Here is a 72,089-nt window from a genome sequence, read left to right as displayed (position 1 = left end):
AAATTTAATGCAACTTTGATGTGATATTTTCTCATATTTGTTGTGTACACATTCATTGATTTGAGAAATATCAATAAAGTTGGACCTCCAATAAATATTATGTTTATTCATTAAGTTGTTTGAGATATATAATACATTGTGATACATGGAAGATAATAATCGCTTTTAGATGACCTATTGCCATGATTCGTGTATTTTATTTTCTCCTATGGTAAATGAGATATATGTATCAAGTGGGAGAATGTAAGAAAAACGTGACACATATTAAAAGAAGTAGCGTCTACAAATTGAAATTGACGACGGCCAAGAAAATTTAGATGCGTACACGATTCTTCTTTTTACTCTCGGCTCTCGATTTTTCTCGTTGATGGTATGAGATGCCTATAAATAGAGACGATTGAGGTCCTTAAGCACACACCTCATAAGAAATATACACCATCTATCGAGAGGGTGTAGTGCTTAGAAGGCGTCAATCGAAGGTAAAACAAAGAAATCAAAAAATTTTCAATGGCCGGAGGTAATTCTCGATCCGCTTCCGCATATTATATATCATGTTTATTTATACGTGAAAACATGATTTTTTCAGAAAAATTCTGACAAATATTTGTCTCCGTCCTATTGAAATCTGTCACTATGAATATTTATTCACAGTATGGAACAAACCAAATAAAAAGCCAAATAGTAAATGTGGGTGGTAAAACAAATGCTAAAGTATTGGTTAGATTGGTCCACTGTCAGGATTTTCATGGAGAATTCTATTGTTCTGTTGCAATCACCATAATGTGCCAAACTTGTCATCCTTGGATCAACATATAATGTATATCCCTTGTTCAATTTTTTTTACAAACGCTTATTTCCTGAGTTTTGTCGTGAGACAGTCTTTGCGCAACGACGTAGTTGCATAAACATGTCAGCTACTTTCGAGGCATTTCCATTAACTTATTAATCACGTTCATTACGTAGATTAATGTCATGGGGGAGATTTATCAAATAAAAAGTGTCAAAACTTCATTTCAATGAAACAAGAAATTTCGCATCAAGTATTAATGTTTTGTGAGGTTAGTTTTTTTAATCAAAATATATTTATCTACCTAAATCCATCCCCACTTGCAAGCGTTTTAGCCATCATATCACATCTGCACAATAGTTCCCCACAATTAAAATAATGTAATTTACAAGCATAGTCCCAAAATAAATATTTTTCCAGATGTGTTGTTGAATAAAACTTTTTTCCTATACATATTGTTAACAAGAGCTATGAGAAGAGTGAAAAAGCTGAATATATAATGAACAAATAAAATTCAATAGTTTAATATTGGATTTTTTGGATTCACATTTCCTATACTTTTAAGTATTTGAGAATGAATATGTCACTTATAAAACGCTCTCGTATATATATATATATGTGAGATGAATTGAATCGCTTCATATTTGTATTGAAAAATAATATTTCGACATCAAAACTTGTATATTTTCATGAATTGGGTCGAATGAGAGATCATCTCACAAAATTAAATTGTAAACGGTCTTACATGAGTTTTTGTATTTGAGAATTATCTCTCTTATTAGTGTAAAAATGATAACATATTAGAATAATTAATTGTCAAATATATAAATTATGTGAAAAGTGAATAAAAATAGCCTGTATGATATATGATAAGAGAAATGTAACGAAATGTTCATATATTTACATTTATTTACACATAGTAAGAGTGATGGATAGATCACTCTTTCAATATGATCGGATTCTTGTCGAATTCGCTCATATTCTATTTTTTTTTATAACAATTTGAATTAATAATAAACCGTGAATTTCAGATGTAACTCTCGTTAGATCAGTGGGTCTCACACGTCACACTGGTACAAAAGTTGTGCGCCTCTTGAGTAGGGATGTCAATGAGATGGGATGAGGCGGGAGCGGGTTTGCTATCCTCGTCCCCGTCCTCAAATTCCATCTCCACTCTAATACCTGTCCCGATCCTCGTTTTTTCGGGTTCGGAAAATATCTGAATCCGAACTCCCGGGGATCAACTTCTCATCTCCGTCCCCATCTTCGTTTCAAAAATATTAATGAGGTAAGACGAGTGCGGGTTTGAGAATTTTTTCAAATCAAAACTTATTATTACATATTATTATTAGTGATAATATTAATATTAATATCGATATTAATAATAAAAAATATTAATATTATTATATTATTAATAATAATAATATTATTATTTTATTATTGATATTAATTTCGTGACGAGTTCGAGGATGCAGATAGTAATCTCATATCCGTCTCGAATTATTTCGGGGATTTTGAACCAGAACACAAACTCGAAAAAATCGGAAATCCTCGTTCTCATTTCGGATTTTTCCCACGGAGTCCCAAACGTCGTCATCCCTACTCTTGAGTAAATCTTTAGGTGAAACATAATCTCACCTGTGTATGTATATAGATATATATTATCCATACTGCCCATGAGCAGAGGAGGCTTGTAATTAAGTGGGGAAGAATCATCTTGTAAACACAATCAAAATGCAAAACAAGTATTTGCCCCCAATCAAAATGAGAAAAATAACTAAGTGGGGTCACAAGTTTGAAAAAAATAAATAAATAAATTATCCACATTATTATAAGTACAATCTACCAACGGAGAACAACACAAATGTAATAAATTAGATGTCTTCATTACGTAGATAAAAAAAATAAAATAAAAAGAATTCCATCGAATCCAACAAAATTATTTAGGTATTCGTAAAACATCACAATTTAATATCGCTATTATGTGACTTCACCAAGTCCCTATTTATTGACAAATTTTCTATTAAATTATTATTCTAATTATGTCACACCAACATTTAATTCTTCACGCAATTAAACAAATATTTATTCACCTTAAAGTGTCGCAAACACACCACTTTTAAAATCGTGTTACTATTCCAAGTACTATGTTGTCCTAAATTATTAATTATTAAAATTATATATCCAATAATAATAAATAAATAAATAAATAAAGTGTGCTAAAACCATCTCAAAAGTGACCAAACCTGAAGAAAATGTTGAAAATTGAAAATATACATACTTAAAGTATATTTGGACGCATAATTCATCAAGGAATATGAAAACAAGACAATTTTATATTTTATTTTGTTGGTTGGATAATATTTCAAAGTAATTTAAACTGGTTTAAAACTAAAATTATGCATTTTATTTTTTTAAAAATAAAATAATAATAATACTTTAGATACATGCTCGATAGCTGTTGTACTGTGTAAAAAATGTAATTATATCATTATAATTATTATAATTGATAAAATTCGCTTATACAATCGGATAATCATTTGTTTAATTTTCATATATTATAAGTGAATATAATCATTGGAAGGAGAGCCGTATGAAAACAACGATCACTTGTCTCATTTTCATATGATATTTGAGTTGTATGATTTGAAATATTCAAAGATATCGTTTGTGACTTTAAAAACAATTGAAATATTATATTTGAATTGTACAATTTTAAATATTCGAAATAACCATTTATCTCAACTATATATATATATATATATATATATATATTCTATCTATATATCTATTCTTTACTTTGAGGGCATGATAGTAACCACCTAGGAAGGACACTAACTTTTTCTTATAATTTTACCCTTATATAATACTAATATTACACTTTTAGTTTTTTGTTTTAAAATTCAACACACTCTTTTATTTTTATTTTTTTTATTTTAAAAAATCAAATATCAATTTATTCCTACCATAATTTGTCAAATTTCACTTTAGTCCATCGATAATAATAAAAAAGACTTATACACACGCATAGCATATTCACAATAACTAATATATATAAATGTTCAATGTATAGTATTGCAATGAATTTCATTCAAATAAATATTCCACCAAATTTGCATTTAGTTTAGTGTCCGTTTATATTTAAGGAAGGAAAAATAGTAATTACAATAATGGAAGTATTAAATATCATCATTTCACTCGGACACTCTTCTGTGAACTCTTAACGTCATTCTCTCTCAACTCGATCTCTTCAGAAATTCTTAGTTCACACTAAGAGAAACCCACTTGAATCCAACACGGCGTAGTTTTCAAGCTTTCGGGCGTACGGATTGTGAAATCAGACGCCCAAATTCTGTGGTTTATGTGGAATGGTTGAGTTTTTCGCTCGCGTGATGTGAAGGAGCTCAGAACTTGCGGTATGTTCTTGTAACATTGTTTCTCTTGGTTTACTCTGATTGATTGAAGTTAATGAGTTACGGTTCTTGGTGAGATTTTGTGATGTATGCTTAGATCTGTAGTTAAAAGCTTGGTTTTTTTTGTTGGTGGTGGTGTTGTTTTACTTGATTACCGTGAGATCAGTGTTGTTTGTTGATTAGTTTTTGGGAGGGAAAAATGGGAAACTCTTGATAATCTCCGGAAAAGACTCATCCTCCCTTTTGTTTTGCATAATTTTTATGCTTGTCCTCGTTTGTTGAAGCTTCTTAAATCACACGATTCATGAGTTCAGAATTTGATCTTGTATGTATAATGGGGGAAGAAAAGACTGACGAAGTTGGTAGAGATGCCCGCTTTTGATCAATGAAGTAGAAAAAGAACAAGGAAAATGGTGGTTGGAGCACGATTAGAGGATTTTATCATGTGGATATCTTTTATTTTATTTTCTCTGTTCTTTTCCAATAATCACCGAAACCAACTTTTTGATCCCGTTAACTTTAATGGTCGTTAAGTAAATGAGGGAGGTGCAGCTATTGTTCGTCATAATACATTGATCAGATGTAAATTACGACTTTATTATACTTGAATTTACATCATTACTGAGAGTCAGATGGGTGAAGCATGGGTGGTGTTGAAAGGAGCTTGATGTATTGACAGGTCCAGTTCTTTAATAGTTGAAATATGATGTTTCTTAAGATCAAAACTATTTCTTTTATGGCTGATAAAATATCTAAAGACATAATAAGTTGAAGAAAGTCTTTTAGTGCTATTTGGAAGGATACTTGTTAACAGAATACGCTCTTGTGCTGCCATAATTTGTACTGAGAGCGTAGCTTCATTTTTTGCATATCTTTTTTTTCCAGGAAATATGCCTTCATGGTGGGGAAAGTCTTGGTCAAAAGAAGAAAAAAAGAAAAAATCCAAAGAAAGTTTTATTGACACGTTGCATAAGAAGTTTAAGAGTCCGGAAAGTAAACCTTCCGGTAAATTAGGAGGATCTAGACGACGCACCAGTGACATCGTTTCAGAGAGAGTGTCTAAATCACATGTTGTGTCAAGATCTCCATCACCTTCCAAACACGTTGAAAGATGTCAAAGTTTCGCAGAAAGACCTCGAGCCCAAGCACTTCCACTGCCAGGTATGCGCCTGTGCACTGCAAATGTCCGTCACACTGATTCTGGAATACGCGAATCAGCAAAACCAAAGCGAGAAAGAGTCTCAAAATCATCATTGTTTCCTCCTCTCCCAAGGCCAGCATGCATTTGGCAAAAGCCAGACCCTACAGATATGGATGGTGAAGTCATTGTTCATTCGATCTCTAGTGAATGTTCCATTGAAAGTGATGATCCAGCTGATTCTCACCAACGAAGTCCTCGGGCAACTGACTATGATGTTGGTGGCAGAACTGCTGCAGGCAGTCCTTCTAGGTGAGTGGAGTTCTAAACTCATAGGATGAAGTACATCAAACTATTTGTGTTCTGTTAGTTCTGATTAAGTTATGTGAAAGTTTTTTTCGTCTTACTAACCTGATACCTCGTTTTCTCGTATTGTCTTGGTAAAGTTCTTTTGTTAGAGATCAGTCCTCTGTTGCACTGGCAATCTCAAGGGAGTTGCTTGTTACAGTGAACCTCTCTGCTAAAAAGACCGTCTCATCACCACCTAAAAGGCGACCTTTGAGTGGTCGAGTACCAAATTTACAGGTCCCACATTACGGTACCTTTTTCAGTGCTCCAGATAGCTCAATGTCTAGTCCCTCGAGAAGTCCAATGAGAATTTCTGGTTATGAGCAAGTTTCTGGCTCTGCTTTTCCTGCTGGAAAACTTTTTCCAGAACACCTCTTACTCGGATCTGGTCAATGCTCAAGTCCTGGATCAGGTCAGACTTCTGGCCATAATTCAATGGGAGGAGATATGTCAGGCAAGTTATTCTGGCAGCCCAGCAGAGGAAGCCCGGAATTTTCCTCTAACCCTAGTCCTAGAATGGCAAGTCCTTGCCCTAGTTCTAGAATTCAGAGTGGTGCTGTGACACCAATTCATCCTAGAGCTGGAGGGGGACACTCCGAATCACTGAGTAACTGGCCTGACGAGTCAAGACAACAGAGTCACCGCTTGCCCCTTCCTCCTATAGCAATTTCCAATTCTTCACCCTTCTCTCATCCGAATTCTGCTGTGGCATCATCTTCAGTACCGCGCAGTCCTGGAAGAGCAGAGAACCTCGCAAGCTCCGGTTCGCGTTGGAAGAGAGGAAAATTGCTTGGTCGAGGCACATTTGGACATGTTTACGTTGGTTTTAATAGGTGCGAAAATGTAAAAAAGTTCTCTTTATTTCCTTAATGTCTAATATGGTTTCCATGTATTTGCTATGGCAGCTTTCAAGTGCATATTAGTACGCCATCTATAATCCCCATCTTTTTTTATATCCAAACAAAAGGGTTATTATGCACTTTTTGGAGTGTTAATTTGTTTTATTAGTTTCCTGAATTTTTTGAGTGGCATTCTACTGCTTTTAGTGAGACTGGAGAAATGTGCGCCATGAAGGAGGTCACTTTATTTGCTGATGATGCTAAATCAAAGGAAAGTGCGAAGCAGTTAGGACAAGTCAGTCTTTTTTGCCTGTTGTGTTTCTGGATATTCTTATTTTCTACAAGATGTTCAAAGCTAATTGTTTGTTGGATACTATTTTAACTGCAAATCATTGTTCTTGGTTTTGCATTACATAATGTGAAATTCTAACAAATAATTTCTGTTTCCTCAGGAGATTGTGTTGTTGAGTGGCTTAAAGCATCCTAATATCGTGCAGTATTATGGATCTGAAACGGTTAGTTGCGTTCCTGCAACTTTACTGATTCTATTGTGGTGCATCGGCATGTGAACTTTGTAGATATACATTGTTATACTTTTGTCAACCAAATGCATTTCTCTTTATTTCGTTTATAATCTCACAATTAATATTGTGAATATTTTAGTATATCTCAAGGGAGTCATAAATTTGTGGAGACATTATTATTGAACACTATTTTTATAACAAATAGTTTTACACTAGTTTGCAATACGTAATTAATTGAATAGATTACTCCTAAAATAGTGCATGGCATCCTTTTCCCTGATCTTCCGCTGATTCTGAATCTTTATTTGTGATCAGGTTGGTGATATATTATATATATATTTGGAATATGTATCTGGTGGTTCTATCCATAAGATTCTACAAGAATATGGAATATTAGGAGAATCAGCCATTCGAAGTTATACTCAACAAATTTTGTCAGGGCTCGCATACTTGCATGCTAAAAACACGGTGCATAGGTAAATTTGATCACCTTTGCTTGCTTGTTTTGAATTATTTTTTCACTTGGAATAATTAATAATTAGGCACTGAATGCTGCATATATGTTACAGGGACATTAAAGGGGCCAACATACTTGTGGATCCAAATGGCCGTGTTAAGTTGGCAGATTTTGGCATGGCAAAACATGTAAGCCTGTTTCTTGTCAAGGGTGGCTTAGTTTGAATTACAAAGAACTTCACACAACAAAAAATGAACATAAAATGGCTAGTTGGAATTAATCTAGTGAATTGGCAACATGTTAGAACATTGGCAAGTCCATATTTGGGAAACTAATTTATCACTTTATGTGTTGGTTGGTTTGTTATGACAATTTATCATGCACAGCCCACAGGGACCCCTAATTTAAACTAGTTTTAAATTTTAATATGTAAGCTATGACTCATTTGACTGATCTGTTTGGTTGATGAAAGTGCCTCAGGTATGGTTGAAGTTTGATCTCATGCATAATTATGTGGCCTAAATGGTCCTGAGTTTTTACCTTCATTTGTGGTTTTACAGGTTACAGGGCAAACCTGCCCCTTATCGTTTAAAGGTAGCCCTAATTGGATGGCACCTGAGGTTGGTATTTCCCCCCAAAAATCCTGTAAATAGATTTATGACTTGCTTTTTGCTAGCTGAATCATTATCTCTTTGCTCTTTTAGGTCATAAGAAATTCAAATGGTTGTAACCTTGCTGTTGATATATGGAGTCTTGGATGCACTGTTTTGGAAATGGCTACGTCAAAACCACCTTGGAGCCAATATCAAGGGGTGTGTGATTTGGACTATGAGATTTTTGGAATTAATTCATTTTTTGCAGTTTTTTTCCCTTCTCTTATTCTTTCTGAACTAGTGGATACCTTTGGTGTATCCAATTGAAGGTGATCTAATCGAACTTCTCCATTGTTGCATGTGGTTGTACTATTGAATATGAGTAGAATGATGATGACAAACTCTGCATTTCTGATGCTCCCTACATTTTATCGTAAAGGTCGCTGCCATGTTCAAAATCGGAAACAGTAAAGAACTTCCACCAATTCCAGATCATCTATCAGATGATGGGAAGGATTTTGTGAGAAAATGTTTGCAACGCAATCCCAAGCATCGTCTTACAGCTGCTCAACTGTTGGAGCACCCTTTCGTAAAAAGTGCTGTTCCTTTGGAAAAACAGATATTGGGTTCTGCATCTTCTGATCATTCTCCAATGTCAAAAGCCGCCAAGTCCACGGTACTTTCTATTTTCTGAACTTCACGCCTGAACTTTCTAGGTGGACCCTTCTGGAGTTAGAACATTTACTTGCCTCACACTGGGTCTGTGCCATACCGAACTATTAATACATTGAGTTCTATATTTTGTTATATTATCGACATTTTACTTGCTCTCTGGCAGCCACCCTTTATCACTGATAATGTATGAAACAATTTGTAGGGCGTTGGTAATACAAGAAGTCTACAGTCGGATCCAGAGAGACTTGCTATCCACTCATCTAGGGTGTCAAAATCTATGTTTAATCGAAGGTCCTCCTCTAAATATCACTTCATTATTTTAAAGATGTAGTTCATGGAAAAATGAAAATAATTAATGACTTGTGATAGATACACAGATAGCATTGATACATTTGCTTCATTCTTGTTCTGTGATTCTAAATGGTTCATGCCTGCAGTGATGTTTACATTCCAAGGAACATATCATGTCCTGTCTCTCCAACTGGTAGTCCTCTTCTACATCCAAGATCTCCTCAGCACCCGAGTGGGAGTATGTCTCCGTCACCGATATCTAGCCCCCTCACATCTGGCTCCTCCACACCTCTAACAGGTGGGATTGGTGCCATCCCATATAATCAATCCATGTTAATGCCTGATGGATTTTCCATTGTACCAAAGCGGCCACCAAATCCCTGTGCCAATACCCTCTCTTACTGGGATCCAGATATTCTTAAAGGAGTGCATTCTGGATCTCATGCTTTTCGGGAACTGGCATCCTGCCACAACAATGCTCTTGGAAGGAAATTTGGTAGGGTTGCTCATGCAGAACTTTATGACCGACAATCTATCTTGGCTGATCGTGTGGCTCATCAATTCCTGAGGGATCCTGCACAGTTGAATCCATCTGTTGATTTGAATCCCTCGGCTCCATTTCCATCCCACCATATGACTGGACTATGACTTCCTTTATCACAGATGTCATCAAGTCAACCTGATAAAGCCGTCTTGTTTAACAGGATTGCATCTCAGGAGAAATTGACAATGCTGGAGCAAAATTCTTCTGGCACTGTCGACTCTTGTTTAACGGCTTTAAGCTGCCATCTATGAAGTGGCAGACAATATCCATTTTCTTAATATCAAGAGATCCTGCGAATAGAAAGTTGCATTTTACCAACAGTTTCGGTGGACATGTAGGCTTCGTACAGAGTTGAGTGCTCTAAATTTGACTTGGGTATCTGCCTGACTTCAGGTCCAAATGAAAAGGTCTCGTCTTCCTGGGGATAATATATCCATTGATTGATTGTATATGTGATTCTTCCCTTAAATTATTTGGCCTAAAGTATGTATATTTACATTATTGGTTAGCGGAGGAGAAAGAGAGCCGGGAAAACAAGTAGATGTAGAAGATCTTGTAAGATCCAAAAGATGTACAGAAATTGGAGAAGATAAATTGATATTTACTCTCGTTTTCTCAATTGAACGGCAGTTCTTGCCACATCTCTCTATTTGATTAACAGGTATTTCGGCAGTTGTTAACCAGTAGATGGGAGGAGAGATTTTTTTAAGCATACTGATTATTCAATTCTCTTATTTTTGTATTATCTATATATCATGGAAATATTTGAAATCAAAAGGTCGAACTAAGTTAAAACAACAATTGAAAAAACAAATTTTACAGAATAGTTAAAGAGCTCGATCAAATGAATGAAAATTTGGCTATGCTTTGGATTGATCCATCAGACTAATTGTGAGCTCCCACAATTTCTTGGCCAGTTCATGATCCTTAGCTTGCAAGCTTGTCTCTGCTAAGTCACAGTCCGTATAATACTACTCACTCACACCTTTAACATCTGGATGCAATGCCACATAGCAGGTTGTTGCTGCGCCCAGCAACTACCACATGAATAGATAAGAGATACGACAAATAAAATTTCATGATCAGATGTGTTGCTATATTTGCTACTCGCAAGTGTATGGTGTCAAGTTTTAGTACATGATAGAGCACGAATGCCGATCCCACAGATAGTGCAATTTAATTATAAATTAAGTACCACAATTAAAATAATCAGACTTTATTTAGAAAATTCACTAAATTGTTTGTTGTTAATTGTGAACTAAAATTGAGGAAAGCACGCAATCATTTTAAAATCAGTGAGAAAAAGAATCTAGATGTACGATTTCACTTGGTCTTCACTATATTAAATTATCATTGACATCGGTATTTATAATTTCAATGCGTTTAGTACCTAAGAATTATCGATTATTTCTAATCATTTTCCCAAGTGGTGCGTATAAATCAATTATCTAAAGTCAATTTCAATATACCTATAAAAAAATCAAACGATAAATAATTTCAATTGCACAATAATCCTTTTAATGGATTCGTTGGAGTTATCGGTCTTCCGAGCCCTATAAACACCAACAATATATTTTCCTAGGATTCTATTCAAAATCCCTCTTTTGAGTGATAGATCTCAAATAAATATGACGATTCAATTATTGATGAAGTAATTGGACACAAAAAAATCCGGAAAATATAAATAAACAAGAAGAAATTTACATATATAAGTCAACAATTCATAAATAGATATTTAACCAAGCTACACCGTCATCTAGATTAAAGAAATTAGTTCATAACGGAAAAACGATAAAAAACTCATGTCTTCCGAATTCATGTTTTCTGAAATCACTAACAAAATAAAATTAAGTAAGAAGAAGGGAAGAAGAATTGCAACTTCGTCCCTGGTAGATGTGCTATTCGTCTTCGTTCTTCGTTCTCGCTCTCTGGATTTTTGTGCATGACTGTAGCTCCATTTTCTGTCATTTCAGCCCTCCTCTTTTTCTAGGGTTTTTCTCTCTTTTTATACACGCGTGGAGGCTAGAATTGTGTTTATGCACGCCTCCCGGTACCACCGCGTGCATGGTTCTGTTTTTCTTTGCATCAATGTTGCTTCATGCACACCGTTTTGTCCCTTCCTGTATTGACATTCAAAACAACCCAAAAACGCATAATTCCATTCGAAACTAACACAATTCATGCCTATTAATTGTGTAATATTATACGTGCAAAGATATACCCTTATCAAGATGCTATTTAGCAAGACATACTTTCTTTTGTATTTTTTAACTGAATCGATCCTCAGATTAAGTACAAGAATGGTTTACCTGCTGAACATTTTTCATCACATGCTTGACAAGAACAGCGACAAGGCCTGGCTTACTCCAAAGGTAGAGAATTTGTTTAGATATAAGAAAAATGAGGCATGTGTCACAACTACGCACGTATGAAGTGATCTAAACCTTATAGGATTCCCAAATTATAGAGAGAATGAAGGTAAGCAGTAAGAACATATGGTCCCATGAAAGTGGAAATTGTAGTATGATAACAATAGCCATTGCACAACTTTGAGCCCTTATCCTTTATACAGTTTTCAATTTACGTGTGAATGATTGGTAGTAAGAAATCATCAAAGAAGAAGAGATCTGTTACCATTAGCTAATCCAAAATGACGAAACAGGTTGGTGGCAATTGCTCCTGGATGAAGTGACTTGGCCGTTATCTCCACGTTCTCTTCCTTCAATGAAATCACCCAGCCTCTTGTAAATAATATAGTAACATAATGACTGAAGGGAAATATTATTTTCGATTTTAATTGATATATCTTATTGATTTAAATTATTTTTCTAATATTATGTTTCCTTGTTGATCTAATTGAGTTTGATATTTAATATGATTTTGCCTTTCTTAGATAATGAGATAATCATTCAAATATATTTAAAGATATGTTATCTATTGATGAGATATGATATTGGTGTTTAAAAAGAGTTTATTCCTAATAAAACTCTTATTTTCCATTGTGCTATAGGTTTCCTTATGGAGGTAAAACTCTACATCTATAAATAAGAGACCAAGGACATCATTGATACCCTCTCTTCCTCGGTCAATATCTACTCACGGGTGCACGTTCAGAATTTCAGAGAAAACCTTATTCAAGAGACGTGCTGTGTTTTGAAGAGTTGTGATAGGGCGTTGCCGTGAATGTTGAGAACATCTGCGGACAACATCTGTGAAGAAGTTGGGCGAAGACTGTTTCTCGTGGATCTCCTTTTAGCAACACGTTTTGCTTTCTTGTTTTAGTTTTATTCTGGTTATTTGTTTTAGAAAGCATTTGTTTTCTCAACTTGTTGAGGAAATTGGTTTTAGTGAGAATCACTAGTGATTGATTTTTGTAAACGATTTGTTTTTCTAGTGATTAATTTTTTGCCCTGAGACACCGCAGAAGTATTTATACTTGTGCAAATTTAATCATATCCACCTACTTATTTAAAGTGAATTTGTGTTATAAAATATAATATTCGCTGCATGTTGTCTTAAATGTTGTAACATTTGACACAACACCTAATTCTGATTAAACACAAATTTACTATTTTACAAACGATTATGATATTGTTATTAATTTTAGTATCTGTCGAACAACACGATTCCTTACAAGTGGTATCAGAGCCTACTGTTGATATACTAAGTGCTGATTCTGATTTTTGTTTTGTTAGACAGAAATATCAAATGGATCTATCACTCACGAACACCGCACTTCGGCCACCAGTTTTAGATGGAACCAACTACAGTCTATGGAAGGTCAAAATCCGGTTTCATATAAAATCCATAGATGAGAGAGCATGGCAAAGAGTTCTAAGCGGTTGGACTCCACCAAAGAGAATAGACGAAGATGGTGATAGTTTGATAAAACCGGAGAGTGACTGGTCTACTGAGGAAGTGCAAATTTCAAATTACAACTCGAAGGCACTGAACACAATCTTTTCTTCAGTTGATACGAACATGTTCAGGCTTATTACTAATTGTGTCTCGGCCAAGGATGCATGGGACATTTTACAAAGACACTGTGAAGGTTCTGAGAGTGTGCGACGAACAAGACTGAGGATGGTCACTTCCAAATTCGAGATGATGAGGATGGAAGAATCTGAGAACATATTGGAATATGATCGTCGCCTACGGGAAATTGCTAATGAGGCGTTCGATCTTGGAGACCCCATCTCAAATGAACGATTAATTAGTAAGGTTCTTCGTTATTTGCCCGAAAGATTCAACATAAAAATCTGTGCGATAGATAAAGCTAAGGACACAACGCAAATGGCTTTGGAAGACCTTATCAGTTCGCTTCGGACCTTTGAGATGAACATAGACATGCAGAAGAAGGATAAAGGGAAGACAATTGCATTCCAAGCTTCAAATGACACCTACAATGACGTCCTTCAAATATCCCAAGAAGTCAATAATTCAGACCTTTGTGAGGACTCCATCTCCTTTATCACGAAGAAATTCGGGGATTACTTGAAAAGATTAGAGATAAGAAGAAGGATGCACAACCCTCAAAATTTCCGAGTCTTCCTGCACCTGAAAGACCACAAAGGTTTCCTGCCAAGCAACAATCTCAACCAAGAAATGAAGGCAGAGAACAATTTAATTCAAAGAAGTATGATTCAGTGCAGTGCAGAGAGTGTAAGGGGTTTGGCCACTATGCAAATGAATGTGCTAACAGATTGCGAAAGAACAAAGGCTACAATGCATCTCTAAGCGATGAAGAATCTGATGAGGAGGAGAAATCCAATGATGAAGACAATCACACCTCCTTGACAGCATTATTAGCAGAAAATTGCAGGCTGCAAGTGAATCCTTTAGGTGTTGCCCTAGGTGTTGCCACACCTGGCCGCAACATCTGCAAAAAATCAATGTGTTTGAAATCCACACCTTCTGGAAATTCGAGTGGAGATGATGAATCAGAAGCTGATGATGAAGAGATGACTCTTGAGAGTGTTCAAAAGCTTTATGAAGAATTGTTTGAGGATTGGACTAAAAGAAACAAGCTTAACTCCACTCTTGTAAAGGAAAATACTGATCTAAGAGCCGTGGTTGCTAAACTTGAAGTAATTCTGAGCAAAAAGGACTTAGAACTGTTAAAGATCAAAGAAGAACTTCAAAAGGCAACTGAAACCTTGTCCAAGTTTAATTCGAGCATATCAAAACTCGAATCCATACATTCAATGGGAAGAGATGACAAGAAGGGTCTAAGGTTCAAAGACAGTGTGCATGAAACTGGTGAATCTTCAAAATCCACTGTCTTTGCGAAAGGAAAAACTGAAACATTCACACCGCCACAATCTACACCCTCAACCAAAAGCTTTCCACCGAAAAGAAAACCCACTGCACCTGTTCCTAAGAAGAGAAAACGAAGGTATGTATGTCATTACTGCTTTAAGCCTGGACATATCAGGTCATACTGTTTTAAACTCAGAGATGACCGCATGAACCAAAAGTCAAGCCGAATGTTGCCTCAGATGTTGCACAACACCTTCCACAACACCTCCAAGAATCGACCTGCAGTAAGGCAGGTTTGGGTACCAAAGGTAAAAATTCACTGTAATGTTGTTTATACTTCATTAAAAACTAACACTGCAGGTTACTGGTACTTTAATAGTGGAAGCTCACGCCATATGACAGGGTCAAGAGAATATCTCATCGATTACTTTGAACAAAAATGTGGCAGAGTAACCTATGGAGGGGGAGCTAAAGGAAAAATTGTTGGAAAAGGAACTTTGAATGTCGAAAGACTACCAAAGCTCCACAATGTGCTCCATGTTGAAGGGCTAACCTCAAATTTGATAATCATAAGTCAATTATGCGATAATAATTTGCATGTCAAGTTTAATAAGCATGCGTGTGAAGTTTATGATGAATCTAACAAATGCATCATGACAGGTACAAGGTCCTCGGACAATTACTACCAAATTGGTGAAGAACTTTCGTGCAAACAGGCACAATTCACTGAACTTGAACTTTGGCATCAGAAACTCGGCCATGTTAATTTCAAAACCTTGAAAAATCTGAGTAAATACGAGGCAGTATGAAGTATGCCAAATATCTCATCTGGAATATCCTATGTGTGCGGTGAGTGTCAAAAAGGAAAACAGACTCGCGTGTCACACCCGGTGTTGGCAACATCTGGGACAACACGCTGTCTGGAGTTACTTCACATGGATCTTATGGGTCCTATGGAAGTCGAAAGCTTTGGAGGTAAGAAATATTCTTTCGTATGTGTTGATGATTTCTCACGGTTTAGTTTTATTAGGGAGAAATCAGATGCCTTCAGTACGTTTAAAAAACTGGTTACAAGAATCACAAACTTTCATGGTTTGAAGGTAAGAAGAATCAAGACTGACCATGGTAAAGAATTTGAGAATTCTTCATTCTCATCATTTTGTGACAGGAAAGGTATCTCACACGAGTTTTCGGCACCAAAAACTCCACAACAGAATGGAATTGCCGAATGCAAAAACAGAACACTTCAAGAAATGGCAAGGGTGATGCTGACCTCAAAGAATATATCAAAGCGTTTTTGGGCAGAGGCCCTAAATACGGTTTGTCATATCTCAAACAGAGTGTATTTGAGAAGTGGCTCAACCATGACATCTTATGAGATAATCATGGGAAATAAGCCTAACCTCAAATATTTTCATATTTTTGGATGCATCTGTTACACTTTAAATGACAGGGATCAACTTGCTAAATTCGATTCAAAGAGTGATAAGTGTCTGTTTTTAGGATATGCCACTAATAGTCGAGCCTATCATATGTTTAATCTAAGAACAAGGACTATTATGGAATCAATTAATGTTGTTTTTGATGATTGTGCAGACCTCAAGAAGAAAACTACTGAGGATGACATTGATGATCTTCTGGAAAACCCGACCATACTGGAAAATGCAGGTGTTGCCCCAAATGTTGCAACACCTAGCGCAACATATGACACTGAAGTCACTGAATTTGAGGACGAAGCAAACAGTGAGGATGACACAGTGGATGATGGGCTGAATATACCTACCAAGATCCAGAAAAATCATCCATCATCTCAAATCATTGGAAGTGTGCAAGGAGAAGTTCAAACACGAAAGAAAAAGAAAGTTGACTACCGAAAGATGGTTGGACTAGTATGCATGAGTACCATGTACTCACATGTTAGATTTTCATGTTTTGTATCTCAAATTGAACCTAAAAATGTAGTGGAAGCCTTAAGAGATGAATTTTGGATTAATGCTATGCATGATGAGCTTGAAGAGTTCAGTTCGGAATGATGTTTGAGATTTAGTTCAACCTCCTGACCATGGCAACATAATTGGAACAAAGTGGGTTTTTAAAAATAAAATTGATGAGTCAGGGAGCATCATTCGAAACAAAGCAAGGTTGGTTGCTCAAGGGTACACACAGGTTGAAGGGGTTGATTTTGATGAGACCTTTGCTCCTGTTGCACGCATTGAGTCAATCCGACTTTTTCTAGCCATTGCATGCTACATGAAAATAAAACTGTTTCAAATGGACGTAAAAAGTGCTTTTTTGAATGGTTTTTGAGTGAGGAAGTACATGTTAGACATCCTAAAGGATTCGAAGATCCACACAATCCGAATCATGTGTACAAGTTGAAAAAGGCTCTATATGGGTTGAAGCAAGCACCACGTGCTTGGTATGACAGATTGACTGATTACCTACTTGATATTGGATTTAAACGAGGTGAGGTAGATAAAACGCTCTTTATTCAAAAATCCAAATGTGAGATTCTTATATGCCAAATCTATGTCGATGATATCATTTTTGGTTCTTCATCCCAAAAACATGCTAATGACTTTGTTGAATGCATGTCTACTACATTTGAAATAAGCATGGTTGGTGAATTACACTTCTTTCTTGGTATGCAAATCAAACAAATGCATGATGACATCTTCTTGTGTCAAAGTAAGTATGCTTAGAATCTAGTTAAGAAATTTGCAAATGAAAACACCAAGCACATGAAGACACCTATGGGCTCAAATGAAAAATTATCTAAAGATGTTGCGGTCGAAGATGTTGACAACACCCTTTACCGTAGCATCATAGGAAGTCTCCTGTACTTGACCGCTAGCTGCCCAGACTTAATGTTTAGTGTTTGCTTGTGTGCTAGATACCAATCTAATCCTAAGATTTCTCACTTAAAAGCCGTAAAACGTATCCTACGATACATAGCCGGAACAATTGACTTAGGTTTATGGTATACTCATGACACCAACTCAAATCTAGTAGGGTTTTCTGATGCCGATTGGACAGGGGATTTGGATGATAGAAAGAGTACCTCTGGAGGTTGTTTTTACTTTGGAAATAATTTAATCTCATGGCATAGTAGAAAACAGAACTGTTTGTCGCTTTCAACTGCTGAATCTGGATATGTGGCAGCTGGAAGTGGTTGCACTCAACTTTTATGGATGAATCAAATGATAGAAGATTATGTGCTTAAGAGTGAACCTTTAGTGGTGTACTGTAACAATTCTAGTGCAATAAATATTTCGAAAAATCCAGTACAACACTCTCGAACTAAACACATTGATATTCGTCATCACTTTATTCGAGATCTAGTAGAGAAAGGATTGATTCAGATAGAATTTGTTGATACAAATAACCAATTGGCTGACATATTCACAAAAGTATTAGACTTTGAGAGATTCTCCAACCTTAGGAAATCTCTCAGCATGTGTTCTGCCTGATCATTCATAGATGTTGTCTCAGATGTTACAACATCTCGGACAACTCCTAACATGCATGTGCATTTTTTTGCATTAGACATTCTGCATTTTCATGCATATTATGATATGATGTGTTGGAATGTTGATTTATCTTCTGTTACACTTACAATTCCCATTCAATCTTGTTTAATACATTTGGACATGAAAAATATTTGAATTGAGTCACTAAGTAGTGAAGGATAATCATGTATACCATGAGTTTGTTCCATGTGAAAGGTGATTTGATTAGACTGAAAATATTTATAACACATACTCTGTATCAGAAGAAAATAATGGAAAAAGCTACCTAAAAGAGTCCAAAGAAGACTGTACTTTTAGTGTGGGAGCTACCTCTTCTGAATTTAATACAGAAATCAAAATAGAAGAAAATGGAAAAAGCTACCTAGAGGAGTCCAAAAGAAGACTGTTCTTCTAGTGTGGGAGCTACCACTTCTATGATCAATAGTTGCTAAAGTCACCAAGTGTGGAGAAAAATCAAATTTTTTTTTTGGGAATTGTGCGTGTTGTCGGACGATGTTGTCAACATTTGTAACAACACCTCATCTGTAAACATATCTCATACTTGTTTCATGTTTCTATTTTGTTACATTATGTTATTAGGCATAAATAGGTCATGCATAAACATATCATCGTGAATATTGCTGTGCCAAAAGGACATGAGTATTTCAACAAAGTAAAATCCGGTGAAAATCCACACTTTGCGACAATTTCTAATCTATGTGATCCTTGATGTCTAGTGGGGCTAAAATTCAATGTGGAGTTATTTCTGGAAATTTTGAAAAATTGTTAATCTCAAATTGTCTCAGTAATGTCTGAAAATGTGTTAAGCTCTTCATCATTGCCGTTATTTTCCTACCGTTGGGAGAAATTTCTGTGGAGTGAATCATTTTTTTACCTTTTGGACTCACTTGATTGTTTGATTTTGTTACCGTTGCACTAATCATTCATACTTATCTCATTTATTTACAACGCCTAATTCATCATTATCTGCCTAATTATTTCTCGAATTTCCGTACCATCTTCTCGCAACTTCCCTCTGCAAAACTTTTCCCCAAAATTGTCGATTCTTCTCTTCCCTTGAAACTTATCTCATGAAAATGGCAGGAAAGGGCTTTGATCCACACGATATCCGAATCGAAATGGGCCATACAGAGGATGTTTTCTCCCCTCTCGCAACATCTGCTGCAACATCTTCTGTCCAGAACTTGCAGATCATTCCTGCTGCTCTAATGCCCGAGCCTCTGGAAGTTATTTCTCCCGGTGAACCTGGGAATGATTTTGATGTTGATAATCCACCAACAATCCAGGTGTTCAATCCTCCGCGCCAGCAAGTTCGTCGCTCCAAAAGACAGGCAGGGCATAACCCTGATTTGACCACCTTAAAACGATTTCGTCGAAAGGGTGAGGGGACGAGCCGACCTTCACTTGCTGACCCTGAGCACACCTCGGGTGATGACTCTGATGATGGAGATTATGAATTTGTGGCCCGTACGAAGAGAGTTCCTTCGTCCTCAGACAGCAGTGACTCCTCAGGTGACTCCACCGATTCTGCTACGGATGCACCGCCTTCTTCTCCACCAGTGTCCTCACCACCTGGTGATGAGGAGATCACTTTGGCCCAATTTATGGCCAATCTCAAGAGCCAACAAGCTACTCAACCATCCGGCGCCATTGCTTCTGAAGACTCCAGCGTCTCTGTTAATACCGTACCTGTTGATGCTCCTGCTCCTACGGATGTTGTTTCAGATGACGAGACCTCCTCGGACAACATCGATCTCAATGATTACAATTTGTCCAGCAGTTTCAAAAACATGTTTTATACAGAGGAGGCATATTCAAACTGGTACCTTTACTCGAACCGGGCTCTTATTGAGGAACAAAATGCTGATATGGAAGCTTTTTCTCGCAACAATCTAATCGAGTTTCTCCAATCCCGTGGATTGTTCTCTACTGTCTCTTCTGCGCTTCCCTATTGTCGTAAGGTGGTTCTTGAATTCTACGCGAACCTTTCATCCAGCGTCAGAGATGCGCGATCGCCCAAATTTGGTCGAGTTTTTGTACGAAATAGAGTATACAACTTTGAACCGCAGATCATCAATGATTACTACAGCACACCTGTTATTGCTGAAGGTCCTCCAACGGACCTTAATGATGTGATTTACACCCTGACTGGTGGACTGATTTGCCAGTTCCCTGCACATCCCGACAAGGTCTCGGCTGCCACTCTTACGTCTCTCTACTCCGTCCTTCACAAGATCGCCATTCACAACTGGACACCAACCACCAACACCATGGTGGTCACTAAGTCTCAGGCACTGACTCTTTTTGCCATTGGCACCTCCAGCTTGAACTTTGGGCGTCTGATATTTTATACCATCATGCAATATGCACATGGCGGCATGAAGTCATCCAAGCTCCCATTTCCCTATCTCATTTATGGCATTTTGGAGTCACAAGGGTTCATTAAAGACATCACCGAACACTCCACACATGCCAGTGAGTTACTGAAGATTGCCCCTGCTCTCTTCAAGGGAAATAAAAGATTGACCTTCCCTGGATCAATTCTACCACAGCACCTCCAACTTCTGAGCTTTCTACAAGTTCGACCTCTCATCGACCAACAGATGGTTATGTCAAGATTCCCGTTGCTTGAGTTCAGGTTCACCTTGATCATGCTCTTAAAAAGATCTCCCAGGCTAAGGCAGACTTGGCATATTATGAGAAATTGGCTGCTGACCTCAGGCTCATCTTGGAGGTAGGTAACTTTCTCGGACAAAAAAGGGGAGATGATCAAACAGCTGCTGGTCCATCTGAGACCAAGGATTATGACAGTGAAGAGGATGACAGTGATGATGAAGAGGAGGATGAGGATGATTGAATGTGTTTTGGTTTTTGTTCTGTTTCTAGTTCTTTTAGTGTTTAGTAATTTTTTTTGGTTAGGTCCGTAAGCCTTTTAATGTGTTACTGTGTTCCTGATGGAAATAACAAAAAGTTTGTGCATGTGTTGTTCCGAATGTTGCCAACTCTACTAACAACATTTTTTATATCTGTAGTTTGTTCAGGGGGAGAGAAATGCTTTAACTCAGGGAGAGTTGATTTGAACTAAACAAAGAGAAATGCTTTAACTCAAGGGAGTTGATTTGAAAAAAAAAAGGATAACTGTGTTTGATCTCATTTTGTCCAAGAAAGGCAAAAAGGAGGAGATAGAATGGAAATATTATTTTCGATTTTAATTGATATATCTTATTGATTTAAATTATTTTCCTAATATTATGTTTCCTTGTTGATCTAATTGAGTTTGATATTTAATATGATTTTGCCTTTCTTAGATAATGAGATAATCATTCAAGTATATTTAAAGATATGTTATCTATTGATGAGATATGATATTGGTGTTTAAAAAGAGTTTCTTCCTAATAAAACTATTATTTTCCATTGTACTATAGGTTTCCTTATGGAGGTAAAACTCTACATCTATAAATAAGAGACCAAGGACATCATTGATACCCTCTCTTCCTCGGTCAATATCTACTCACGGGTGCACGTTCAGAATTTCAGAGAAAACCTTATTCAAGAGACGTGCTGTGTTTTGAAGAGTTGTGATAGGGTGTTGCCGTGAATGTTGAGAACATCTGCGGACAATATCTGTGAAGAAGTTGGGCGAAGACTGTTTCTCGTGGATCTCCTTTTAGCAACACGTTTTGCTTTCTTGTTTCAGTTTTATTCTGGTTATTTGTTTTAGAAAGCATTTGTTTTCTCAACTTGTTGAGGAAATTGATTTTAGTGAGAATCATTAGTGATTGGTTTTTGTAAACGATTTGTTTTTCTAGTGATTAATTTTTTGTCATATCCATCTATTTATTGAAAGTGAATTTGTGTTACAAAATATAATATTCTGCTGCATGTTGTCTTAAATGTTGCAACATTTGACACAACACCTAATTCTGATTAAACACAAATTTACTATTTTACAAACGATTATGATATTGTTATTAATTTTAGTATCTGTCGAACAACACGATTCCTTACAATGACCAACATTATAATCACACTCAACAAAACAATGTAAATTGTTCTAGTACAACCCCCTCGAACATGTTAGCTTTCAGATAAAGTAGTTTAGTAATATATGTTTTCTCATAGTATAGGCTACTAGGCTGTTAATACTCTGAAAGGTTCATTTCCTATCTAGGTTGATAATCAAACCGGTTGAAAGCATAAGTACAGTTCAAGTCAATGTATTTAAACCTAAGAACACTGATTGAAAATTTTATCAGAAATTGTAGTAATTTCTGTTAGGCCAGCCAAAGTTCTTTCAGAGATTGATCAAGACGATTTTTCATTATTTGGATTTCTTGGTTCTGACTAGTTGATACCTCATCAATTTGTTGTCTTCTGCTCATCTCTTCCTTGTATTGACTTTCCGCTGCTTGAACCTGAAAAAGGGTGTGGTGAGTTAGATCTATCGATGCAAGAGATTAAAAAAGAAAAACTTTCTCACTTGTTTCCGGTTCAGAACAAGTCAAGAAACTTTTCTTAAGATGACAATGATCAGATATATGTCAATGTATATATGCATATATATATGGATATATGAGAGCTGAAGATTGCATATTATCAATATTCTTCTGAGTCAATTAAAATTCATGAGGACCAAAAATGAGTCAGATGCTCTAATACGCTTTATTAACAGAAGGATGTGCTCGGTGATTCTTATTGTTTAGCGGATATTATGTTTGAATAGGCTATAGTAATAGTGATATAAAATATAACTGGTAATGTCACGTCCCGAGCCCAGGCCCGCGGCTGCGTGACTGCACAATGGGCCCCTATAGAAACTACTTTGTAATCGTCCTCTCTTTACGAAAATGATTAATCCAAGTTGCTATAGAAGTCCATTGTAAGCCATTATAAACTCATTTTAAATCTTTCATTTTTAAGATGTGAGACAAGGGTATCACAATTACCCCTCCTTCAGAACGCGACGTCCTTGTCGCGGCCTGACCCCTCGATCTACCAGCGCCGAGAATCTAGAGGTGGCTCCTACAGGTTCAAGAGGTGGCTCCCGTTATGTAGCACTTTGCCCCGCAGGTTCAAGAGGTGGCTCCCATGCACGTAGCACTTTGCCCCGCATAGCACTTATTTCTCGGTGTTCCATGCCGGTGACCGGCTCTGATACCATTCTGTCATGTCCCGAGCCCGGGCCCGCTGCTTCGTGACTGGACAATTGGCCCCTATAGCAACTACTTCGTAGTCGTCCTCGCTTTACGAAAATGATTAATCCAAGTTGCTATAGAAGTCCATTGTAAGCCATTATAAACTCATTTTAAAACTTAAATTTTTAAGATGTGGGACAAGCGTATCACATGTAACATACGAGAGACTAAAAGAGTACAATAGGATAATTTTTTTTTACCTTATGCACAACATCAAAGGCATCTTCTTCAGCTCTCCACCGATTCAATGATTCTTCAAATAATTTTCGGGTCCAGTTCTCAAATCTTTTAAAGTATTCTCCAGTCTATCTTGAATGTCACTATTTTCCTTTTGACGGCAGATGAAATCCTGGAATATTTTCAATTTAATCGATGTACTGAACAAATTTGTGGAAATATATCATTTTTTATGCCCTTTGTAGGTGCAAGATTCTACATTCAAGACTTAGAAGTTCAGCAAAGGTGTACTAAATGATTCTCCACAAGAGCAAACAAAACATACCAAAGAGTTGCTAGATGATGAACATGGTAAGTACTCTTGAAGCTTCACTTGTTCAAATAAAGGTGAACTACTTCCACTTTCTGCTGTAGTAGTTGAATCCAAAGGGCTAAAAAAACTCTTCTATCGATCTCATCAAGTGCTCAGCATTGGCATCCATCTTTTCCACATGATAACATGTTAATGTTGATCCAGCTGGCCGATAGCCGAGCTGCAGGATTACGGCAAAAGATCGAGGAGTTACGAAGCAATTGGAAGACTGCAAAAAGAGGAGGAGTAGGCGTAGAATGAATTATATTTGTTGGCATTTCCCTCTGAATCTTGCTAACACTCCTGCGGGTGGGATTATGAATATATGTGAAGCAGATGATACCTGAAAAGTTAGCATTGTATAACTAATATGTAAATTCTACAAGAAATTAATAGACAATTGAGCTAACAAAATTACTCACCAGACTTAGCATTCTGCCTTGTGTGATTTACAATATTATAATTGATTTCTGCACTCACTTTTCAACCAGTATATCATATTCAACCTACACATCAAATACTGTATACTTGTCGAACTTCATAAATTATCAATATCTAATCGATTTTTTGCACTCATATCACACATCATCATCTTTCAATCATCTCATACCATATACCAAACAGTACTTGAATTATTGAAATAAATCGTAACATAATTGGCAAAGATAATTTCAGTAAGAACCGGATTTTTTCCCATATAATTAATCTTTTGCAAGGAAATTAGGACCTTGGATCCTTGTACTAGAATAAGATACAAATATTGGAAAATTTTGTAGATAGGAAATCTTTATTATCAAGTCAATAATATATACACTTGTGCATGCAAATTTCGAATATTAGGAGAAATAATTCAAGATCATGGAAGATTTGTGCAAGGTAAAGACATAAGGAAACTAAATAATGTATGATTGGTGGGATACAACTCTAGATTTCGAAATTCCCACTGGGATATATGACTCATTATTGTAATGGATAGATACATGGTCACTTGGAAGCAAATAATCAAAGATTGCTCAAAATCCTCCCCACCTAGCAACCTAAATTTCGAATCAATGGAGAGCAAGGAGATCAAGGAATAAATCTCACAAATTAGGTAGCTGAATTTTCTTTAATAACAAGGAGATTTGGAGTCAAATATTGTGAGATTTGAGGCAATATTGAGCATGGTTTGAGTGCAATAATTAACTCCCTTCTCTTCCCCTATAAATACCACCCCATACCTAGCCATTCCTCACACTAGAAATCCGAAAATCCCTTGCTGAATTTTGAAAATTCCAGCAGCCATCCTAGCCGAAACTTTGCCCGAAAATCGTCCCGAAGTTAGCCTAAAGTCGAGCCGAAGTGCTGCCCGATCGAGGAACAAGAAGCAATCCAATCCAAGCCGTACACTCCATGTTATTTTGCATCCAAGATACTGTAAGTGGGTTGTTTTAAGAATTTATTTCGATTATGCCTTCTTCGTGTGTTCGGTTTTCGAAAATAGTCGAGTACAAATTTCGTTTCTTTTTCTTGTGTTGGTTGTCACACGGTTTTAAGCACTGTGAGTAGTCGACTGTATATGGGTGAGAATCTCAACCATGACGTACCCTTACGCGGTGGGGGATATAACCGCTATACGGCCTCGCCCCCTTAGAGGAGTAAAAATTAGGGACTGATATTAGTAAACCATAGAAAGTAGATAAATCTCAGTGCTGGTCAATGTTATGCATGTGTTATGAAGTATGTATGCGAGTCATGAAAATCTCGAAATTTATGCATGTTGTTTTATTGTGCTCGATATTCCCCCACTTGCTGAGTATTTCCTAAAATACTCACCCCCTTACAACCCTTCTCAGATAAGCTTGAAGAAGAACTCGAGGAAGAAAAGTCCGAACAATTCTGGGGATGGTGATGGTTCAAGAGTTTAGATTAAGTTTAAGTTTATTATTATTCAGTTTTACGTTTCCGCATTAAACTCCGTTATTTTGGGATTTCGGTATTGTAAAGACAATCGTTATTTCATTTTGAAAGTTCTGTTTCCACAGAGTGAATGTGACGAGGGTGAGTGTTGTGTGTATCAGAATGTAGGTGTTGTGCGTAGGTTTTGTAACACCCACGACAACATGCAGCGGAAATTATAGTTTAACACACTAACACGCAACTTGAATGATAACAATACGAGATACGAGAGATAAATTATGCACAAGTATAAAATACTTGTGCGGTGCCTCAGGGCAAAATAATTCACTAGAAAAACTTGTAAGTTTACAAAAACCAATACTAGTGAAAGAATAAAACAACTCCCTTATTAAGGCGAGTAACAAATTGCATCCTAAACCTCTAACAAACCGTATAACCAAAATACATAGGATGCATCAACTGAGAAGTGAAAAAGTCTTCAAAAATAAGCGCACTAATCAAAACAGTGATTAGGTGTTGTCTTCAGATGTTGTCAGCACTTCACAGCAACACTTTATCAACGACGCGAGATTGCTTCAATCAGAAAATATTTTCTTCGTACAAATGCATCTCTGTCTCTCCGAAAGTTTTATGCTCTATATCGTCCCTCTCTCATGTTTCTTCTCCTTTGAGTCCTATTTAACATAGAAACCCAATTTCATTAGGAAACAAACTCTTTTTAAAACAAGAATAATATCTTAAAGATATTGTAATATCATATCTTAAAGATATTATGATATCATATCTTAAAAATATTATGAGTCATATCAAATATAGTCTTATATCACATATTGAATTTATACGAGATCATATCATCAATTTCGAGATTATTCTCATGTCTAGAAAGGCAAAATATTAAAGATAAAAAAGGAAAATATATCAAGGAATAAAATTCCTTTCAATCTCCCCCTTTTTGCCTTTCTGGACAAAACAACCCAAAAATGGTTGTACGGCTCAGCTCCCCCTGAGTTAGCAAATCAGTGACTCAGCCAACTTTAGTTGACTCCCCCTGCCGTTAAGCCTTCCCCTGATGAAAAAATACAGTTCACATAGGTGTTGTATGTTAGATGTTGCAACATTCAGATCATAACACCGAAATAGTTCATTAATCAGGAGGGACAAAGATCAGAGAGAATAAAAGGACAACTAAAATACTAAAACCATCAAGAGAGAAAAAAACTCAAAATCTTATTATCCTTCATTACTGCCATCATTATCATCATCATCAGCCATTTTTGCTCCACTGGTTCCAGCTATATCTGTATCTACTCCCCCTTTTTGTCCAGAATGGGCACTTTCACCCAGCAGAAGCTCATAGTCAGCCACTTGATTTTCATAATGTTCAATGATTTTCTTGGCATTTTCAATATGTTGTCGACCATAGGCAATCTGAGCTTGAATGTAGGAGATAGACAGTGTGACATAATCAGTAGGAGGAACATCAGTAGGTGGCTGTTCAGCTGTCTCAGGCACATGTTCAGATGTTGTATCATCAGTGTTGCCAACATCCGGAGCAACATTTGAATGCAGCCAAGGCAGATCGATCTTTCTGTTGCCTTTGAAATAAGCAGGAGAAATCTTCAGAGGATCTCTGACAGGGCAATGATCTTCATCAATATCCCTAATGAAACCTTGAGATTCCAAGATTCCATAAATCAGTGAAGGGTAGGGCAGCTTTGTTTTCTTGAAGTCTCCTTCAGCATATTGCAATGCTGTCCTGAACACCAGATTTCCAAAGTTAAAGGCCCTTCCAGTACCAATAGCAAACAACACCAGGGCCTGAGATCTAGTCACAGTAGTAGAATTGGTTGACGGTGTCCAATTCCAGATTGATGTCTTGTGCAGCACGGAGAAATAAGAAGTGAGATTAGCAGCACTCAACTTCTTGGGATAATCAGGGAATACTTTGATCAGGCCTCCAGTGAGCACAGAGGTTACAGCATTTATGTCCAGATCCTCTTCAAATTCCTCAATATCCGGAGTGTTGTAGAATGCATTGATCACAGAAGGTGATAACTTGTAGATACGATCACGAACAAACACTCTCCCATACTTCACTGATTCCTCATCTCCAACACTGCCTAGGAGATTGCAGTAGAATTCTAACACTACATGGCGACAGTAGGGCATAACAGTAGTGACTGTGGATAGCAACCTTCGGTTCTTGAGAAACTCAATCAAATTGTATTTCCCATATGCATTAACATCAATATTTTTCTCCTCAATCAGCTCTCTCTGAACAAACAGCGGCCATAATGCCAAGGCATCCTCAGAATAAAATTTGGGGGAAAAAGACTTACTTAAATCATAGTCAGCCGAGTCAATGTGGCGCTCGGTGTTGTCAACATCCACCTCAACACCGGCAGCAGTAGCAGCAACATCATCAGAAGACTCACTAGCTTCAGAGCCAATATCCTCAGATTCAGCATCACCCTGTTCCTCAGATTCAAAGTCAGATACAGACGATGAAGAGGAAGAAGCTCCAGGTCGGTTTTGCTCAAACTCCTTCATCATTTTTGAATCAGATTCATCATCCTTAGAAATTTGTTTCTTGGCAGCCTTTTCTTCCTTAAGGTGAGCAAGAAACTCGGCCAGAGATTGTTCATCTTCTACAGGCTCATCAGGAACTCTTTCTTCTGCAACATTTTGAGTATCTGTGATGGGGTTTTGTTTTTGAATACCAGAAGTAGAACCAGGTTCCTTTGCAGCAACAGTTGGTTTGGGGCGAGCCACCAACTCAAAATCATCATCATTGGAGTCGTCTCCAGATGAGAAATCAGGGTCCAGAAGATTTGAGGAGGTAGATGCCCGTGGTTTCTTGGTTGGAACAAAGTCAGGATCGAACCCTGCTTGTCTCTTTGACCTTCGGCGCATAGGAGCAGTGGGAAAAGCTTTATTCAAGACTTCAAAATCCGGTGGATTCTCGACATTGATCTCGTTCCCAGGTTCACCAGGAGCGATCATTTCCAGCAGAGTTGGTTCTTCTGACACGCCCACAATTTCCATCCCCTCAACATTGGTTTTGGCTGTGGGTGTTGTGTCAGGTGATTTTCCACCCATGCTCGCAGCCATTTCACTCCTAATGTCGTGAGGATCGAAGCCAGCCATCTGCGAAATCAAGAACAAAAGAAGTAGATCGGTTCGAAGGACACAGAAAATCGCGAAGAACAGAGATATTTTAAGCAAAAACAATGAATAGTGAGGGCAGGAGAAATTTTAGAATGTGAGGGAAAATACTAAACATTAAAGTTATTCTTCGTCCATTCCTAATTATTTAAGCACAACTCTCCAACGGTAACATTCTGTTGAGCCGCAACTTCAGCACCTTTTCAACTCAATTTTTACTTTCACCCAACGGTAACTTTCTGAAACAGTGCCATCATTATTTCAAGAAATCAGGCAGGATAAAACACCACGTCGAATTAACCCCACAAACAGTTAGAAATCAAGAAATTTCAAAATTAAGTCGGTTAGGGTTTTCTTCGTATTTCATGAATTAAAAACTGATAGCCCACTGGTCATGATGAATTCACATAACAGCAGTATGAATGACTTAAATTTATGCCTAAATATGATCAAAAATGAAATGCACACGCATGTGATCAAACTGTGATCAGTCTTGTACTTAGGTGTTGGCAACACCTCTTGGCAACACTCACAAGTTGGACTCAAACTTTCTTGAACATTTTTAATTCAGACATGGTAGCTCCCACTCTAGAAGAACGGTCTTCATAGGTCTCCTCTAGGTAGCTTTTTCCATCTGTATTTTGAATTAGAAGTGGTAGCTCCCACACTAGAAGAACGGTCTTCATTGGACTCCTCTAGGTAGCTTTTTCCATTTTCTTCTAAACAACAATTTTTTTTCTTTTCTATTTTTCACCTTATTGCTCAAGAATTTTTTAAGTCATTTTCTACATTGGACAAGATCATGTGGTACACGAACATTCTCACAGCTTAATGACTTAGATTGAGCACACGCCATACTTTAGAAAATTTTGATAGAAAGTTTGATTCACAACTGAGAGCACACCATTCAGTATCCTTCACTTGTACAGGCTTCACACAAAACAGGATGTATGCAATATGTCTAGCATCCTAAAAATAAAATGCACATGCATGCTGAGTGTTGTCCACAGGTGTTGTAACACCGAGGACAACATCCGTGAGTGATCATTGTGCACACAAGCTGAGAGACTTCCTAAGATTGGAAAATCTCTCAAAATCCAATGGTTTTGTAAAAATATCAGCCAGTTGGTTCTCAGTTCTAACAAATTCCATTCGAATTGTACCCTTATCAACCAAATCTCGAATAAAATGATGTCTAATGTCTATGTGTTTCGTTCGAGAGTGTTGTACTGGATTTTTTGAAATATCAATTACACTTGAATTGTCACAGTATACAATTAAGGTGTCACTGTTGAAACCATAGTCTTTAATCATTTGATTCATCCACAAAAGTTGTGAACAACAGCTAGCAGCTGCAACATATTCAGATTCAGCAGTGGACATAGATACACAATTTTGCTTTTTACTATACCATGACACCAAATTGTTACCTAGATAAAAACATCCTCCAGTGGTACTCTTCCTATCATTTAGATTTTCCAGCCCAGTCAGCATCACTAAACCCCACTAGATTTGTGTTTGTTTCTTTGGTGTACCACAAACCTAAGTTAACTGTCCCGGCTATATATCTCAAAATTCTTTTGACAGCTTTTAAATGAGTGACTTTAGGATCAGCCTGGTACCTGGAGCACAAACATACACTAAACATGATGTCGGGACGACTTGCACTTAAGTAAAGAAGACTGCCTATGATGCTGCGATACTGGGTGTTGTCAACACCTGCAGCAACATCGTTTTTGGACAATTTTTCAGTCGATCCCATTGGTGTTTTCATGTGTTTAGTGTTCTCGGTAGAAACTTTCTTCACCAAATTCTTGGCATACTTGGATTGACACAGAAAGATACCATCATGCATTTGTTTAATTTGCAATCCAAGAAAGAAACTTAATTCTCCTACCATGCTCATTTCAAATGTGGTAGACATGCATTTAACAAATTCATCAACATGCTTTTGAGAAGAAGCACCAAAAATGATGTCATCCACATAAATTTGACACACAAGAATATCATGCTTCGATTTTTGAATAAAAAAGGTTTTATCAACCTCACCTCGTTTGAAGCCTAAGTCAAGCAGATATTCAGTAAGCCTACCATACCATGCTCGTGGAGCTTGTTTAAGTCCATAAAGTGCCTTCTTCAACTTGTAGACATGGTTCGGGTGGTTTGGATCTTCGAACCCTTTAGGTTGGCTTACATAAGCTTCTTCATTCAAAATGCCGTTCAAAAGGCACTTTTCACATCCATTTGATATAGTTTTATGTCCATGTGACAAGCGATAGCAAGTAAAAGTCGGACTGACTCAATCCGGGCAACAGGGGCAAATGTCTCATCAAAATCAATTCCTTCAATTTGAGTATACCCTTGAGCAACTAACCTAGCTTTATTTCTCACAACAATCCCAGATTCATCAGTTTTGTTTTTAAAAATCCATTTGGTTCCAATAACATTCATATTATCAGGTCTGGGAACCAAATCCCACACATCATTCCTAACAAATTGTTCAAGTTCCTCATGCATCGCATCAACCCAAAATTCATCTTTTAAGGCTTCATTTATATTTTTGGGTTCAATGAGCGAAACAAAACAAGAATGGCTTACTTGAGAGTATACGGAAGTCATGCATACTAGACCCATCATTTTCCGATAATCTACCTTCTCCTTTCTTCTAGTTTGCATTCCTCCAAATGCTTCTCCAATGATCTGAGATGATGGATGATTTTTCTGAATCTTACTGGGAATATCAATCCCTTCATTGGTTACAACATCATCATTTTCAGTATACTCTCCTGGTTCATCATTTGATTCTGCCAGTGCAGGTGTTGTCTCAGGTGTTACAACACCGGGTGCAACATCTGTGTTAGGCAGTGTCTCACTTATGTTCAGTAGCCCATCAATATCATCCTCGATTGTTTTTCCCGTTAGATCTGCAAGATCGTCAAAAACAACGTTAATAGATTCCATAGTCGTTCTTGTTCTGAGATTATACACACGATATGCACGACTATTGGATGAATAACCAAGAAATAAACACTTGTCACTTTTAGAGTCAAACTTTGCAAGATGGTCTCGGTCATTCAAAACATAACATACACACCCAAAAACATGAAAGTACTTCAGGTTTGGCCTCTTTCCCATGATGATTTCATAGGATGTCATAGTAGAACCACTCCTTAAGTACACACGATTTGAAATATGACATGCTGTGTTTAAGGCCTCGGCCCAAAATCGTTTTGAAATATTCTTTGAATTCAACATGACCATAGCCATTTCTTGCAGTGTCCTATTCTTCCTTTCGGCTATTCCATTTTGTTGAGGAGTCTTAGGGGCCGAAAATTCATGAGTTATCCCTCTCTTTTCACAGAATGATATAAAGTGTGAGTTTTCAAATTCTTTACCATGGTCGGTCCTTATCTTACCAACCCTCAAATCATGTAGATTAGTAATCTTAGCATGTAATTTCTTAAAAACAGGAAATGTGTCGGATTTTTCTCTAAGAAAACTTACCCATGTAAAGCGAGAGAAATCATCCACACAAACACATGAACACTTCTTACCTCCAAGGCTTTCCACTTCCATTGGACCCATAAGATCCATGTGCAAGAGTTCAAGACACCGTGTTGTCCCAAAGTGTTGCAACACTTGATGGGGAACACGTGTTTGCTTACCCTTTTGACATGCACCACAAACATAAGGAATTCCAGAGGATAAATTAGGCATATCTCTCACAGCATCGTACTTACCAAGGTTCTTTAATGTCTTGAGGTTTGCATGACCCAATTTTTGATGCCACAAGTTTAGTTCACTCACTTTTGAATGATTGCACACAGGGTCCTCTCCAAGTTGATAACAATTGTCAGCCAACCTTGTACCTGTCAAAATACATGTATCAGTATTATCAAAAACTTCACAATTATCTTTATCAAACTTAACATGTAAACCATCATCACAAAGTTGACTTATGCTTATTAAGTTTGAGTTAAGTCCTTCGACATAAAGCACATTGTGTAGACTAGGCAGTCCATCAACATTCAAGGTCCCTTTGCCAGCTATTCTTCCTTTAGCACCTCCACCATACATCACATGACCATTCCTTAGTTCAACATAGTCAGTCAAATAGTCTTTAGAACCTGTCATGTGGCGTGAACAGCCACTGTCAAAGTACCATATTCCTGCAATGTTAGTTTTTAACGAAGTATAAATAACAGAACATTGAATATTAGCCTTTGGCACCCAAACCCTTTTTACCGATGGTTTCCTATTGACAGTGTTACGCCGGGTGTTGTACAACACCTGTGGCAACACCTGTTCAGATTCCCATTTTTATAGTCATCTCTCAGTTTAAAACAGTAGGGTTTGATGTGACCAGGTCTAAAGCAATAGTGGCAGATAAAGTGGCGTTTTCTGGACTTGGACTTCTTTGTAGATATTTGCCTCTTTGATGAAACACCTTTTTCAGTGTATGTAGCATTCGAGATTTCAGTACTTCCTTTGACAAAGACAGTTGGTTTTCTTTCAGTGTTGGAAGACTCTCCTATTTCAAACTGGTGATTCGTATAACCAAGTCCAGCTTTGTCATTCTTTCCAATCATCAAGAGTGAATCAAGTTTGGATGAACTTGAATTAAGCTTCGTAAGAATTTGAGTTGCTTCTCCAAGCTCTTCCTTGACTTTGCATAATTCCATATCTTTCTTGCTTAAGATTACTTCAAGTCGTGATACTTGTGACTTCAGCTCAGTGTTCTCTTTGGAGAGAATTGCATTCACTTTATTTCTTTTGATCCAGTCTTCATACAATTCTTCATACATTGCCTGCACACTTTCCAGAGTGACTTCATCATCATCTACTTCTTGGTTTTCAGATTGACTTGATTCACCAAGGGTTGTAGAATTAAGACACACTGAATTTGAAGAGATGTTGCGACCAGGTATTGCAACACCTGTGGCAACACCCAAATGATTGATTTGCATTGAACGCTTCTCCTTGATCACAGCAAACAACGATGTGTGATTTTCAGATTCATTTGATCCTTGATCATCATCAGACTCTTCATCACTCAAAGTGACAGCCATGCCTTTGTTTCTCCGAAGTCGATTGGCACACTCATTGGCATAGTGTCCAAATCCAGAACACTCTCTGCATTGTACCGAGTCCAAATTTCTGACATTTGATTGGATTTGCAATTCAGTTTTTGGTCGAAATTGTCCTTTCATAGGAGTAAACTTTTGAGCTTTTGCAGAAGTGGTGATATTGGGCAACACAGATTTTTGTCCAATTTTCTTCTTCTATCTCATTTTCTTCAAGTAATCACCGAATTTTTTAGTAATTAGAGAGATAGAATCTTCACCTAAATCAGATTCATTCACTTCTTTAGATATTTGAAGGATTTCATCATAAGAGTCAGTTGAAACTTCAAGGGCTATTGTCTTCCCTTTATCCTTCTTTTGTAAATCAAGATTCATCTCAAAAGTTCTGAGGGAACTCATTAATTCATCCAGGTTGATTGTTGAAGTGTCTTTAGATTCTTCAATTGCACAAACTTTGATATTAAATTTCTCAGGTAGATATCTTAAAACTTTGTTCACCAATCTTTCATTGGACATGGGATATCCAAGACTGTGAGCTTCATTAGAAAGTTGTCTCAACCGGCTATCATACTCAAGAATAGACTCCTTGTCCTCCATTCTCAGGCTTTCAAATTTTGATGCCACCATCCTTAGCCTAGTTTTACGCACACTCTCGGATCCTTCACAATGTTTCTGAAGTATATCCCAAGCTTCTTTGGCACACACACAATTGGTGAATAAATTAAACATCCTTGTGTCAACAGACGAGAATATAGCATTGAGAGCCTTGGAATTCAAATTTGACGTTTGCACTTCATCGATTGTCCATGTACTTTCAGGTTTGAGCCGAGTGTCTCCATCAGCATCCTCAATCTTTGGTGGACTCCAACCATCAAGTACACGCTGCCAAGCTCTTTCTTCAATTGATTTAATAAAAACCCTCATCTTTACTTTCCATAATGCATAGTTTGATCCATCCAATACGGGAGGTTTAAAAATAGTGTTTGTTGATGCTTCCATGATCCTTTTCCACCTGGAAAACAAAACAAAACAGGATCTCACTTAGTAGCGTCAAGTGGAGGCTCTGATACCAATTGAAAGTTCTGTTTCCACAGAGTGAATGTGACGAGGGTGAGTGTTGTGTGTATCAGAATGTAGGTGTTGTGCGTAGATGTTGTAACACCCACGACAACATGCAGCGGAAATTATAGTTTAACACACTAACACGCAACTTGAATTATAACAATACGAGATACGAGAGATAAATTATGCACAAGTATAAAATACTTGTGCGGTGCCTCAGGGCAAAATAATTCACTAGAAAAACTTGTAAGTTTACAAAAACCAATACTAGTGAAAGAATAAAACAACTTCCTTATTAAGGCGAGTAACAAATTGCATCCTAAACCTCTAACAAACCGTATAACCAAAATACATAGGATGCATCAACTGAGAAGTGAAAAAGTCTTCAAAAATAAGCGCACTAATCAAAACAGTGATTAGGTGTTGTCTTCAGATGTTGTCAGCACTTCACAGCAACACTTTATCAACGACGCGAGATTGCTTCAATCAGAAAATATTTTCTTCGTACAAATGCATCTCTGTCTCTCCGAAAGTTTTATGCTCTATATCGTCCATCTCTCATGTTTCTTCTTCTTTGAGTCCTATTTAACATAGAAACCCAATTTCATTAGGAAACAAACTCTTTTTAAAACAAGGATAATATCTTAAAGATATTGTGATATCATATCTTAAAGATATTATGATATCATATTTTAAAAATATTATGAGTCATATCAAATATAGTCTTATGTCACATATTGAATTTATACGAGATCATATCATCAATTTCGAGATTATTCTCATGTCTAGAAAGGCAAAATATTAAAGATAAAAAAGGAAAATATATCAAGGAATAAAATTCCTTTCACATTTGAATTATGATATATAAACTGGTTTCGGTTTACAATTTGCTACAAAGGCTTGTTGTTTCGATTGTGTGGTTGTTAAACAACGCTGGTGTCAATCCTGAGTCTCGGGGCGTGATTTGTTCAAATCAAAGATTCCATATTTTATAATGACGTCTTTATAAAAAACACATTCAATAGATTTCACTTGTCGAGCATCACTCGTTTTCAATATCCACCAACTTGAACTCCCTTCGATAACATGCAGATTGTTCTCTCCGAGAACGTCACCTTTCTCTCCCGAGGAATGAATAATCAATCAGTAAACGTTTGTGCACCACCAGCAATAGAAAAAGCTCTCTAAACAGAGTGATAAAATGACGTTCTCGCGACACATAATGCAACACGAAATAAACAGAACTGTTATGTCTCGTTAATTTTGCCCACAACCAACCTGACAAGCTTACAATACAAAATATGCTCTATACAAAAAAAAATCGCTATATGTCTGAATGAATATAGTACGTAAAAACAACAACCAAAAAATCAAATCTGAAATATATGAGATTAAAATCTCATCAGCCTCCCTCATCCACACATGGCCACTCTCGGAAATATTCAAAATGAATATTAACTCTAATATATATAAAAACTCCATTATATCCACGATTGACCAAACTTTTTCAAACTCTTGCATATTATCTTCTCATATAAATTAAAATAATAATTTTGTATCTTCATAATATCTTCAATAATCATAATATACATATTCAACAAAATATCTTCTTCAATTATCTCATTATATCCAAAATCTACAAATAAATATTTTCTTGATAAACTAATCAAAAAATTTAAGCCAATTAAATTTAACATCTAAAAATCTTCCGCTTCGTTTTATTTTGAAGAATCATAAAAATAATATTCAATAAAATTCAAAAAAATATAGTTCTCCCCCTTTTGAAAAAAATAAAAAAGTGCAGAAATCAAATCGTAAGGTTCCAAGCAAAGTTCTCCCCCTACCTTTGTGATGGATACTATGCTCCCTCTGAATGTCAACTTATGTATTTTTCATTATATCATTGTCTTAAAAAATCAAACTTCATGATCAACATCATACAAATAACAAACTCTATCTGATAGAGCTTGTTTTCCATCATATCATTGCCTACTTTTCATAATTTTGCCAATTGAAAAAAAAAACAGTTGAAAGCAAAAAAAATACATACAATTTTAACTTGGTTCGGTCCAACTGACCTACATCTACGTAAACTTCTATAATTTTACTATCTTATTGGAACTTATTTAAATGAAAGACTCCATCTCTTATAATGATGCTTTTTTGACGAACACATTCGATAGACTTCACTTAGCGAGCACCACTAGTCTTCAATATCCACCAAATCGAACTTTATTCGATAACATGCAGATTTTCTATCCCGAGAATGCTACCTTCCTCTCCCGGTGAATGAAAAATCAATAAGTGAACGCTTGTGCACCACAAACAATATAAAAGATTCAAAATAGAATGATAAAGTGGCGTTGGTTAAATTATGTTGTAGTAGTTGTCGTAACACATAATGTAACATGAATGAACATATTCGTTTTGGCTCGTTAATTTTGCACCCAACCAACTTGACAAACTCACAACAAAAAATATGCTATATGCAAGAAATATCGTTATCCCCAAGAACTCACCTTCTCCTCCCGAAAAATGTCTCACTACAAGAAAAAACCCCTTCAACAACCCACCTACGACAACGATTTTTCATTAAAACCGTTGTCGTATACTTTTTAACATCGTATAGCGTTTTTTTAAGCAAAAACAACATCGTTGTCTTCGAGCGTTTTTTTAGGGTCAAAGACAACGATTTATAAAACCGTTGTCGATTGTCCAAAAAAACATACTAATAGAAATTCAAATTCAGATTAAACAATTACGATATCATGAACATTTCAGTTTCACAGTACCCACCATTTATATAAATGAAAACTTCCGCATCAGTACAAAAACTGAATACGCATTCGGATGCATATAAGATGCTACGGTAGAAAAGGCCTTCAAAATATTTTAAAAAAAATAACTATTTCACGCAGTCATTCGCTCAACTAAAGGAAACTGACAAAGAAATTCAAATTCAGATTAAAAAAGTCAAATCCTAACCCAAGTTCCATCACCTCGTTATTACAATCATCTAGACGAGGCTTAATTCAGGTGAAGAGCCTCTTCATACAATTTCATTCACCCTGTCAAACATCCTCCACAATCGAAACAGGATTCAAATCGAATCAGAGAAGAGAAATTATAAACCGTTGTCTATTAGCGTGTTATTTTGGACAATCGACAACGGTTTTCTAAAATCATTGTGGATTAGCGTGTTTTTTGGACAAACAACAAGGTTTTTTGTAAACTGTTGCTATATTTAGCGACAGTTTTATCAAAACCGTCGTATGTTTAAATTAGCGACAATTTTAACAAAAATCTTCGCTATATTTAGCGATGATTTTATTAACAAACCGTCGCTAATAGTGTAAGGCCCTGGGCCTGCCACTTACGGACCCTGCAATCACAGTTCCTGGACCCGACCCATCTTGCACTTACTCACAGGACTCACCACCCTGGCAGTGGTGTCTGTACCTCCCCAATATTCGAACCTATGACCTCCAGGCTAAGTATATAGTTCCTTGAATCTTGGTAACCACTTGAGCGCGCCTTTTATTGTAAGGCCCTGGGCCTGCCACTTACGGACCCTGCAATCACAGTTCCTGGACCCGACCCAGCTTGCACTTACTCACAGGACTCACCACCCCTGGCAGTGGTGTCTGTACCTTAGATTATTTTAATTTCGAAATAGGATAAGCTTTTTCGCTTCAAATCTTGGTAAATTTTTAAGTGTAAGTTAAAATTATGAATATTATTAGTTTAGTTAGATTGTAATTTTTTTTGGCAAATTTGTTAAATTATAAAAGTAAATTTTTTTTATTTTACGTAAAAAAAATTGCGACGAATTTAGTCAAAAACCGTCGCAATCAAAACCCGGCGCTAATTAGCGACAGTTTAATCAAAACTCGTCGTTAATTAGCGACGGCTTATTATGAAATCGTCACTAATTAGCAACGCCATATTCTGAAACCAATTAGCGACGGCCTATTCAAAAACCGTCGCTAATTTTAACTCTTGCATATTATCTTCTCATACAAATCATGATAATATCTTTCTATCTCCATAATATTTTCAATAAACACAATATACATATTCAATAAAATATCTTTTTTAGTTATCTCATTATCTCCAAAATCTTTAAATCAATATTTTCTTGAAAAACTAATAAATAAATAAAAACTTAAGCCAACCAAAGATAACATCTAAAAATCTCTCCCTTTGTCTTATTTTCGAAGAATCAAAAAAATAAAATTCAATAAAATTCACAAAAATATAGTTTTCATCCTTTTGACCAAAAAGAAAAGTTCAGAAATCAAACCGAGAGCTTCCACACAATATTTTTTCTCTACTTTTACGATGGATACAATGCTCCCCATGACTACTTCAGTATTCTCCATGATATAACTGCCTTCAAAAACTGAATACCATGATCATCATCATAAAAATAATAAACCCGTTTTGATATCACTTGTTGATCCGATTTTCTCTTATTTTGCCTATTTTTTCATAATTAACTCAATTGATAAAAAAAAACTGACGGAAAAATAAAAGACACAGACAATTTTAACGTGATTCGGTCCAACTGACCTACATCTGTGGGGCCATACTCAACTATCAAGAAAATCCACTAACCTTCGTTATTGTTACAATAATATAAAGACTTATTCGAATCAAAAACTTCATATTTTTTCTAATGATGCCTCTGTGACGAATACATTCAGTAGACTTCACGACTCGTCTTCAATATCCGCCAGCTCAAACTCCCTTCGATAACATGCAGATTATTTTCTCCCGATAATGTCACCATTCTCTCCCGAGGAATGATTCATCAATCAGCGAATGCCTGTGCACCACCAGTAATAGAAAAGCTCTCAAAACAGAATGATAAATTGGCATTGTTTGAATCTTGTTGTAGCAGTTGTTGTGACACAAAATATAACATGAAATGAACAAATTTGTTTTGGCTCGTTAATTATGCACCCAACCAACTTGAAAAGATCACAACATAAAAAAAAAATGGTCTAGTCAAGAAATTTCGCTCTCTCCCGAGAGCTCGCATTCTTCTCCCTAAAAATGTCTGAATGAATACTAGTGCATACAAGCAACAACCAACAAATTAACTCTGGATGATTTGACATTAAAATCTCATAGACTTTTCTCGACTACACATGGGCCACTCCCGGCAATCTTCAAAATGAAGATGAATTCTAATATATAGAGAACTTCATTATATCCAAAATAGACAAACTCGTTCAAATTCTTGCATATTACCTTCTAATATAAATCAAGATAATATCTTTCTATCTCGATAACATGTTCAACAATCACAATATATATCCAACGCAATAATTACAATATATATTCAACAAAATATATTTTTCAATTAGGTTCTTATCTCCAAAATCTTCAAATCAATATTTTATTGACAAACTAATCTAAAAATTTAAGCAAACCGAATATAACATCTAAAAAATAAATGGCGAATTGTTTTTTTTTGGAAATATAGTTCAAAATCTTGAGTGTGAAATGAAGCCCGAACACAACTTTTTGTCTGCCCCTGGAAGGAGTGAAAGGGCATGCAATAAGATAAAACTAGAGGGTTCTACCATTATATTATATTATATTATATCCAAGTATTTAATGCCCGTAGCTAACAGCATTAACAATGGAGGAAATCATACAGACGCAGCTCTCTTTATTACAAATCAGCCTAGATAGTAGGCACCAATATTTCCAGCAACTGGCGGCAGCAAATTAAAACAAGTCATTTGCGATTGTTGCTCCTTCAAACCGTAAGTGATTGCTTGATGTTCTCTACTAGATTTAATTATAGGACACTGATATCGGTTAGCTATGAATTTTATTTTGTAAATCTTCGATTCTCTGTTAAAAATTACCATATTTGTGTTAATTTTCGAAAAAAATGTCTACTATTAATTGGTTGAGTGATTTCTATTACCCACCTCTTATACTTCTTTGATGATTATTGAAATCGAGTGTAAGTGGCAGAGATATATCACCTTAATTACTGCTGCTGCCATTTTTGTACAATTGACTTTTTTAAAATCTTAAATAGAAGAACATGAGAATCAATTTTAAACGGTTTTTTTTTTAAAGGAATAAATTGTAGAATTGAAAATTAAGCTCGTTTAACGTGGATTTTGTCACACATCTCTCCCCTGTTGGGAGGAAAAAAATTAAAGTTGTGTGTCCTTTCAATTTACACCGTTATGTGTTGGATCACGCGTTCTACCCATAGTTAGATCATTTGTAAACTTCACGCTTCAGATGTTCATTCCCGAGCGTGAAGGGGGTGTGCTAGTTGTCTTAAATCGGTTGGATAAAATTCTTGGGAGTTGTATATATGGGCTTGGACAATCCTCCCTTTGAGATAACTTTTGTGGTTGAGTTAGGTCCAACTTTAAATCTCAACAGACACATTTTGAATTAAGGAGTATTTTTGGTTTCAAATAAAGATGCTCCTGAGACAAGTACACGGGTTTGAACAGGATTCTTCAAATGGACAACGTGGCTCAGTAAATTATTTATACCGATTTGTTTTTATTGTAATTTTAATTTTTGATAAATTTTATGAAATTACTTCTATTTTTTTGATGACGATGAAACACATCGATGCTACTTTTTTGTGCACATTAAATAAATCTCTAGCAAATACAATATCATATCAACCACGCTAGCCAACCATGCTAGCCAGGTGAAATACCTATTTAATTCTTTGCATTTACATATGATGCATTTTTGTCAATTATTTTCTCCGGATTAACCTAATTTTACAAATTTTAAGTTGTAAAATTTCCAATCTCGATCGACATGTCCTATGTAATTCAATGATATTGTGACATTTTAAAAATAAATTAACTTATTTATCAATTATTATATTTTTTAAAAACAGCAAAGTTAATCATTTAATCATAGTACAATAATATTCAAGAAACTAAAAATTACATGGATCACTTTAGAAATGTATGCTATACAAAAATTGAAGCGTAGTTCTTATAAATCAATTCAAATACACGAACAAAATTTTAAATAGCATTACAATATAGCAAAACAATGACGGAGATCTGGCGTCCGACGATGAAAACAAAAATAAAAATTCACAGTCACCCCTTTCTAATTAAACTAAATTCTATATAGAAAAAACCCTCGAAAAGTGCAAAAAAAAAAAGGAAAAAAAAATTTCATCATCCCTTTCTAATAGAAGATTGTCATACATGGGAGTTTTACTCGTCATGTAGTTCAAACCATGAGACGTGGTGGATCCAATGGCTATGGCTGCACCGGAAGTGTTACTCCCGATTTGACATAACCTTGAACCTTCTAAAACATGATATTTGGATGGAAAATGGCAAACCAATGGTCTTAGCTAGCTAGGGGGAAAAACAAACTTTAGAGTGCACTTCTCATAGTAGAAAAGGCCAAAAAAATTAAAGTTTTTTAAAAACCAAAGGTAACCCATGCGTTGGCCTAAGTGAGAGCATAATAGAGGGAGAATGGATATAATTTTTGGATAAGGAGAATGAGAACTTGGACAGAATTAAGGTTAGCACAATCTTGTACTCCATGGCGCTCAAGTTCCTACCAATACACATTCTCCCACCAAAACCAAATGGCAAAAATCCCATCTTATGATTGCATCCGCCATATATTGGATCATCCTTGAATCTTTCTGGTTTGAATTCATTCACACTTTCACCCCAAAGATTTTGATCGTGGTGCATCGATACGAGGTCTATCCACATGTTCGTGCCCTTCGGGATTAATAATTCACCCACTCGAATGTCTTGCCTAGATTGTCTTTGGACATTCGGTGCCGGAGGATATAGGCGTAAAACCTCGTTCATCACCCATCCCATCTGCATAACAAAGAGTTTCTTGAAGTTAATCCATATTAAAATTACACATCAAATTAACTAATTTTACTATTTGATAAAAATTACTACTTTCTACGTTAATATAAGTTAAAATTTACCATGTCAGATAACAAAACTTTTTGCATATGAAATCAAGTTTTCAATTGTGCTTCTAGTAGGCGGGTGGAGCCGAGGAACCCCGACAAACGGGCTAGTTCCACGGCCTCGTTGCGGCGGCCGTTTTCAATCTTACATATGAGATTTCACCTGAGACTTGGGATTTACTAACATGAAACCTCGTTCTTAATTCTTACATGTGAAGTAATCGCCCAATTAACATCCAATTATAAGAACTTTCGTATGGATAATAATTATTATTATTATCATTCCAAGAGCATCCTTAATGAAATTCAACACGCCAAAGCTGGACCCGACGCGACAAGATAATTATATTTGAAAATTTCCATTTTTTTTTTTTACTGTTTTGAAATTTTAGATGATAACTTGACTATCACCTTCATTGTACTTATTTCCCTGATTTAATTTGCTATATATGTGTTCACACACACTACTGAGTCAACCAATTCAAAGACTCAAGAGTACTACTTGCTAAAACCTCTTTTTTCAGGATTCTTGATTAAAATAAGGGTTTAATTTTAGATTATGTAATGATTTGTAATTATCTTCGAAAAATTATTAATCTTGATGAAAATCTTAATCAATGTTTTTTTTTTTGGGATTCTATTTAAAGCATTATTTCCAGTTTCTTTTCCTCTCCGTACGTGTTGTTATGGCTTCATAAAATATAGCCTACTAAAATTCACGAAACTTTATTTTTTTTTATTCGAATATTTTACTACTTTCTTAGCAAATAAATGTGCATGCTTCATAAATGTTCAAAAAATGTTACCTTTTTCAGTCCAACAAGCATCGTGGCAACAATATTCTTCACATCGCCAATCACTTCTCTGATCTCCTCCCTGAGCTGGTCTTGCCACTCGGGATGGAGGGCGAGCTGGAACAATGTCCATGTCAGAGACAAAGCAGTCGTCTCGTGGCCGCCGAAAAAGAAAGTTTTGCATTCATCCACCAGTTCTTTGGTCGTCAATGCGTCCTTTGGACGGCCCTCGGTTGTGTTACGGGCCATTAGTAGCCCGAGTAGGTCTGTCTCAGGCTGCCCATGCCGTGGTTGGTTCCTCCGTTCCGTTATTATGGACAGGAGGAGGGCATCGATTTCTCTACCGAGTTTCTTGGATTTTTGGGTTAGTTTAGGGTTTAAGAGCTTGCCGTAGGGAACCCCAACGTGCCGGACTGGACTTGAAGAGAGCGATTTGCACGTCTCTTAATTTTTCCAACACTTCTCTTCCATTTTCATAGCTTACACCAAAGCTTGTTCTGGATATTATTTCGCCGGCTGTGACGATGATTTCTGTCTCGACGTTGATTTCTGGGTGTCCGGAGTCGATTAAGGTGACCCATCGGTCCAGCATGCTATTTGCTGATTCCACCATCAAGCCTGCCATTGCCTGTCAGGAATATGGTGGATCGATTAATTATCAAAGAATTGAATCTTATGCATCATGAGAATTAGCAATAAATAAAGTTTTTATGATGAAATACACTGATTTTATACCTTCAAGTTACCGGGAGTGAATGCCGGAGTAATACTGTGGCGGTGCCGAACCCAATCTTCGCCCTCAAGCATAAGCAATCCATTGCCGAACATGGGTTCTCTGTCATGCTTGAAAACTCTAGGTTTTCCCCAAGATTTACCTTTTATATCCGCAGACATATTCTTCAGAAACTCAGGGTCTGCAATATAAAGAAAGGGTTCCGTTCCCAGCCAGTAAACAAATACTTTCCCTGCATAAAAATCGAAATATTTCAGTCTCATACTCAATATTAAACTTGTATAACAAGCTACAATGCTTGTGTTCTTGTGCTACGCAGGCATGCATGCAACACCTGTCTTCCCAAGAATTTATTCATCCAAAAAATTCTTGGGACATTCAGGTTTTAGTCAACAAGATGCTTAGTTATTCGATCTCCTGCCAGTCATGCAGCAAGAACAAAATTTTTACAAATCAATTCTTGTTAAAAAGTTCAATCAATTCTTACCAAATAATTTCTGCCACTCGACAAAGTACGGAAACACAGTGGAGTGGATATCATTGGATATCTTGCAAGAAGAAGAAGTAGATGGGGAGATAGAATAGTCTATCTTGTCATCCTTCTTCTTCTTCATGTCGTTTAAGTTTCCCAACGGGAAACTAGGTTTCGGCCCGGAAAACCCATTCGACATAAGCTGTCTATATGCCAAATAAGGTAAAATATACCAAGAAAACACCAATCTTCCCATCACAAACAAAACAGCAGACGCAGCCATTCCAAGACTGGAAGCAAACAAAAGTTGAAGTGATGATTCCATTACTCTCTGTGTGTGCGCGCGCGCCCTTTTTTAATGTTTTGGATTTCAAGAAATCAATAAACTCAACGAATAATGTAAATAATATTTGAGAGATGCCTTTTTTTTTTTGTGTGGATAAATTCTAGGAGAAGAAGCGAGTATTTTTATAGGCAGAACGGAGGACGGAACATGATAAAGTCAAATGTAAGACCGTTCCACGTAGTCTTGCCCGAAGTTTGAACATTCTAAATGTCTGTTGACTTAGAAAGATATTTTGTGTTGGGTATTATTTTTTATTCATTAATTTTTCCTGTCTGCCTTGTGACTTGTCAAAGTTGATAAGCATTTTTCTCAGACAATTCAACATGTACGTACACATTCGCAGCCAGACGATCCAACACCAAAATTCCCTATTCCTCGTATTTACAAATAGAAAAATATTATTTTTACATTTTTTTTTTGTTTTATTTCGGTAATTTTATAATCTTAGTTCACTAATTTTTATTTTTTTCATGAATTTTAGTTTTTTTCACTTGAGTGATGATGTTTAATTTAGCTGAAAATGATGACATGACATATATAAAAAAAATTGATGACATGACGCCAGATATTATTGTGTCTCCGATGAAAATGAATTAAAATATTTAAAAATGAAAGCAATTTATCGGAATAAGACCAAATTATTCAAATGCATTTATCTTGGGTACAATTGAAATTCATCACGAGTACTATTAAAATTATACAATTTAATATGAAGTGGATTTAAAATTCATCTTCTCAAATATATCAATCCAAGTACAGCGTAAAATATTTTAAATGGATTAGCTACATATTAAAATTCATCCAAAAAATGTTTATTAAAGCTAATTAAAATTCGAAGAAACCTTAGTCAGTCATGCAGTCTTACATTTTTCTCTTTAATTAATTAATCATGAAATTTTTGGAGAAATTAAGCACGTATAATTATGACAATATTAGTATCAATAAAATCCTATCATTCCATAAGAATATATATAACTATATATCTCTATCAGATAAATCCAGCAGCAACTCATATTTCAGCAGCAACTCAATATATATATATATATATAACTATATATCTCTATCAATTCCAGCAGCAACTCATATTTCAGAATATGGTATTTTCCAGCAGACAAAATCCAGCAGATAAATCCAGCAGCAGAAGAGTTCAGTAGCGAGATTCCAGCAGATAGCTACTGGTTCTGCTCAGGACTTATAACTGAAGTATTTAACATGGAATAAAGGTTGTTAATGACAGATTATGGTAATTAATTGGAAGGCTAACAGTCAGATTTTAGGCCTATAAATAGCAACCTCAATCTCTGAAATGGTTGTTACCAAAATCTTGAGTTATCACTTGAAATTAGAACTAAGAGAGTGCATTTTTCGAAGTTGTAAAATCCAGTAGAAAGAGCAACCAGATTCCAGAAGACTGCAACCGAAATCCTTCAAGCAAAATACTGTAAGTGGGCTTATGTATAAATATCTTGAAATCCGTTTGATAATTCTGTTTTAAAGTTCAGTTTCTGTATGTTTGATTTCTTATATATGATTTTGAAGCACTGAAACTCCCTAGTGATCTAATGGTAGAAATATATATTCTGAACATTTCTGAATTCTGATTTTGATTCTGGCCTCACCTCTTAGAGGAGAGAACATATAGGGGACTGATATCAGTTTAGCCATGAAATTCACTAACGTGCTCAGTGCTTACTAATTCTGATTTCTATTCTGAAACCTGTGATTTCTGAATTCTGAAAAGATGAGCTTCTGTATATTATTGTATTATTGTTTCTGTTGAAAATGATTTCGAAAACTGGGAGTTATTCCCGCCCCTGCTTACTGAGTGACAATCATATCACTCACCCACCAAACTCATCTCAGATAAGAACGAGGAAGAAAAGTTAGAAGAAGAAGAGCAGATTCAATTTTGGGTCTGGTGATGAAGATTGTTGTTCTCAGTTCTGATTTATATTTTAAATTTCGCTGCATCTGTTTAGATATTGTAATTCTGGTTTTACATTTCCGCTGTAAAACATTATTAATTGAGTTGTATCAGACATTGAATATTCAGTATTATGAATAAAAGACTGGTTTCTGAATTTTGTACTTCTGAGGCTTGTTGTTTTCGAATGTAAATTTGAGAGCAACGCCGGTGTCAACCAATCCCCGTCTCAGGGCGTGACATTGAAGTGGTATCAGAGCGAACCAGGTTTCATAATCTGGGGAGGAGGAACTAGAAATAATAAGTTCTGATAGACTTCTGAAAATAAGTTCTGAAAATTACTGAGATGGACTACTGAAAATAAGCTACGGTAATAGACTTCTGAAAATTAACTACTGTATAGACTACTGAAAATATAGACTAACTACGTACAGTTGGGAAAAATCAGTAAAGGAAACGAGTAGCCCGAAACACAATAGATGGAAACCAGTAGACCCAAAACCAGTAGCCCGAAACCAGAACCAGTAGATGGAAACCAGTAGACCCAAAACCAGTAGCCCGAAATCAGAACCAGTAGATGGAAACCAGTAGATCTGAATGCAGAAGACTGGTTCAGTAGACTCGGAATGCATCATATTGGTTCTAACAGTGCTGGAAAGTAGCAGACAATGCTGGAAAAGCAGCAGACTGATTGCAGTAGCATCAGAATTGCAGTAGACAGTGTATTCCAGCAAGCGAATGCAGTAGACCTTGCAAATGGCATTGAAGTTGAGGTGTTTTTCGCACAAACTTCAAACGGCCATAACTTTTGATCCAGGAGGAATTTTTACTATTAAAAGTAGGCGTTGGAAAGCTCTCGACGAGGAGAACCTAACCTAGAACCATTCAATCATTGTAGCACCGCCGACGAACCTCAAAATCCTTCGTTTAGATAGGTATATCATCATTTCCGTAAAATTTTCCAACTTTTCGAAACTTTGAGGAATTTTCATTTCCAAATGGCTTAGCATTTCTACACCAAACTTGGTACCATTCATGTTCTTGATGTGAAAGATTTTTAGTAAAATTTTCATGCAATTCTGAGACCGAAAAATTTTGAGCTATTTTCTTCCATTGAATGCATAGACAGTACTGATTTTGTTCATTCCAGTAATTGTCTATAACTCAACATGTACTGTTGAGATCAATTCTGAACATTCACTCTCCTGTTTTGGATGAAGATTATGACTGATCAGAGTAGCTACATTAAGAGCTTAGAGAAGAAGAAGTACCTATAGATGTAGTGGAAAAAAAAAGAACAGTGATAATGGAGAGATGATAAGGTAGACTAGATTGGTATTATCATACGAAAAGAAAGAAGTGTAATATTCTTTGGGAATGTACCAAGATAAGTTGAATCATATTGGGAGTGTACCTATTTGATATAAGTTGACTTACATTTTTGGGAATTTACCTATCGAAGATAAGCTTCTGACTTAAGATGAATTGTCTGACTCGGGAATAATAAATTATTTATGAAAATATGAGATAATGATTATATAAGCTTTGAAATTCAGATGTAGGAAAAATTTTGTGTCAATAATTAATGATATGTACATTAAATTTGGGATGCTAAGTGAAGGACCTCCAATGAAACTTGTTTGTGTTAAAACATGCTGGACTCGTAGTCTTGATTAAGGAAAGATTTAGTAAAATAAGAATTGTCTGAGGATTTAGTTTCTTCCGTTCAAGGTTGAAAGGAATTTTAACTAAGTTATAATTATTGGGACTTGAAGCAATCGGCTGATAAGGAGTTATATTCTAAGATTCTATATTGGTTTCAAGATTTGAGTTAGTAATCGTGTTAATTTTAAGATAGAATAAAATAAGTATGGATACACATATATTCAGTGCCGATCTTATACAGTGTACTTTGGGAATTGATTGGTTGGACAAGAATCATGTAATGGTAGATTGTCGGAGTAAGAATGTCAAACTCCAATCCAAGAATAAATCGTACTTCGTGGTAAAGATAAGGAACAGAAATCCTTCCTTTCTACTTCTCAGACCTGGAAAGTCTAACTAGCAAGGATCGATCAGCGAGGTAAATAACGAAGTTACTCTAAAGATAGAGGATATTCCAGTTATTCAGGAATTTCCGGACGTCTTTCCCGAAGAACTCCCTGGCACAATCTCCGACCGTGAATTGGAGTTTGAGCTCAACTTGATTCATGGGGCTACACCAATCTCAAAAGCACCATACCGTATGGCTCCAGCAGAGTTGAAAGAACTCAAAGAACAACTTCAAGAATTGTTGGATAAGAAGCAAATTCGACCAAACGCATCTCCGTGGGGAGCTCCTGTCCTATTTAGAAGAAGGACGGAAGCATGAGAATGTGTATTGATTACAGAGAGCTGAATAAGATCACAATCAAAAACAAGTATCCGCTTCCAAGAATAGATGACTTGTTTGACCAACTCAAGGGAGCTACAGACTTTTCCAAGCTCGACTTAAGGTTAGGCTACCACCAATTGAAGGTCAAGACAGACGATATTCCGAAGACAGCCTTCAGAACAAGATATGGACACTATGAGTTCATGGTAATGCCATTCGGATTAACCAACGCTCCAGCAGTATTCATGGATCTCATGAATAGGGTGTTCAAGCCATTTCTTGACAAGTTTGTGGTGGTATTCATCAACGATATTCTGGTATATTCGTCAAGTGAGGAAGATCACAAAGAACATCTTCGTCTCACCCTCCAAACGCTGAGAGAAAAAGGAACTGTACGCCAAGTTCAAGAAATGCGAATTCTGGCTAGAGAGCGTCGCATTCTTGGGACACATAATATCAGCAGCAGGAGTATCTGTGGACCCTAAGAAAGTAAAGGCAATCTCAGATTGGCCTAGACCAAAAAAATGTGACAGGAATTCGAAGCTTCTTGGGACTAGCAGGCTATTATCGAAAATTTGCTGAAGGATTCTCTTCAATAGCCATACCGCTCACCAAGCTCACACAGAAGAATTCTAAGTTTCAATGGAGTGAAAAATGTGAGCAAAGCTTCGAGACTTTGAAGAAGAAGCCTATCTCAACTCCGGTGATAGTATTGTCAACTGAAGGCAAAGACTTCACCATCTACAGTGATGCATCTAAAGGAGGTTAGAATGTGTACTCATGCAAGAGGGAATGGTGATTGCATACGCGTCGAGACAGTTGAAGACGTATCAACAGAATTACCCAACACATGACCTCGAGTTAGCAGCAGAGGTATTTGCACTCAAGACTTGGAAACACTGTTTATATGGTGCTAGATGTGAAATATTCACCGATCATCAAAGCCTCAAGTACTTGTTCACTCAGAAAGAGTTAAACATGAGGCAGAGGCGATTGATTGAAATCATGAAGGATTACGACTTGACGATAAGCTACCACCCAGGCAAAGACAACAAGGTAGCAGATGATTTAAGTCGAAAGAATATGAGTAAGATGATCCTGACATCACTTTTAGCACAACCATGCTTTCGAGAGACTATCAAGATAAGTCAAGATAGAGATTCCGCTTTGGTGAAACTGAAAGAGCAAGCTAAAGAAGGGAAATCACCAGACTTCGTTATGGACAACAAAGGAATCTTGTGGATGAAAAGACGATTGTGCGTACCAGACATCGATAACCTTCGACAAGAAGTAATGTCAGAAGCACATAAGTCGAAATTTTCAGTCCATCCTGGCACTACCAAGATGTACAGAGATTTGAAGAAAATTTTTTTGTGGAGTGGAATGAAGAAGGACGTGGCAATATTTGTTTCCAAGTGTCACGTGTGCTACCAAGTCAAGGCAGAGCACCAAAGACCTAGAGGACTTTTGCAACCTCTAGAAATTCCAGAATGGAAATGGGAACATATCTCCATGGACTTTGTTGTCGGGTTACCAAAGTCTAGACAAAATCATGACGGCCATCTGGGTAATCGTAGATAGACTCACGAAATCTGCGCATTTCTTACCTCTCCGCATGAACTATAATTTGGACAAGCTAGCTACATTGTACATGAATGAGATCATACGATTGCATGGAGTTCCAGCTAGCATATTATCAGACAGAGACCCGAGGTTTACATCTTGTTTCTGGAAGAGTTTTCAACAAGCTATGGGCACTAAGGTCACTCTCAGCACAGCTTATCATCCTCAGACCTATGGCCAGACAGAGAGGACAATTCAAACTTTAGAAGATATGCTGAGAGCATGTGCTCTAGACTTCAGTGGTAATTGGAGTGAGCACCTACCTTTAATCAAGTTTGCCTACAATAATAGTTACCACAGCAGTATTGGGATGGCACCATATAAAGTTCTGTATGGACGAAAATGTCGATCACCACTGTATTGGGATGAAGTAGGGGAAAAAGCCATCGTTGGACCCGAACTAATCCAAGAAACAGTGGATAAAGTTGATGTGATTAAGGAGAGATTGAGAACTGCACAAGATCGACAGAAAAGCTAGGCTGACTTGAAAAGAAGACCCGTGGAATTCGAAGTTGGAGAGAAGGCATATGTGAAAGTGTCACCCATGAAGGGTGTTATCCAATTCAATAGGGCTGGGAAACTGAATCCCAGATACTTCGGACCCTTTGAAATTCTTGAGAAAGTGGGAACACTTGCTTATAGATTAGCACTTCCACCCGACATGTCAAGAATTCACAATGTATTCAACGTCTTGCAGCTGAGGAGATATATTTCTGATCCAAGTCACATTCTGGAAGCTGGACCACTTCTGGTGGAGAGCAATCTAAATGAAGGGCTGAAGTATGAAGAAATTCCGATTCGAATTGTGGATTTCAAAGACCAAGTACTGAGACGACGAACTATTCCATATGTCAAAGTACAATGGTCCCACCACACCGAAAGAGAAGCTATTTGGGAGTTGGAAGAAAAGATGCGAGCACAATACCCTTATCTCTTTGAAGATCATGTATAGCCAAGTTTCGAGGACGAAACTTCTCATAAGGAGGGAGGGATGTGAGAGCCTGAAATTCCAGCAGTAGCACAGCAGTTGCAGCAGCAGCAGCTAGCAGATTTCAGTAGAAGCTATCAATTCCAGCAGCAACTCATATTTCAGAAGATGGTATTTTCCAGCAGACAAAATCCAGCAGCAGAAGAGTTCAGTAGCGAGATTCCAGCAGATAGCTACTGGTTCTGCTCAGGACTTGTAACTGAAGTATTTAACATGAAATAAAGGTTGTTAATGGCAGATTATGGTCATTAATTAGAAAGGCTAACAGTCAGATTTTAGGCCTATAAATAGCACCCTCAATCTCTGAAATGGTTGTTACCAAAATCTTGAGTTATCACTTGGAATTAGAACTAAGAGAGTGCATTTTTCGAAGCTGTAAAATCCAGTAGAAAGAGCAACCAGATTCCAGAAGACTGCAACCGAAATCCTTCAAACAAAATACTGTAAGTGGGCTTATGTATAAATATCTTGAAATCCGTTTGATAATTCTGTTTTAAAGTTCAGTTTCTGTATGTTTGATTTCTTATATATGATTTTGAAGCACTGAAACGCCCTAGTCAAATAATGGTAGAAATATATATTCTGAACATTTCTGAATTCTGATTCTGATTCTGGCCTCACCCCTTAGAGGAGATAACATATAGGGGACTGATATCAGTTTAGCCATGAAATTCACTAACGTGCTCAGTGCTTACTAATTCTGATTTCTGTTCTGAAACCTGTGATTTCTGAATTCTGATTTCTGTTCTGAAAAGATAAGCTTCTGTATATTATTGTATTACTGTTTCTGTTGAAAATGATTTCGAAAACTGGGAGTTATTCCCACCCCTGCTTATTGAGTGAAAATCATATCACACACTCACCAAACACATATCAGATAAGAACGAGGAAGAAAAGTTAAAAAAAGAAGAGCATATTCAATTTTGGGGCTGGTGATGAAGATTGTTGTTCTCAGTTCTGATTTATATTTTAAATTCCGCTGCATCTGTTTAGATATTGTAATTCTGGTTTTACATTTCCGCTGTAAAACATTATTAATTGAGTTGTATCAGACATTGAATATTCAGTATTATGAATAAAAGACTAGTTTCTGAATTTTGTACTTGTGAGGCTTGTTGTTTTCGAATGTAAATTTGAGAGCAACGCCGGTGTCAACCAACCCCCGTCTCGGGGCGTGACATATTTACCTTTTTTTCGTTGGTCATATATGCTATCAAATTTCAATCTTATTTATGAATATTTGGATTTTTGACAATTTTAGTCATTTACACAGAGAGTGTCATGTGACAGACACTACATAAGTCATTGCCACACATCAATGTCACATTGATGTCACATCGAAAAAAAGATTAAAATCGTAAAAAAAAATTCACTAGAGTAAAAATTAAATTTGACAATATAGAGAACCAAAATCACAAAGAAACAAACATAAAAAACTAAAAATGCAATTTTCTCATTTCAGTTTCAAGATTAAGCAAGGTATTTAATCCCAATCAAATTTTTTATTTTAACATTTTTATTTTATTTCACTTTTTTTCATTATTTTCTCATTTACACACAGTACATTATGAGATATTTTTAAAACATGGGTATTTTAGGGCTTAAAAAAACAAAATAAAGGTTTGTTTGGTATTTTTAAAGCAATCGGGGAGCTAAAAAAAGAAACAAATTGTGTCACGGAGCGAGCTAAAACAAAAAGAGTCTAACATGGGGACCGATGAACTACTTAATTTTGTTTGATTTTAGGGATTTATAGGCAATTTACCTTTAATTTAAATATAATCAGTAATTCTAAACGTAAAAAAATTAAAAATTAGTTGATCATATTTTGAAATAAAAAATTCATGTTGGGGGATTGTAATTGTTACGAAGATATGTGGCTTAAACTGTCTGCGTATAGGGAGAATTTTAAATTTATAAAGATATCTTGCGACCCCGTATGGACCAAATGATTAAATTATAAAGATATCTTACGACCCCGCATGGACAAAATGATTAAATTAAGTCTACTAGTCCTTCGTAGACCTACCCTTTTTTTTTTCCAATGGCTTTACATATGTACGTTGTTGGATATGAGGTGAAATATAATTATTGATAATTAATAAATAATAAATTATAAAATGTATATGTATATAGTATTAATTTGTGCGATTATAATATCATGTAGGTCTTATATTAAATGGTTTCACGGATTTATATTCGTGAGACATATCGAAATGATTTGTAGTGTAAATTAATAATTTTGACATACAAAATAATAACTGTTCATGAGTCGATTCAAATATACATCTCAAAAAATCGATCAAGAAGATGAACTCATAAATTTTTTGTATATATTATGTTACTCTATCATATTATTATGAATAATAATAACATTTGGGCTTTTGGAGGTTTTTTCCCTTTCAATTTTCTAAAATATCATTTATAACATATAAGTACCTTTTTGTTATTAATTTTCTCTATTAGCTTAACTTTTTGATTATATATTTATTCGATTCTACACTTAAGAAAATTCCCTAGTGTTCATCTAATAGTGATTTTCCATGTTTTCTAATACATATAATCTCATATGAAAAATCGGTTTCCCGTATATTTATATTCCTTAAATAAATTCTCTCTAGTGTGGCTCATTGCATTTTATTGGATTCATCTTTAGAACATTGCCCTAATGTTAGGATCCAATTGTGTATACATGCGTGTGTCATACATATCTAACCAATTTCGTGGGGGAAAATAGGGATGACACGTACAAATGAGTATTTTAACTATTATACAAATTAAATAATACTCTAAAATCCTTGGGTTTTTTTTAAAAATATTTTAAATTTAAAATTTTATTTCAAAACTAATTTGAAAAAAAAAATGTTTGCACAACTAATGCAATCCGCGCTTGGTAAGCGCGGACGGTGCCTACGTGGAGCAGCGTCCGCGCTTACCAAGCGCGGACGGTGCTCCACGTAGGCACCGTACGCGCTTTGTAAGCGCGGACGCTCCTACGTGGAGAAGCGTCCGCGCTTCGTAAGCGCGGATGGTGTATTTTGTAAATTTTTTCTTTTTTTATATATTTTTTCGATTTTTAATGTCCGTTCATTCAGTCGATGCCTGACAACTTCACGTGAAAGATGAAATTCTGAAAAATCACGTGAAGACCAATAATTCAAATAAGAATCGAAGCTATACAGTCTTAACATTTCTTCTCTTATATAATTGATGAAAAATTCGAGGAACGAGGTATCAACTTTCTCTTAAATTTTCTCTCAATTTTCATTGACAAAATGTCTAACATCGACATACTCTTATATTTTGGTGGTCATGTAATTAGCGATAATGGATCGATTCAATATAACATTCCATTTCTTAGACCGATACGAGTATTACGATCTATTAATTTGATGAAGTTAGTTGAAGTTGTGCATAAAATGTTAGCAATCGATCCAGCGAATTTTTCTCTGAAGATGTCAACAAAGTATTCATTCATGGAAAGAGCATCTTGGCATGAAATTGAAGTCAATCTCGTTGATGACGATGCTTTACAGTTCATATTGCAATGTGACAACATGCATGTTTTGCATCTGTAAGTGGAAGCAAATTCAATTGAGCATAATGTTGGATTTGATGATCCTGAATCTTACGTTCCACATGCATCCGATTCAGGTTTTTATAACCAACCCGGTACGTCTACATATGGTGGTTTCCAGGAGCAAGAATCTTATGTTCCACAGGTTACTGAAGGACTCAGTAATATGAGTTTCGATGATGTAAGTGGGCCTTGGGATCAATATATAAATATCTCGTCGGAACAAAATAATGCTCCATTTTGGCCGAATCCAACATTAGATACGAGCGCTCGTTGTCCGGATCAGGCCAATAATGATGATATTTGGAGGACTGATTCCGAACCCGATATGTCATACAGCGAGTCTGAAGAAGAAGAAGTGAATGTTGATGATGAAGTGAATACTTTTACACCCGTCCTTCTTCGTTCCTCCCCTCCTCTAAGCGCGGACGCTCCTACGTGGAGCACCGTCCGCGCTTACCCGTGCCACCCGTCCCTACTTCATTCGTCCAATCCTTATCTTACCCAATTCTTTCTTCCTTCCTCCCCTCCTCTTGCGCTGGTACAAAGCGTGGACGCTCCTACGTGGAGCAGCGTCCGCGCTTGGTAAGCGCGGACGGTGCTCCACGTAGGCAGCGTCCGCGCTTACCAAGCGCGGATTGCATTAGTTGTGCAAACATTTTTTTTTCAAATTAGTTTTGAAATAAAATTTTAAATTTAAATTATTTAAAAAAAAAAACCCAAAATCCTTCCCAAAAAAATTCTAAAATATAAACCAAGCGCGGACGGTGCTCCACGTAGGCAGCGTCCGCGCTTACCAAGCGCGGATTGCATTAGTTGTGCAAACATTTTTTTTTTTCAAATTAGTTTTGAAATAAAATTTTAAATTTAAATTATTTTTAAAAAAAAAACCCAAAATCCTTCCCAAAAAAATTCTAAAATATAAATACAAGTTTTCCCCTTGATTTCCAAAATAGGTCAAAAGTTTCAACTTTCACAAAAGCAACCACTCTACAATTGTTTTTATTTATGTCAAAGCATCCTTTTAACAACAAAAATTTGTTGATGTAATAAATTATATTTTATATTCAGCTGATCTTTTGACTCATCAAAAAGTGTGTTTTTTTTATTATTATTATTAAAACAAAAGTAGAAATGGATTCTAATATCCCCAGTTACTCTCCCATATTTGACTAATACACGTCAGAGCCTTCTTTGATTTTTCAATGCAAGGTACATTTGAAGTTTTTTTTTTTAAAATGCCGTTTAATTTTGATTTTTGGATTATCAATATATAATATCAATTTTTATTAAATTACGAGAGATTCACATGATATAAAGAAATTGAAATATGAGTAGAATTACGTCAAGTGGAACTTAGACTAACCCGCATATCTTTCACGTTTCGAGTGTGCACGTGTTTCAATACAATAATTGGAGGTGTCATTTTCTTAGGACATTCGGATAATGAGTATAGATTATTCAGTGTTACATAAATTTCTTTATATGTATTAAAACCTTGTTTTCAGACCTGTTGATTTTTGTGCTTTGCCTTAATTGTTGACAATGCATACAATATGTGAAATATTAGCCAGTTAGATTTATCAAGGAGGACGGTGTTAGATTCTGAACTGATGCATAGTGCAAACGCTGCATTGGAAGTTAGAAAGGCACATAATTCATCACGAATAGGTCTTTTGTGAGACTGTCTCACGAATATTTATCTCTGAGACGGATCTCTTGTTTGATCATCCATGAAAAAATATTACTTATTATGCTAATAATATTACTTTTTATTTTGAATATCGCTAGGGTATATATATATATATAAATACTGATTAATCTTAATCATATTATCAATCAACATAAAATTCATTAAGATATAGCAGTAAAGTAATACTGATGAATCTTAATCATATTATGAATCAACATAAAATTCATTAAGCATTTTATAATTTGTTAAGATGATTAATACAATTTTCATAGTGAGTATGTCTCTTGTGAGACAGTATCACGAATCTTTATCTGTGAGACGGGTTAACCTATCGATATTCACAATTAAAAGTAATACTCTTAGCATAAAAAGTAATAGTTTTCATAGATGACTCAAATAAGAGATGTGTATCACAAAATACGACACGTGAGACCGTCTGCACACCTACCGTGCACACCTATGTGAGCACCGATGAGGTGTCACTCACCCATTGGATGTGATGAAATATAGAAAAATTACGCATCCAATGGGTGAGTGACACCTCATCGGTGCTCACATAGGTGTGCACGGTAAATGTGTATATATATATATATATATTGTAGTAATTTGTGGCCTAGTAATTTGTGGCCTAAAAATTTGGCGAGTTTCGGGACATCAAATGGAACCGGCCAGAATGTAGGTTCCGGTTCCATTTTCGGTAAAGAAAATAAATTATGGTAATCAATCAACACACACACACACATACATATATAAAATAAAAAAGTATGAACATATGACTAATAAGCTGTCAATTAATATCAAATTAAACCAGACCAGAGCTTCCGTACGCACGTGAATATAATCAATATATATCCTTATTAAGTGCCATGAAAATGACCCTGACTGCTAAATGAGGTCACGGATGATGTAGCATAAATTTTACGTGTACACAACCAACACTCATGTTTGCATAAACATTAATAATTGTTCATAGTAAAAGATTTGCGACGTTTTAAAATATTAGAGTTATATTGTTATAATCGTTACGGTTTTATTGATGTAACAATAGTTTGTAGTTTTATAATTTATTTAATTTTCAAGCTAAAGTTCTTATGTATTTGCTGTTCATTTAACGACTGTCGTGTATGTGAAAGCTTCACGAAAATTTTACTACTCAGGCATCCAAGATTTGGGTGAATTTCCATTTCATATATGAAATGTTGACCCGGGGAAAAAATAAATTAAATGTACTCAACAAAATTCCATCCTTCTTGCCTTTGGACGGAATGGTTTATATTTGTTCTACATCTATACATGCAAATAAAATATTATTATTACACAATTTTTGTTTTGGAAAAAATTATGTTTTGGTATGATAACTTGCACATTTTTTTATTTTGGTCCTACTACTGTCTCTCAATTATCCTCTCCTTCTGCTTTATGTACTAAAGAATTATTATCTCACGCTTATATAATATATACAATATTATATGTTAAAAGATAAGGTTATATTATCACATTTAAAACAAAAAAAAAGAATCTAAAATGGTTAATCTAGAAAAAACGAATTCAGGACAGACGGTTAGAAGGGTTCGTGTCGGTTCCCCGAAAAAGAAATCACATACGATATTAATGTAAGTTGGATGAGAGGAACAATGAATAATGATAAAATAATGTGGATTTGACTTATTCTGCGGACAGAATGGCACACGTTTGCAAACTGGGGGCTCTAGGCTGCTCTAGGTTTTTGGACGGTTAAATATTCGGAGGATAACGCAAAGGTAAATTTAAAAAAAAATGTATGTATAAGAACCACAAATTCAATAATTGTTACTCTTTTCATAAAAATGCATTAGGGTTAACTTATTCATGTCATTTTATTTTTTAAAAAACAAAGTTTCTCATTATTCATGAAATAAAATTAAGTAGTTATTTTGACCTATAAAGTATCTATTTTGGAGATCAAGATGCTTGATTTAAGAAAACATTGGTTCTTTGAGCGATAACCATAAATTAAGTCATTGTTGATCTTTTCATTGAAAAAGCAATAAATCATCTAATTTTTGAAAAAACACAATTTCCACTCATCATGTAATAAAAAAATACTTATTCTGACATCCTCAAAATATCGAATTTGAGTATTTAAAGTGTAAAATAAAATCAAGTATTTGTAGACTCGAATTATATATTATTTTTATTAATTTAGATATCACATTTTACTTAACAAATTTCATCATCAGTGCCGCTCAACATTAACTTGAAACTATATTTTGACATCCTTAAATAATTGGATATATATGAGTATTTAGAGCGTAAAATCAAGTATTTGTATACTCGAAATAGATACTCTTTGTATCAATTTAAATATCACATTTTAACTTCACAAATGACATCATCAAAAGTCACTCAATATTACTTGAAACTGTATTTTTACATCCCAAAATAATCAAAATTGAGTGTTAAAAGGATAAAATCAAGTATATGTGGGATATAATTAGGTATTGTTTGTACCAATTTAGATATCACATTTTTGATTCACAAATCTCATCATTAAAGGACACTTAATATTAACTTCAAACTATATATTTCGACATCCTCAAATAATCGAATTTAGTATTTAAAGGGTAAAATCAAGTATTTTTGTAGACTCGAATTACGTATTAGTTGTATTAATTTAGATATCACATTTTTACTTCACGAAAAGAGTATCAATTTAAATATCACATTTTAACTTCACAAATGACATCATCAAAAGTCACTCAATATTACTTGAAAATGTATTTTTACATCCCAAAATAATCAAAATTGAGTGTTAAAAGGATAAAATCAAGTATATGTGGGATAGAATTATGTATTGTTTGTATCAATTTAGATATCACATTTTTAATTCACAAATCTCATCATTAAAGGTCACTTAATATTAACTTCAAACTATATATTTCGACATCTTCAAATAATAGAATTTAGTATTTAAAGGGTAAAATCAAGTATTTTTGTAGACTCGAATTACGTATTAGTTGTATTAATTTAGATATCACATATTTACTTCACGAATGTCATCATCAAACTATATTTTGACATTCTCAAAGAATTGTATATGAGTATTTATGGAATAAAATCATTTATTTGTAGACTCAAACTAGATACTCTTTGTATCAATTTATGTATTAAATTTTAACTTCACAAATGACACCATCATAATTAATACTGCTTGAAATTCAAGTATTTTCTTACATATTTGGAGTATCTAAATAACCAAATCAAATATCTAGAACTCAAAATTAGGTATGTTAACGGTCAAAATAAGTATTTTTTTATTCAATGATGAGTGAGAAACTGTGTTTTTAAAAAATTAGATGACTTATTGCATTTTCAATGAAAAGATCAACAATGACTTAATTTATGGTGATCGCTCAAAGAACCAGTATTTTCTTACACATTTGGAGTATTCAAATAACTAAATCAATCATCTTGACCTCCAAAATAGATAATTTATAGGTCAAAATAAGTCATTAATGTTATTTTATGATGACTAAGGAACTATGTTTTTTAAAAACATAAAATGACACGAATAAGTCACCCTAATGTATTTTTCATGAAAAGACCAACAATGACTGAATTTATGGTGATTGCTTGAAAATATAATTTTTTTACATATATGGATTATTCAAAGAGAGAAATCAAGTATCTGAAACCCCATAGTAGGTACTAATTTAGTAGATGAAGAAGACACATTTATTTGGGTGGAGAAAATTATATATTTATTTAAATAATATATGAAAAAATGTAAATTTGTCTTTGTAGAAAGTTAAAATTAAGTTTGAAATATTGTCAAGTATTGATTTGGAAAAAAAATTACCTAGGTACTGAATCTTAAATCAAAGATACATTTATGTATTTTTTTCAAATTTACTAATAACATAAATGATGATTCAAAAAATGTTGCTTAAAATGAGAGAATCGAGATGATCAGCCAATATTTTTGGAAGTCAGCCAATCCAGATAGCAATTCTCAAAAAACAAGTTTTGCAGGTCGGTACATATGTCACGAACAAACGTTAGAGATATCGAGGGGTTACTCGGTGAAAATCTCTCTAACGTTCAAGTCAGTGAAAATCAGATAAAATTATTCAAATAAAGCAAGAGTGTTTGAGATGCAAAATGAGAACTTTTCCTTCATGAGAGAAAATTACATATTTATAAATTGATTAAAAGTCTTCTTATCTTTATCCTTAATAGGCATGAATCTATTGAGCTTGATTGATTTAATGATTCTAATGTTGGATCTAACTAATTAATGAAATTTAGGACCCAATTTTAGTGGGCCTGATAGGTTCGTAATAGTTTGTATTTTTATTATCTTATTTCTCGTTGTTGTCTCTTCTGACGTGCTTAATTGATACAGTTTGGTGTTATTTTGTTGTAGGAAGAAATTTTATTGTCTTAGAGCAAATTTGAGCTAAAGATGTGATTTTTATCATATTTGAAGTTGTCAAGATAAAGTTGTGAAAGAAAGACAAAAACAGAAGAAGTCCAGGAACAAGCATGAACACGCCTTGTGACTCTTCTTCTGTTGTATATGGAACTAAAATTTACAGAATTTCAAGGAGTGAATCTCGAAATTTGTGAATATTATACCAAATTTTAGAGTCCTAATTATGGTGTTTGGCTTAAAAATAATTCTTGGAGAGAGAAATTTTTTCTAAGAGAAAAAAATATTATTTAGAGTTCTATTCCATAAAAACTCTATCTTCCTTGGTTGAGATATTTTCTATGTCAGGTTTTCTTTTGATTAGTGGGTTTTACCCTTGGACTCATTCAATCATCTACACGTGAAAAGCAAGGAGGTACAAAAAAATATATAAAAGAATTCTACTCTCTTCAACGTGAAACACAAGGAGGCTTAGGAATTTTTCATTCTTTAATTTTCTCCAAACAACTCTAGGCTAATTTATAGTTCTGATTCTAGGGATATTTTTACTATTTCAATTTTATCACTTTGAGGTTTTGCACTTTAATTTAATATTCTTGTTTGATTCAAGTATTTATTGGTTTATATTTAATTCTATGAATGTTGTATATTTATTAACCTGAAAATTTAATTCGATACATAATTTTCTACTGTTATTCATGAATTCAGTGGCCCGTAATTTTCATAAACAATTGTTACATTAGTAGCGATACATTATGTGTGTTGTGCTATCATAGCATATTTAATCTAAATAAATCAACGAAACTAGATCTATCAATCGCACCTATCTCGATTGTAAGTTTTTAGGATTAACTGTTTTCACAAAACAAAAATGCTATATTTTACTAATATGAAATTCTATCGTACCCAGTTGATTACTGATAAATTTTGACTGGATGCTGGGTTTAGTCAATTAACTTAGGAAAATGCTAGGATTTTAGCGACTATCCCAATAATTTTAAGGCTAATTGCTTGTAACTGGATGAATAAATAATATGTTAGCCGATTATCAATGATACAATTGAATAGTGGAAACCCCATGATTTAGAGTTTGATAATATTAAATTTTATGTTTCATAGTTATTCTTTTTGATTATTTATTTCTTCTTGCATGCTAAATTAGTAGTAGTATTTTATTTATTTATAATCAAATAAAGACCTCTTTTTTATTGTCTTTTCTCGACGAAAGAAATAAATCTCCCGTTCTCTGTGTATTTGACTCTACTCATTATTACACACATATTTTATTTACATAATAGAAATTTAAGTTTTGTGAATCAATGACATCAAATAAAATTTTAGCGCTATTGCCAGGGGAACTGTGCAAGGTTAGTTTTTTTCGAGTTTTGTTATTTTTTTATGTCTTGTTCTTCTCGTATTGGTGATTCATCAAAATAAGAAGATTTTGAAAAAATTTCTTGTTGTGAAATATTTTGAGATGTTTCATCGACAAGTATTCATAAGTTTTGCACAACAAAATGAAAAGTCATTTTACGCAGCATGGGACAGATTCAATAATTTAGCGACAACATTTAGGAATCATGATTTTTCTAATTATTTTAATATTCAACTTTTCCTTAAAGGTTTGGCTGTACTTTGTTGGAATTAGAATTTCGGAATTTGAAAAATTAAGCGATTTAAGATTGCAGAATTGATCGGCTCAACTGAAGTTATTCGAACTGAAAATATCCGAACTGAAATTGCCGAACTAATAATTAATTATGTAAATAATCAAAGGCAATCGAAGTGATCGAAGCTAATTGAATCTATATAAACAACTGAACCATCAGTTAATACTGATCAGTTGTACATTCAACTCAACTTATCGTCTATATAGTCAACCAATAATCAATTTGACACGTCATCAGTTAAGAGCGTAGCCAACAGCCGACAATTTTTACAAAAGCAGACTGTAACTCGTAGTGGGAGTGCCGCATATCAGAACGTCACATTGTACTATTGTCATAAGAATGTTGACACGTTCAGAAATGATTTTTCAAAGGATATAAGTCGTTTAAATGCATTCAATGTTACCGTTGGAAGCGAAGCTTATAAATAGTCGTGGAGTTCAGCTAAGAGAAAAACTTTGGCACAATTATTCTGAGTGAATTTTGAATTCAAGTTCAGTTACGATATTCATACAGAAAAGCTCACACTTAACAGAAGTATTCATAGCTTTCAAGCTATCTTCTGAGCTAAAGCACTAGCACATTACATTATTGTATTCGATCTTTTAAGATCAGTTGTGCTAAGAAGAGTTGTAAAAAAAACTAAGAGTTTCAGTTTGGTAGTGTCTAAGTTCAAACTGAAGTGGGTTATTACAGTTTCTGTAATCAATCAGAGTCTTTTAGTGAAAAGCCTATCATTGTGATAGAAAAGATGACGTAGGAGCATTTGAAGTCTCCGAACATCCGTAAAATCATGATGTTCTTTATTTCAGTTATTCTTTGAGTATTCAATCTGTCAGTCAGTTTATTTTCCCACTAATACTAGTTAACTGATTGACATCGACAACAAGTTTCTTGAATTCAGTTTATCATTAAACTGATTCACCTTATCAAAAAAGAGTCAAGTATTTTATAGTGTTTATTCAACCCCTCCTTCTAAACACTTCGACCCTTATAACCTGATCCTAACACATTGACACGGAGATGTGTATTTAATGGGGCTTTAACAACTGGTAGTCTACTATTTAGTCGAGATGAAGACGGTGTGATATATTTGCTCGATGACATGGCGGACTTTGACTACCACCAGTAGTGGGAACCCTCACTGCAGAGTTGGAGCTACAAATACCACCCAGAAATTTAGAACCCAGATTTTACAGACTAACCTTTCGAGCATAAAAAAGTGAGGGATATTGTCTTGATTTAATCGTAAGTCGACTGGATGATATAGTAAACAAACGTGTGACATTGAATGAGGAAGCTATTGAGCCTCGGTCTGAAGAAATTTTGGAAGAAATATCATACGAAGATGAGCCATCAATGAACTTGAGAGATGAACAAGCTCTTGTGACTATCAATTTGAGTTCATCGATAGGATTATCATACAAACATCTACTGGATACTTGTCATTCTCCAATTCCGACCTTAATAGATTTTGTTCTTCAAGAACCATCACTGATACTCTCATCTCATTCCCATGATTTAAAGTCACGTTTTGTTGAGAAGACGAGCTTTTATTGTATACATAAAGCCATGCTTGAGGGCATATGGAACCAAGACCCATATGTGGTATAATATGACACTACTTTGGGCGTCATTCCGCTCTACTATGAGTGCTACTGAGGGTCAAGTTAAAGACCAAAAATCAAGAGCTTTTGGGATGCAACTCAAATTTTTATTGTTTTCTTTTATTTTAATTGTGTTTTATTTTAAAAAATTCCTTTTGGGATTATATATAATTTTTGACATGTTCTATGCAGAAGATAATTTCAATCAGGACGTGGGCACGCCTCGAAAGAAAACATATTCTGAAATTGAAAAATTGCCCATGCAGCAACCAGAGACCATCAGCACAATCCACAGCACACAATCCACCAACGCATCACCACAATCCTGCAGTGATACTGTCTACGTACCACCATCCATCACCCTCACATTGTGCTGTCACCACTGCAGCAGTAAATAACATTTTTTTCTACGATGCTCAACATTTTCAGAGGAGTTATCTAATTTCATTTTGTTTTATTGCTTTAGTTGAACTTTTTTGCAGAGTCATTGAGGACAATGTCAGATATAGGTGTGGGAGGGGATATATAGCTTGAATTCTAGTCTTCAATTTTTTGTAGTGTTTTAGGTTCATCTAATGTTTATTTGTTACTTCTCTCTTTTGAATCCTGAATACTTCTGATGCGAGTCTAAAAAAAATTGATGTTTTCTTTGCATGCCAACTGATTTGCATTCTTACTACTGCATTTATGGGTAATTGCTCTTGATGATGGGTTGAAAAGACAAGTGTGTAAGGTCTAGCACATATACCATTACTCCTTGTTGAGCTTCGAGCCTATGAGCAATCATTATATAATGCTCCGTTTCTTTGATTGTGTGTTGGTCATGTATTGTTTATTTTTCTAGAACTTGCATTATTATACATGTCATTGTTCACATCTTGTGGTGGATTAGTGGTATATACAAATAATAACAGCATTAGGTTCAAAACATTTTCTTTCACATCATCAGTGTCCTTCTTTAAGCCTACCCGGATTCAAAAAATCTTTAGTGTTTTGGCATGAGAGTTATTTTAATACATATACAGACATTTATGAGTGAAATGAGCGAATCTTGTGAGAAGCGTTTGGATCTCATGCATTTTAATTTATATGCATTCTCATGGATGCGATTGTTCATGATGTTGATTTAGGTGTAGGAGGGCCAAACATTCAAATTGGGCCAACCGCATCTGATTTAATTTACTTAGGAAGTGACCCATAGGAAAAGTCGTCCTCAAAATTAGTAGCGAAACTCGATACATGGGGTGGGTTAGAAAAAATCTATTTTTCGAAAGGGACGATTGTGTCCTTAGAAATGATTTGTCCTTTTTTCTTTTCCTATAAAAATCCGTAGTCTTTGCTTTCCGATATATTTTGAAGGGGACAGTTTAAGTTTTGTCAGGTAAAATGCTTTTTATAAACATGGATTTTACCCAAAAACTTGCCCAAGTTTTATGTTCGATCAACTTTAATTTATGCGTATAGCCCTATAGGAGTAGATTTGCAACTAGAAAAAAAAATTTAAAATTAATCTTATCATATATTTCCCTATATAATTTCAACTGTACAGTTGTGTAATTATACGAACTACATAGACTCTTATTTAATTAATTAACTATTATTAGTGAACATAAAATAAATTATTAAAAAAATAATCAAATATAATATCTAAATATTCGAATTTAAATTTTACGAAATAAATTATTTCAAAATTATATATTTAACCACATCCTAATTTTATAAATAAAAATAAAAATTATTATTAAATAAATAATTGTTCAATCTTCATTACAACGCAACTGTGAAGAGCGCACGTAAGTCAATTATTCAAAATACATGAAGCAAACTTTGCAGCATGACGAGTGGAGGAAACAATAAGGTAGAGAGATGGCGTGAAACATATAAATATGGTGAAAGTATAAGAATGACAAATATTTGTTATGTATATTTTTTTAAGTTTTATTCAAATCCAAAACACATCAAATCTGACCAGTTTTGAGAAGATTCGTTTATACTCAATGAAATCCAGTCAAATCCTGTGAATCCCTACAAATCCAATTCTATTTTTAAAATCCAACTAACCAAACAGTTAAAATCAGAATTTGCAAATCAAAATCCCGACAAATCCCTCCAAATCCTTGCTTCCAAACATAGTGTTATTACTTAATATAAGATATTTAGTTACTAAATTTACATATGCTTACTAATAATGTTTTTCAAAATCCAATCAAACTTTTCTCTGGATCCTTACCCTCTATCAGATTATAATTACGACACCATATCAACCATTAATCATATAACTATTTCCTTAATCTGCATGCTTTTATATTCTTTTTCCTTCTTCGATCTTTATCTCTTTTCTTGATCCCATTGGGTGATTAATATCTCGTCATCAATATAGTAATTATCTACGCACGCATCTTAATTAATATCAAAATAAATTCACATGCATGCCAATAATAATTGCAAGAATTATTTCCAAATCTACTATATATAAACTACCAATCTCTCATGGTACCAAACACAACATCCAACTTCAAGTTTCTGGCCAAATTTCAAATATATTATTTTTATATACTTTAGGCTAATTTTTTTTACAGGGGGTCTATTATCATGGAGCAGATTCACGCAATTTTGTTCGTCGTCAGTTTCTTGTTCAGCATTCATCCAGGTACGTAAGAAAGAAGACGAGGAGTAACTTGAGGTTGAGTGTGAGACGAATCGAGCTTGATTCTAAGCCTGTCGAGTCGAACCAATTTTCGAGCAGGCTCAGCTTCAATCCGATCCATCATGAACTTGTTCAAGAGTTCTTGCATCACGAGCTTATGATTATATTTTGATATGTTGTAATATTTTTTTAAATTATATATATTTATATAATAATAGTACATATATTAAAAATTGATAATTAACGTATAATATATTTTTATGAATGAGTATATGTACTATATATGTCAAGGATAAAGTACTGCTATATCCACAAAATCTATATATCATAAGAGAGATTATAAATTAGTTTTGGTTTGTCATTGAAAATCTATTAAATTATGTTATATCTATTACTCTTACAATTATATTATTTTATTTTATTTCCTTCGAGTTGTTATTATTAATTAATTTCTTGCTTTCTGAAGGTGCCCGAGCTATTGGCATCAACTATGGACTACTAGGGGACAATCTTCCAGCGCCGGCAGATGTTATATCAGAACTACGAGCAAGAGGCATCTCAAAGATTAGAGTTTTTGAACCAAGGCCAGATGTGCTTACCGCCTTGATAGATTCCGGGATATCGGTCATCATCGGCACGAGGAACGAAGATCTCGAAGCACTTGCCTCTGACTTATCCGTTGCTCAATCGTGGGTTGAGACCAATGTGGTGCCATACCAATCATCGGTGAATATCTTATGCATATCAGCAGGAAATGAAGTGATTCCAGGGGAGTTGGCAGCCTATGTGCCTGGTGCGATGCAGAACCTCGACTTGGCCCTGACTGCAGCCAACTTAGCCATACAAGTTAGCACAGCAGTCTCCATGCAAGTATTAGCAGCATCATATCCTCCCTCGCAGGGCGCCTTCTCGGCTGAAAGTAATCCTGTAATGGCTCAAGTTGTTGCATTCTTAGCATCAAAAAACAGTCCTCTACTTCTTAACGTATACCCCTATTTTGCACGCGCTGGAGACCCAGTCAATGTCCCGTTGGACTATGCCCTTTTCGAGGACACTGCTTCCCCTGTTCCTGATTATCCATTCATCTATTACAACCTGTTTGATGCTATGGTGGACGCAGCTTATGCTGCACTGGAGAAGGTCGGAGGAACAGGCGTTGAGATTATAGCTTCCGAAACTGGATGGCCTACTGATGGATCCAGTGAGGCAACTGTAGAGAATGCTCAGAGGTATGTAAACAACTTAATTCAACATGTATCATCAGGAGCAGGGACACCAAGGAGGCCTGGAAAGGACGTTGAGACGTACATTTTCGCAATGTTTAACGAAGACCTGAAACCTGGAGGAGTGGAGCAGCACTGGGGTCTTTATTACCCAAATCTGAGTGAAGTATACCACGCTAACTTCTGAGCGTTGTTGATGCCTTGACAAGGTAGCAGCAGATAAAACATAGTTTTAGGACATACTAATTAAGTTATAGTTAGAACAGTTCACCAGATATTTATACTGGAAACAGTTTCCATAAAAGATGATGCAATAAATTATCGGATTAATATTTTTTGTCTGCTTTTTTATTACAGTGTTCTAGAGGGATTATTACCTAGTCTTTAAAATTTCTTTCCAGTTTCTGATAGAGTTCCATCAACTCAAGAATTCGAAACAAACCAGTCACTGCCCCGTTATATATATGCCATGTACTGAACAATAATCATTGCCACTCACCAAAAAACAACTAAAAGCTTCTTTTGAGAACTCAAAAAAAAAGGTTACTAAAATTAAGCTTTGCGACGATTTTCAATCCGCAAAGATCTCAAGTGATACATCTGGTTAAGCCAAGCAACCCAGATTCAACAGCAATTGCTGTGGTTTACTTGATTATTTTTACCTATGCGCAAACAACTCATTGCAAGTGACTGAATCAGTTCCTACAAATTGTCAAGGCATGGAAACAAGTCTAGTGAATCTTCTTCATGAGTAATACGACACTGAACTTGATATCATTTTCCAGAAGTACTGCTGAATCAGGAAAATCGCCAATTTTGTTTGCAAACTAAGCTAAAGGGGTTCACGGTTTCTTTCGAGCTTTCTTAATAATGTCCTGAATGCTATGGCTGCTGGTTTCTCTGTCAGAGACCTTCGTGATCTCCATCACTTATTTACTTTCTTTGCATGGAAGTTCTTCCATTAACAATTTAGGATTTCTTGCCCCGCCCCCGCAACTATACCTGATACAGGGGCGGATTCAAGAATTTCTCGATTTTCTTTACATATTGAAAATGATTCAATTTTTTTACATCTTTCAATCGACATATTACCTCGAACATTTCGTACAATAATTATATGAGTAAACATGTGCATTAAACACTAGTCCATTTTCAGAATACGTACATCTCTACATACTAATCGAATTTATCTCATTCAACTATTTATAGAAATTTTGAACAAAAAAAAGGCCAAACGCGACGGCCCAACAATGATTGTAAATTCAGAATTTAACTTATTTAATAGGTTTAAGTCACATTCCCTTGTCTTTGATGACTTCCCAATCAGTTTTCTAGTTATTTTTGCCTATCAAATCCGCAAGACAATACTTTAACTTCACATAGAATGGAAATGGGTCTAATCCACTACCCGACCCATTGAAATGTTTGCAGCGAGGTAGTGACATCTAGAAATATCGTTGACAAAAAATAATCAAAATAGTTCGAGTTTAGGCTTTGATCGTGTATTTGATCTATATGATGAAAATATCATGAAGATTTCAACAAATGCGTTAGACAAGAAAAAATCCAGATGATCAACAAGGGATAAACACACGAGAAGTGAGACTACCTTTGCGCTTTGGGCAAAAACTTGTGTGAGACGGTCTTGCGGATCGTATTTTGTGAGACGGATCTCTTATTTGGGTCATCCATGAAAAAGTATTACTTTTTATGCTAAGAGTATTATTTTTTATTGTGAATATCGGTCGGGTTGACCCGTCTCACAGATAAAGTTTCGTGATACCGTCTCACAAGAGACATACTCTGGGCTTTGAGGTTTGCATCCATCTTCTAGGCTTTACAAATGTAAAACAATACATATACATGGCAAAAACTTATGTGAGACGGTCTCACGGGTCGTATTTTGTGAGACGGATCTCTTATTTGCATCATCCATGAAAAAGTATTACTTTTTATTATGATTATCGGTAGGATTGACCCGTCTTACAAATAAAGATTCGTGAGACTGTCTCACAAAAAACTTACTCATACATTGCCTAAACTAAGAAGTGTATGAAGTATATATTGAAATATGTTAAATATTATTTGTAAGAATATTTTTTAACATAAAATATTAATTTAGTTATTCCGTAATTGCGGTTTTGAAATAATTTCCTTAGATTATTATTTTAATTAATTATTTTTTAATTGTGGTTTTGCTAATTGTATCTTTCATTGTGCGACACTACAAAAAAACGGTTGGCATATCGACGGTTTTTCACAAACCGTCGCTCCTGTAGTAACAGTTTCTGATAAACTGTCGCCTTATTAGCGACGATTTTACACAAAACCGTCGCCTAATAAATTAAGCGACAGTTTATTAACAACTGTCGCTATCATAGCGACTGTTATTCAAACACCATCGCTATTTTGCGACAGTTAGAACAGACCCGTCGCCATTTTGTGCGACGGGATTTTTGACCGTCCCCTTTAGCGACGTTAATAATTATGTCCGTCGCCATATTAGGCGACGGGTTTTTTATCCGTTGCCATGTGCGACGGTATAAAACTAGACCGTCGCAATAGAAGGCGACAGTATATTACTAAAACGAGACCGTCGCAATAGAAGGCGACAATATTTTTTATCCGTTGCCAATAGCGACGATTTTTGACAACACCTGTCGCCTATTGTAGCGACGGTTTTGTCAAAACCGTCGCTTATTTTAGCAACGGTTT

At 35.5% G+C, this 72,089-nt stretch overlaps 4 protein-coding genes and 1 long non-coding RNA gene across 5 annotated transcripts; 2 read left to right on the top strand and 3 right to left on the bottom strand.

Annotated features, from left to right (window-relative positions):
- The first annotated feature begins 3,964 nt into the window (after positions 1–3,964).
- On the top strand, positions 3,965–10,249 carry LOC142539930 (mitogen-activated protein kinase kinase kinase YODA-like). The gene is made up of 12 exons (XM_075645704.1): positions 3,965–4,203; positions 5,086–5,650; positions 5,785–6,519; positions 6,733–6,820; positions 6,978–7,040; positions 7,365–7,525; positions 7,619–7,694; positions 8,067–8,126; positions 8,211–8,318; positions 8,539–8,775; positions 8,977–9,065; positions 9,212–10,249. Exons 2-12 carry the CDS (start codon positions 5,091–5,093, stop codon positions 9,711–9,713), a joined length of 2,679 nt encoding a protein of 892 aa, XP_075501819.1. The 5' UTR covers positions 3,965–4,203; positions 5,086–5,090; the 3' UTR covers positions 9,714–10,249.
- Positions 10,250–22,676: 12,427 nt separating this feature from the next.
- LOC142517740 (uncharacterized) lies at positions 22,677–24,184 on the bottom strand. The gene is made up of 3 exons (XR_012813364.1): positions 24,096–24,184; positions 23,794–23,942; positions 22,677–22,813 (listed from the first exon to the last, which is right to left on the bottom strand). It is a non-coding gene; the product is annotated as an uncharacterized LOC142517740 (long non-coding RNA).
- Positions 24,185–34,468: 10,284 nt separating this feature from the next.
- LOC142504402 (uncharacterized) lies at positions 34,469–35,269 on the bottom strand. Its single transcript, XM_075617278.1, has one exon. It carries the CDS (start codon positions 35,267–35,269, stop codon positions 34,469–34,471), a length of 801 nt encoding a protein of 266 aa, XP_075473393.1.
- Positions 35,270–42,416: 7,147 nt separating this feature from the next.
- LOC142517732 (cytokinin hydroxylase) lies at positions 42,417–45,823 on the bottom strand. The gene is given in 5 exon segments (XM_075620136.1): positions 42,417–43,194; positions 44,102–44,500; positions 44,502–44,717; positions 44,825–45,054; positions 45,310–45,823. Coding segments are annotated over 5 exon segments (1,584 nt in total). The 5' UTR covers positions 45,620–45,823; the 3' UTR covers positions 42,417–42,765.
- A 10,145-nt stretch (positions 45,824–55,968) lies between these two features.
- On the top strand, positions 55,969–69,561 carry LOC142504396 (putative glucan endo-1,3-beta-glucosidase GVI). The gene is made up of 4 exons (XM_075617271.1): positions 55,969–56,098; positions 56,204–56,711; positions 68,084–68,154; positions 68,618–69,561. The coding sequence occupies exons 1-4, from the start codon at positions 55,969–55,971 to the stop codon at positions 69,559–69,561; spliced, it is 1,653 nt and encodes a 550-aa protein (XP_075473386.1).
- The last annotated feature ends 2,528 nt before the right edge of the window (positions 69,562–72,089 follow it).

Source organism: Primulina tabacum, chromosome 1 (genome assembly GCF_025594145.1).
Source record: "Primulina tabacum isolate GXHZ01 chromosome 1, ASM2559414v2, whole genome shotgun sequence".
Lineage (NCBI taxonomy): Eukaryota > Viridiplantae > Streptophyta > Magnoliopsida > Lamiales > Gesneriaceae > Primulina > Primulina tabacum.
Note: the sequence above shows the minus strand (reverse complement) of the source record. Positions and strands in the feature narration are given on the sequence as shown.

What these genes read in the sequence shown, in the direction of transcription:
- LOC142539930 (XM_075645704.1), top strand. Translation starts at nt 5,091, where the DNA reads ATGCCTTCATGGTGGGGAAAGTCTTGGTCAAAAGAAGAAAAAAAGAAA. An exon ending in GTTTACGTTGGTTTTAATAG is followed by an intron (nt 6,520 to 6,732) that starts GTGCGAAAATGT and finishes TACTGCTTTTAG; the next exon opens with TGAGACTGGAGAAATGTGCG. An exon ending in GTGCGAAGCAGTTAGGACAA is followed by an intron (nt 6,821 to 6,977) that starts GTCAGTCTTTTT and finishes CTGTTTCCTCAG; the next exon opens with GAGATTGTGTTGTTGAGTGG.
- LOC142504402 (XM_075617278.1), bottom strand. Translation starts at nt 35,269, where the DNA reads ATGGAAGCATCAACAAACACTATTTTTAAACCTCCCGTATTGGATGGA.
- LOC142504396 (XM_075617271.1), top strand. Translation starts at nt 55,969, where the DNA reads ATGTTAGCAATCGATCCAGCGAATTTTTCTCTGAAGATGTCAACAAAG. An exon ending in TGGAGCAGCGTCCGCGCTTG is followed by an intron (nt 56,712 to 68,083) that starts GTAAGCGCGGAC and finishes TTTTTTTTACAG; the next exon opens with GGGGTCTATTATCATGGAGC. An exon ending in CTTGTTCAGCATTCATCCAG is followed by an intron (nt 68,155 to 68,617) that starts GTACGTAAGAAA and finishes TGCTTTCTGAAG; the next exon opens with GTGCCCGAGCTATTGGCATC.